Below are 51885 nucleotides of genomic sequence, written 5' to 3'. Positions count from 1 at the left end.
CCTTTCATATAGGGAATATGCAAACTCTCCTCCATTCAGTTCCACTGAGTTGATAGGTTTCTTCTTTTGGGGCATAGTATTTATTAAAAGTCTCCCATATTTTGGGTTTGTTGGGGACCCTCAGAATCCAGACACTAGAACACTCTCCAGCCCACCTTGCTTGTTTTCCCTATACTTCAGTGGGGAGGGGATGAGAATCTATAGCCCAAAAGAGTGACCATTAACTATTCCTGGTAAATGGGTCATCCTTCCTATTTTGCCCCCTAACTGTGGGAATACACCAAGAGACTATATGGGGTCCTGTTCTCTCTTCTCTCTACTCTTTTCTTGAGGAATTCATCAGTTAACATTGGTTTAAATATCATATGTATTACCCATATATCCATGTCTATGTTTATGTCTCTATTTAAATATCTCTTTCTCATATATATCTCCAGCTGTGGTCTTTCCCATCCTCCAGTCCTACATCATCACTTGCTTGATTTCCAATTGAATGTCCCTGAAGTATCACAAACTAACACATCTAACCTTCCTACCCCCTCTACTCCTCCCAGTCCAACCTTCTTTCTTCGAAATATTCCTTTTTCTACTAAGGGCACCAGCATCCTTCCAGCTACACAGTTTGTAATCAGAATCAATCCCTATTCTTCACTCACTAATCTCACACATCTAATAAATTGCTGATTGTCATTTCTACTTCCACAACATCTCTCATATCTGTCCCTTCCCTCTACTCACTTAGCATCTCTGTTAACTTTTCACCTGAACTATTTCAATAGCCTCCTAATTGGTCTCTGGTTTCAATTCTCTCCCCCACTTCACCTTCAAGCCATACTAAAACATCTGCCGAAATGATTTCTGAATCTAGATTTTCCTCAAAGTGAACTAAATCACTCCACTATTCAATTAAAGCCAGAGCTGCCTAGTAACCCCAAGTCGACCCCAAGCTTAGTTCCCTTCTAAGGGAACTTCACAACTCCAAACCTAGAGGACTTTAGGACCTTTGTGTAAAAGCAGAACTTACTAACAGAGAATTGTGTTAAATGATTATGAGTTGTTTATGTGTTTTCTTCACTGTTTACATGGTCCTTGGTATCTTTGCACCAAGGTACCTGAGGGGGGAAATGGAGGCTGTCTTGAAAGCAATGTGTGTTTTTTACTTTGAGTGCTTGAGTGAGACTGGGGTACCTGTTGTGCACGTTTATGGAAAGCTGGACGAGAACAGTATGTAAACTATATTCAGAGATTTCCCAGAGTAAGCAGTGGTTGCAAATATTTAAAAAGTCAGAAAAATAAATGGTGATCACTTGAGTCGTCCCTGAGATTAGACCTAGTGAGTGTGTAAGATTGGACCCATCAGACCATGGTGTGAGGGTCAAAATATCACATTCCAGAAGTGCCCCACCCCAAAGTATGATGATACAAAAGAGTGGGATATTTCCTGACTGCCCTTCCTCTACTTGGGAGAGAATCTTGAATTACACGAGCCAGAGATTTGCCTTCAAGAAGAAACTGGGAGAGCAGACAAGGGACTGAGGAGTAATCAGAAACCTTACACGGTGGAGGATGTATTCCTGATGTTCTACCGAATAAAAGTAAACCCAGAAATCACAAATGCTTTCTTCTAGGTTTTTTTTGCCAGCTTGAAAAGAACTCTATTTTTCGTTGAGTTACGGGATTTAGGGATGCGGACAAATGACTATGCTGCTCACGTTTTCAAGATGGGAATATTCAGTGATTCATACAACACATTTCCCCAATCCAACAGAGCCCGCAGCTCCCGCCCCTAGGTTACTAAGTACCCTCCTTCGGCACCTAAGGCATATTGACCTGTCCTGTTCTGGCCATAGCCAATTATAGATGATGATTCCCTATATGATTCTAGAGATCTAGATGATTCTGTATAATCTAGAGATCCTAGATGATTCTCTATAATCTTAGCTACCGTTCTCTCGAATTCTATTCCTCTTCCCCTGCTAGGCGGAGGCGGGAGGAGAAAAGGTTGAAGTATTTATATGCACCGAACTCTGTCTACTGAAAGAAACTAACCTCTTAAATCCCTCTCTCCTCGGAGATGAAACTATAAAACTTGAAGCCTGGAGGGAGGTTGAAAATTGATGTAGTGTCCTTGCATCATTTCATATGATTTCATTTAATTGTAAATTTCCCTTAGGCTCTGCAGACAAAGACAGTCCCCTTTTCATCAACTTTTTATTCTTGCTTTAAAGGTCCGTTTCGATGTCATCTCCCTTGGAAAACGTTTAGGGATCCTGCTCGTGGCTAGCGCTGATCTTCTCAAATCCTATTGGATTGACCTCCACTCTCCCCACGACACCCTTCCTAGTAGAAAGTATGCTCCTAGAGCTCTTGGTTTCTCCTTACACCTAGCACTTAATCGGTGCTTAATAAAACACTATGGTTGGATTGCCTCACTTCTTATCCTGGTACCAGCTCATTCTGGCCTTTAAACACTTTCCTGGACCCTGTCTGGTGCCACCTGCCTCAGTTCAGTTTACAAGGCGTTGGGGCTGATGAAGATTCTCAACCCTGGTCAGTCATCCTGGAAGCTTTACCTGTGTTCTTTCGAAGCCCGCGCCCTGTTTAAACCGGTCCCACCAAACTGGCAGGCAGGAGGAGACTACTACGCCTCCACCTTGGCAGGGCTGGTTTCCTTCAGCGTTTCTCCCCAGGCTCTTCCGAGAGTTGCGGATCTCAAACTTCCCCAGGGTGTCCTAGCACAAAACTTCAGGGCTAAGTGTTCACCATGCTCCTGGAGATCCCAGTATTTTACGTGTGTAAAGGAGACAAAAGTCGCTCCCAAGCTTCAAGCAGGGTCCGTTTCCAGACTGAGTACTTGCACAGTGCTGTGTTTTTGTCCCTCTGCGTCCGGCCCCAAGTGCTCTCCTGGGACTTTGCAATGCTTAAGTTCCTTCCAAGAACCCCTGAAGCGCCAAGTACTCCTGGGGATGGGGAAGGGGTTGTGTGAGGTAAGAGATCTTGCTTTGTTAAGGCTTTGTGTGATCTGAAGTGGCTGTAGGAATGTGCCCCTTGGCCAGATGCGCCAAGAGTGGTTTACTGTGGTTTACTGTGCCTGAGGTTCTCGAAGGACCTGTGGGTTGCGGGGTAAAATACAAGTTCCTTGAGGGCAGAGGTTTGTTGTTTTTTTTTTAATTTTTAATTTTCTGGTTTAAATGGCAAGAGGCTAATGTATAGGGCTCATACTTAATCAATGCGTGTTGATTGATTGGATAGATAGAGGAATAGACAGAAGGAAGGAGATACTTGCTTGAAAAGACTTGAAATAAGAGAAGTAATTTACTTCTTCAAGAACAACAGAAGAAAAGGCGGAAAAAAAACCCCCGATGCATACAATACTTGTGAGAAGAACTCTTACCGTTCCCTGGTGGTCTAGTGGCTAGGATTCGGCGCTTTCACCGCCGCGGCCCGGGTTCGATTCCCGGTCAGGGAAGTTTCTTTTTCTACCTAACTTCATCAGTCACAGACCTACTGGGAATTAACTAAGTCCATCTAACCAAGACTCCAAAAAAGGACAAAATTTACTCCCTCAGCCCAATTATGGATTTGGAACACTGTACAAGCTGTCAAGCTCGTTTGATGTGTAAGGGACAGAGGAAGGATATGTTGGAAAATGAATGTAATGTAGCAAAGGTGGGAAGCGGGGAGGGAGGGAGGAAGTAAAAATAAGATTTTTTTTCTCTTCCTCCTCCTCTTTCTGGTTTCGAAAGATAAAGGAATTGTCCCTTCCTCTGGCTGTGGTTCCCTCATTCCTATTAGCATTTGCCATGAGCCTTCTGTTCACACTGTCCAAGAGAAGAAACTGCGACGGAGGGGTGGGAAGACAACAGAGGAAAGAACCAAGATGCCAGAAACAATGAATAAGGAAGGCTTGATACACTGGTCCTTCTACTCATTCATTCATTCCTTCATTTATTAATGTATCTACTATTCATTCATTCTTTTGTTTATTTAGAAAAAGCCTATCCTCCACAAAACAAGTTGGTGGCAACAACCCCAAAACAACAACAAAAACCAGCCTTAATATTTACTGTCATACAAGGGAAGTTTCAAAAATAAAGGAAAATAGACTAGACTAGAGTCTCTATTGAAGACAAGCATTTCAGGGAGGACTCAGACATTTCAGTCTACAAACAATGTGTAAACGAGTTCTGAAGGGAGCGCTTTGAGGGGTTCGAGATCTATGTCACCAGGAGATATTGGCTTAGGGTTTAGACACAAAGCAAGGTTAGTTCCCGAGGAAACCTGAGCAGACTGGGAGGCCAGTGGTGAAATCTTCAAAATCTTGACAGCTTGGCCCCTAAAGGCAGAAGACAAAGACAGAAAAAAAATTATGCCTCTGACCAGGAATCCCAAATGGTATCTTTCCACTGAAATTTCCTTATTACCATCCTAGAATGCTGTTGTTAGGGTTGCTGAATGTTTCCAGGATTAGTTTGTGTGACAGAAAATTTGATTTGCCTGGAAGTGGGAGAACAAATCAGCAATCTTTCGAGATAATTTAAAGTCAAGGATTCTTAAACCTTCTTCCTGTTAATAGACCCTTTAGACCAGGGGGTTTAGGGAAGCCCATAGACCTATCTTCTTCTCAAATTGGTATTTTTAAATGCTTAAAATAACATGAATAGGTACAGAAAGGAAAACAATTACATCAAAACACAGATGTTAAGCTGTTAAATTTCAGTCCCCAGGCTGACTCTTTAATTTAAATACTTACTAAATGCCAGACACTGTGTGAAATTCTGAGAACTCAAAGATGAAAGGAGCTTACATTCTAAAGGAGGCAACATAGCTCTATATGAGACTTATACAAGTCAAAGTAACTTTAGAGGAGAAGGCACAGGTAGCTATGGTGTGGACATTGGTGGAGAGATGAGGAAAAGCCTCATATACAAGGTGGCACTTGAAATGAATCTTGAAGAAAAGCAGTGATTTCAGGAGGTGAGAATATGGTGGGAGAACATTCCAGACATTGGGGAAAAAAAACAAGTACAAAAGCACAGGGAAAGAACCTCTGGAGAGGTAAGAAGCTAGTTTGTGAATAGTTTTGAGTGCCCAGATGAGCCTATATTTTATCACAAGTATAATAGGGAACCATTATAATTTATTGATTAGGGAGATAAGAGAGAGTGATGATATGGTCAGACCTAGGATTTAGAGAAATCACTTTGGGAACTGTAGAAGATGGTTTGAAGTGGGGAGAGACTTGAAGGAAAAAGACCCCTTTGAATGCTAATGCAGCAGACCAGAAAAAAGGAGCTAAGTCCTTGATGGGTGATGGCTATGTGCTTGAAGATAAAGAAGTTAACCTGAGAGATGCTGTGGAGATAGAAAGAGTAAGGTTTTACAACTGGATTGGCTACGTGGATTGAGTTTGAGTGAAGATTGGAAGATGACACTTGTAAACTTTGGTGACTGGAAGGATCATGGTGCCCTTAGTGATGAAAGGAAGTTTGCAAGAGGATTGATTTGGGTGGGAAAGATACTGAGTTCTGTGTTGGATACGCTGAGTTTGAGACTGTCTAAGGTATATCCAGTTGGTAATTTCTGTTAGTAGTTGGTTCAGGTTGTGGGAGACAACCACCTCTAAAAAGCACCAGGGATAGATTGATTTACAAGTCATGAGAACATGGATGGTAATTGGATCCATGCAAACTGATGAGTTTTTCAATTACAGAGTGATGAGAGAGAAGAATGGGGTTCAGAAAAGAACCTAGGGGGTACATTTACACTTAAGTCCTGGGAAGAACATGGATAACAAATCAGGGAGGATACTGAAAGGGAGTGCTTAGATAGGTAAGAGAAGAACTAAGAGAGTGCGCTGTCATGAAAAAGCTCACAGGGACAGAGCGGGTTCACACTCAGAGTTCAGGAAAGCCAAGAGAGAGGAGAAATCCATCATATATACTGGGTAATTAGAGGGATCATCAGTGATTTTGGAGAGTGTAGCTTCAGGTGAGTGTTGTGGTTAGAAGCCAGATAACTGAATTAGAAGAGAACAAGAAGAGAGGTGAAGGCATGGAATGTGGGTGGAATTTTTATTCATTCGTTTATATTTGCTCAGGAGGGAAGGAGCGGCAGAGGATGAGAGGCGCAGGGGGACAGACTCTAGCAAGGGTTTTGGAAGGGTGTGTAGCCCAAATACTCGACTTCGATGTTCTTACAAATGTCATGAACTGTCACACACACGCAGAGCCCACGCTGAAATACTCCTCCCTGGGTCTTGAAAGAGACCACAGGAGTGAGAGTCGAAAGGGACCATCTAGTCCAAACTCCTGTTTTGTTTTGTTTGTTTTCTAATCTTCGTGATCCTTGGCCACTCGGCTATCAAGTAAACAGCAGAACTGGAGTATCAACTCACGCCCCCTTCTCCAGGCCTAAGGTGATTTCCGCTCCACTTCCTCATCGCATCCCGATTCTTCCCAAGTACCCGCCCCCCGGACCCTCCTGGGCTCCCACCCCCGTTCGTCCCCTCCTCCTTCGCCCCAGAAGCCGAGTCCGCTCTTCTGGGCTACACGCTGAAGGCTGGCCTTGGAGCGAGCGAGGACGTCCGAACTTTTCCAGTTCCAAAGCAAGCCATCCGTTAAATTAAGAGGTTGCAGCCCCGGGAAATCTCGGGGGACGTGTGGCGCCAAAAGGAGAACGCTGGGCGCGGGCGGCCCAGAGTGTTCCTTGGCATTTCTGGCCGTGGAAACTCCGCATCTGGCTACTCACGGGCCCCTTTAGGTTTTCTTATAAAAAGGACAGCCTCTTGTCCCTAAGCCGGGAAATGTGCTTGTTTGTCAGCAACCCAGAACAAGTTCCAGACTGAGACTGATTGCTCAGGAGCGAGCTTCTCAGAAGTTTTGCTCTAAAGAGGAAGAGACAAAAAGAGACAAAAAAGAGAAAGCCACCTTGGCAATTTTCTTGTGAGATGTTCGATAGAAGGAAGCTTTGTGGGCCCGGATAGCTCAGTCGGTAGAGCATCAGACTTTTAATCTGAGGGTCCAGGGTTCAAGTCCCTGTTCGGGCGAGCCACCACCGCATACTCTTTTTTTTTCCCCCTCCCCACCTCCCAAACCACAGGACAGGAAAGACTCCCATTTTCCCGGACAGCCCCTGCAGTCCTGCAAGCTGCCTTCCTTTTGCGCTGCAAAAGGAACTACATGTAAATCTGAGTGTGAAAGACTGGGGATACCTGGACTGGAAATTTCTCTGCTGTTACTCATCTCCTCTCACCCCCACCCTCACCCCCACCCCCACCTCCACCTCCCGGACGGTTAGAAAGGAAGAAAGGGGACGATCCCACAAAGTGCCCAGACTGGATCCCGAGAAGAGAAACGGCCCTAGGCACACAGAGATCAAAGCAGTTTCTTAGGACGTTCCTGCAGCAACCAGACTGAATGCTGCCGACTGGGTTTAAGAACTCCAGGTCAGGAAGAGAATACCCAGGAACACAATAACATCAACTTGCAAAGGAACTCGGCCTAACTTCATTAAGTTTACGCGAGGGATTAACCTTCAGCCAAGGGCCAGTGGCGCAACGGATAACGCGTCTGACTACGGATCAGAAGATTCTAGGTTCGAATCCTGGCTGGCTCGGCTTCACTTTTCCTGAACATCACTCTGTAAGTTTAGAAAAACTACTTAGGTTAAAAATTCGGATGCACCTAAGAAACAATAGACATTTCCTAACTCGGGTGAAAGAATGAGAAATGAAACTAAGTACGTTTTTAAGTACCTTCTTTGGAGAAGAAAGATGCTAAACAGTCAATAGTAAGACCTGAGAATTAAGTTTCAGAGTCGAAATATAGGCGTTAGCGTTTTATGGACCAAATCCCACTTTTCTGAATCTTTGTATCCCCATTTATAAGATGGGGAATTTTAAAATCCTGAATTTCTTTCTCTTAAGGTTTACAAAGTTTTTTATGTTAATACTCAAATTAACCCGTTTCCTTTAATAGATGATCTTCCAGAGTTGTTTTGAATGCAAGTCAAATATACAATGGACAACGCGAATAATACATTAATATTGGTAATATATCTCAAGATCACCAGTCAAACTATCTATCACATAGCAGATAAGCATATAAAGTGATCGTGGGATTGAATTGGATTTTAAAAGAGGAAGGCTGCACGTTGGGCAAGTCTTCGGTGAAAGCTTTTTGATAAAAGATGGACCAGAGTCTCTTTGGAGGAGTAGGCTGGGGCGTTGCTGGGGCAATTCCTGGGAAAGAATTACTAGCATGAAAGAATTCCCCAAACATTTCCAATATTCAAACTCTTCCAAGTGCATGTTCACTGGGTGGATTCTTAAATTTCAAGAAACATTCATCGTTTCCCCAGTATAATAAAACTCTGTTTGTTTAACATTTTAAAAGCCGTTCTGGGGTGAAAAGTGAAGTGGGCAACTGTAATACTTAAAGCTTGCATCAGCAATTTCAGTGGTCAGCGTTTCTGAACCTGCTTAGCATGCGGTGTTTAAGATCTTTATATGTCAGGAATGATGGGGTTTGAAAAAATTATATGACCGGGATGATGCTCTCAAGGAGTTTATAACCTTCCTAATTTCACACTATCCAATCTGTAGCCGAAACTATCCCCTGTCAAGGAAAGAGCGAATCTATCCCGGTCAAAGCTGTAAGGGCAGCGCGTCTGATTCTTCCTCCGCCGTCTGTCTCCAGCCGAAGGGTACTTCAGCAGAACAAATACGGAATTGCAGTTTCATGTACAATCTTCTTTTTATTGTTCTACTATGCATACGGTAATGCCCATTTTATTTGGTGTTTGTTAAGTTCAGAGTAAAAACAAATGACCAAAATATTTTTCATGTCCCCTCAAAAATCAATTCTTGTTTCATTTTTCGAAGCATCGCCAGACTGGAACAACCTGACTAGCTTACTTAGCCCAAATTTTTGGCTAGTGGATAAATTGCTGGGCCTGGACTCAGGATAAGTCCTGAGTTCAAATGTGTTCTCTTAGTAGCTGTGATCCTGGGTGAGTCATTTCCCCTAGTCCGTAAAAATGAGCCGGACAAGAAAATGGTAAAGCACTCCATCATCTCTGCGAAGAAAGGTCCAAATGCGGTCACGAAGAATTGGACGCGACTGAAACAACTGAGAGCAAGGCAAGTGCGGCTTTCACCCCCTGGGAGCGTTTTAGGAAAAATGAAGCCGAGCCAGCCAGGATTCGAACCTAGAATCTTCTGATCCGTAGTCAGACGCGTTATCCGTTGCGCCACTGGCCCTTGGCTGAAGGTTAATCCCTCGCGTAAACTTAATGAAGTTAGGCCGAGTTCCTTTGCAAGTTGATGTTATTGTGTTCCTGGGTATTCTCTTCCTGACCTGGAGTTCTTAAACCCAGTCGGCAGCATTCAGTCTGGTTGCTGCAGGAACGTCCTAAGAAACTGCTTTGATCTCTGTGTGCCTAGGGCCGTTTCTCTTCTCGGGATCCAGTCTGGGCACTTTGTGGGATCGTCCCCTTTCTTCCTTTCTAACCGTCCGGGAGGTGGAGGTGGGGGTGGGGGTGAGGGTGGGGGTGAGAGGAGATGAGTAACAGCAGAGAAATTTCCAGTCCAGGTATCCCCAGTCTTTCACACTCAGATTTACATGTAGTTCCTTTTGCAGCGCAAAAGGAAGGCAGCTTGCAGGACTGCAGGGGCTGTCCGGGAAAATGGGAGTCTTTCCTGTCCTGTGGTTTGGGAGGTGGGGAGGGGGGAAAAAAAAAGAGTATGCGGTGGTGGCTCGCCCGAACAGGGACTTGAACCCTGGACCCTCAGATTAAAAGTCTGATGCTCTACCGACTGAGCTATCCGGGCCCACAAAGCTTCCTTCTATCGAACATCTCACAAGAAAATTGCCAAGGTGGCTTTCTCTTTTTTGTCTCTTTTTGTCTCTTCCTCTTTAGAGCAAAACTCCTGAGAAGCTCGCTCCTGAGCAATCAGTCTCAGTCTGGAACTTGTTCTGGGTTGCTGACAAACAAGCACATTTCCCGGCTTAGGGACAAGAGGCTGTCCTTTTTATAAGAAAACCTAAAGGGGCCCGTGAGTAGCCAGATGCGGAGTTTCCACGGCCAGAAATGCCAAGGAACACTCTGGGCCGCCCGCGCCCAGCGTTCTCCTTTTGGCGCCACACGTCCCCCGAGATTTCCCGGGGCTGCAACCTCTTAATTTAACGGATGGCTTGCTTTGGAACTGGAAAAGTTCGGACGTCCTCGCTCGCTCCAAGGCCAGCCTTCAGCGTGTAGCCCAGAAGAGCGGACTCGGCTTCTGGGGCGAAGGAGGAGGGGACGAACGGGGGTGGGAGCCCAGGAGGGTCCGGGGGGCGGGTACTTGGGAAGAATCGGGATGCGATGAGGAAGTGGAGCGGAAATCACCTTAGGCCTGGAGAAGGGGGCGTGAGTTGATACTCCAGTTCTGCTGTTTACTTGATAGCCGAGTGGCCAAGGATCACGAAGATTAGAAAACAAACAAAACAAAACAGGAGTTTGGACTAGATGGTCCCTTTCGACTCTCACTCCTGTGGTCTCTTTCAAGACCCAGGGAGGAGTATTTCAGCGTGGGCTCTGCGTGTGTGTGACAGTTCATGACATTTGTAAGAACATCGAAGTCGAGTATTTGGGCTACACACCCTTCCAAAACCCTTGCTAGAGTCTGTCCCCCTGCGCCTCTCATCCTCTGCCGCTCTTTCCTTCCTGAGCAAAATAGAAAAGAAAACAAACAACCGCCTAAATCTGATACCTTGATTTCTCCCCTGGTCTTCTCCTAAACTGTAATCTAGTTTCTGACTTAATAGCTTCGTGATCGACGACTGAATTGTACACCCACCCCCATGAAAATCGAGTTCTCTGTCAGGGAAGCTAATCCTGGAAACATTCAACAACCCTAGTGACAACATTCTAGGATAGTAATCACGAACTTCTAATGGCAAAATGGCATTTGGGATTCCCGGTCAGAGGCATCTCCCCCAACCCTACCCCCCACACTCTTTGAAAAGTAGTCTATTGGAAAGCTTCAAATCCGCCCTCCCATCTTCCTCAGGTTTCACTGTAGTGGTGATCTTCTTTGTGCCTGAACCACCATTTCCTGGTGATGTAGACAGGGATCCAGCAAAGTCTCCACGTCAAAAATAGTTTACATATTTGTCTGTGGACTGAAATGTCTGGATCCTCCCTGAAATGCTTTTCTTCAATAAAAACTCCATTTTGTTCTATTTTCCTTTATCTCAAAGACACTTCCCTTGGATGACAGTAAGTGGCATCTCTGGTTTTTTTTTTTTTTTTTTGCCACGAACTGTTTTGTGGAGGATCTACCTTTTAATTTTTTTTACTTTTTGGTAAATAAACGGAAACACTAGCTTCTCATATCTTCCTTTACGGGAGGAGGAAATTCCTACTTACTTCAAAAAAAGAAACGAAAATTATAGAAATATGTTAATGTTGCCCTTTCCTCCCTCCCTCCTACACCACATAGGGAATTATCTATTGTGAGAAATTAGTTATTTTTTAAAAGGGGGGATGAGAAGAAGTTGAGCAAAATAAACTAGTAAACCAAGCGTTCGCGTCAATATGTGAAATATTTTAAATCCATCATTGGTGTAAAGGAGTAAATTTTATCTTAGGTGGGATATTGGTTAGATTGTTGTTCGTCCTTCGTTCTGTAAAAGGAGCAAATAGGTCCGGAGAGTGATGTCTTGACTTGCAAGTGAATTGGATTTCAGGGAAGCAGGGCTGTACAAGTCACCAACTTTTCTCTTCTAGTGTCATCAGAATCCAGGGGAAAGATATAGGTCAGGGGGACTGGAGATAAGGTCGAATGCAATGGGAGACCCTGACTCCTTTGTAAGCTAAGGTCTTTCCTAGTTCTCATTAAGAAATAGGATTTATTTCTCAGTAGGTTTCGGCTGATAAACAAGAAAGAACACAATACACAACTTCCCTGACCGGGAATCGAACCCGGGCCGCGGCGGTGAAAGCGCCGAATCCTAGCCACTAGACCACCAGGGAGACATACAACAGATTCTCACAACGTGTCTATTGTATGCATTGGGGTTTTTTCCCTGAAGTTTCTTCCTTCTTTTCCACTTCTCTTGAAGAAAGAAGTAAATTATCTCTTCAAGTTTTTTTTAAGTATCTCCTTTTCATCCATTCATCTACCATCAGATCAATCAACATGCATTGACTAAGTGTCGTCGCTATACATTACCCTTTCGGCATTTAAACCAGAAAATCAAAAAGAAGAAATGTTTAAGATATACCTATCTATATGCACATATCAATATATTTATCTACCTACTTACATATCTATTTATCTTTCTGAACAGGTTCATAGGTAGTTAGATTCAGAACCCTTGAGTTAGAACTCCCGTGACTCCTAAACAAGATGAAATCTCAGCTTAATAGGGAGAGAAATGTGTCCACTCTTAACAGTCTCTAGAGGTGCAAGAGCTTTGAATTAAGCGGCCGGTTTGGGAAATAACTTTCACCCACATCTTTGTTGTTGGTGGGGTGTCTACCATATGTCATTCAAAATTCATGGCTTACTTCAGTTTCCCTTATCTCTCTCTTCTGCTTCTCTCTTAAAAGTCAGTCAGAGAATTAGGAATCTTACCTCCCTTCCAGTGAGCAAAGTCACTGCACTGGTTGGTTGTTGTCCTTCGTCTTCGAAGAGGACCAAAACGACATCACCATTGTAAAGTGAAATTTTAGTGTGTCCGACTGTGGCTGATCAGACCAATACAAGCTCGGAATGCTCTACCACAGGTTGGGCACATAGTCCGTATGAATATTTGGGGTAGATATCCCAAATTTGTGCATCCTGCGTTTACTTTGTGCTGTCTCAATTCTGCTTTGCTCAAAGAGCACAGCACCTTGAGCGGTCCTGTGCCACTGTCTCCCATGTTGCACAGTCAAGTCCAAAGTTCTTGAGAGAGACCTTCAGAGTGTCCTTGTATCGTTTCTTCGGGCCACCAAGTGATCGCCTGCCCCATGCAAGTTCTTCATAAAATAGTCTTTTTGGCAAGCATACATTTTGCGTTTGAACAACATGACCAGCCCATTGGAGTTGCCCTCTCTGAAGCATAGTTTGAATAGTTGGCAGTTCAGCTCCAGCAAAGACTTCAGTGTCTGGTACCTTATACTGCCAGGTGATTCTCAGAATCTTCCTAAGACAATTCCAATGGAAGTGATTCAGTTTCCTGGCATGGCGCTGCTAGACTGTCCATGTTTCATAAGCACATAACAATGAGGTCAGCACAATGGCTCTATAGACCTTCAATTTGGTAGTCAGCCTAATAACTCTTCTCTCCCAAACTTTTCTTGGGAGCCTCCCAAACACTGAACTAGCTCTGGCAATGCATGCATCAACCTCATTGTCAATGTGTAAATCCCTGGGAAGTACACTACCAAGGTAAGTGAACTTATCCACAGCATTTAGAATTTCTCCATTTGTTGTAACCGATGGTTTCACGTATGGATGGTATGGTGGTGGCTGATGGAGCACCTGTGCTTTTTAGTGTTAATTATTAGGCCAAAATTAGAACAGGCAGCAGAGAATTGATTCATACTTTGTTGCATCTCAGCTTCAGAGGCTGCATTGAGTGCACAATCATCTGCAAACAGAAAATCATGCACCAACACTCCCTCCACTTTGGTCTTGGCTTGTAATCTTTTCAAATTGAAGAACTTACCATCAGTACAGTAGTTGATCTTGATGCCATGTCCATGCTTATTGAAAGCATTTGTCAACATGGCTGAAAACATCATGCCAAAAAGCATGGGAGCAATCACACAGCCCTGTTTCACTCCATTGGTGACTGGGAAGGCACAAGAGTTTTGTCCATTATCCAGAACCTGGGCAAACATGCCATCATGAAAATGAGGTACAATAGTGCTCAGGGGACTAAATTTCGGTTTAATAGATTGATTTGCTATAGGAGAAGTGATCAGTCCAAGTTAGCAGTGGAACGGAAGGTGAGGAATCATACAGTGTCTTGAGGTAGTTCCCAGTATATCTAATTTCCTTCATGGCCAATGAAGAGCTGGTTACCTTAGGAGAGAGGAAAAGAAAGGGGAGAAGTAGAGGAAGAGAGACAGACAGAGACAGAGAAAGACAGAGAGAGACAGGGAGCGGGGAACAGAGCTTTTCTATAGTTATATGAGGGAAGAATAAGGAAGATTTTTATGTCAAAGGATTACTGGGGGAGGGGGGAATGGGAGTGTTCTACAGATTTAACATCTGAGCATTCCCATCTGACTGAATTCACTGATCTAAGGTGAAGTAGTGGATGAATATGTTCGGTTGGAAAAATAAAAAAACCAAACAACAGCTCTGGAGCGTCCCTATTTGGGAAATAGGGAGGGAGTCATCGCGGGCCTGGGTGGGGGTGGGGGGGACATGAGGCATAATAGGCCCCAAATTCTGCATACAACAAGGGGACTACATAAGACCAGGGAAGGTGGAGTTCGGGTTTTGGATCAAGAGTTAATCTGAGAAAGAAATGAGGTGAAGGTGAGGATGAGGTTGAAGGGAATATGTCCTTGCATCCCGCACTCAAGCATGATTGAGAGGACAATTAGCCCCAGTGATCTTAGAATGTCTTCCTTTCCATTTCAGGCTAGTTTATATTGTCTCGGTGAATCTCTATTTTTCCCTCTCCTCCCCCCTGACCTTTCAGTTTCTGTAAGTACCATATTTCCTAAAGATTCAGGTTTTCCATCTTCCTCAAAGGAACTAGCAAGGTAGATCTCTCCCGTATAAACGCTAGGAGATCTCAGGATAGAACATGAAGTAGCTTTCCGAAAGCACTTCGCCCCCTCCCTGGGTCTTTATTTCTTGTCTTTCCATACTGCATATGTCTAAAAGCTAGCAAACAGAAGGAGCAAGACTTGTACCTTCTTGCGTAGTGAAAGTGACGCCAACAAACGGTATGAAGAGTGAAGTATGTGCAAATGCCTGGGCATTGAGTTACAAAGGTGCTAGCGACGCGAATTCTAAAATGTGCTGAAACCCGGGATCGAACCAGGGACCTTTAGATCTTCAGTCTAACGCTCTCCCAACTGAGCTATTTCAGCTTCGTAAGTGTCGAAATTTTGTTTTGTTTTATTTTTTAAAGTTTCATGTTTTATTTTCCTATAACGATTTCTCTTTGTTTCTGGTTCCTAAAAGATTCGAATTTACTCGTTCCAAATATAAGGAAGAGTTTTAGGAATAGGAAGAAAAACGACATACAAAACCCTGAATGCTTAACGCTATCATACTAAGGACTGTGGGCCCCTCACTGGCCTTTCTTTCTCTAAAGGGGGGTGAAGTAGAAATGTTTTAGTCTACCGCTGAGGCCTAGGAGACAATTTTAGGAAAATATTTGATTTCTTTTAAAATTTGTCTATCTAATTACTATCAGTAAGAAGCAAGGAATCTGTAAATTCATCAGTTTGTCGTGATCACAGACAAAAGGCGACGTGGAACCTTACTGTAGCGAATCTCAGACTCAATTACGCTAGGGAACCCTTAAGAGTTGCTTCAGACAGAATCAAGGAACGATTATAGAACTAGAACAAACCCAGGTGATGCATGTTGATTTTCCCACATCTGGTACACAACACAATCCGCTCCCCGGATTAAGTATATGCTCTGTGACAGCTATGGGTGTATTAATAATAGTTAGATCTGAAGAACCTCTGTTCCCTAAGAAATTACGCCTCACTTCTATGTACTCTATCAGCAATCTGAGACCGTGCAATCAAGGTCCAAGGGCAGTGATTCTACTGTCCCTAATGCAGAAAACAGTTTGCCGTAATGATTTTTACAAATATTTTCCATTAAATTTTACTTTCTTCAATTAACAAAGATTTATTTTTCCCTCCTCTCCCTAGACTCACCCCAAAAGGAAAATGACTATTGTAACAAATATTCATATTCAAGGAAACAAATGTTCACATTGTCTGTCTAAAAATGTATCAGAGTCTGCATATGTAGTCCCTCTCCTTTCTATTAGGAGGTGTTTCACCCTTAGTACACTAGTATCACGGTAGACTGGTTACTGTCTTTCAAAAGTTGTTACAGTGTAAACTGTTCTCCTAGCTCTGATCCTTTTACTCAAACAGATCTTCCCAGGTTTCAGAGAAACCATCGTTTTAGTCATTTCTTACACTGCAGTAGCATTCCATTTTATAGCTATACCATAATTTCTTCAGTCATCTTAAGATTGATAGACACCACCTTGTCTTCCTGATCTTTGCAACCGCAGATAGAGTTGCTAAACATATTTTTGGACGTATGAATCTTTTTCCTTTAATTCCTTTCAGGTATAAGCTCAGTAGAAGTGTCACTGGGTCAAAATTGAGTAACTGTCTGAGTCGTATTTCCAAATGACTTTCCAAATATAGTTGCTTGTTCCACTGCATAGCTTTTATTAACAGTGCACTAGAATGCCTGCCTTCTCACAGCTCTGCCAACATTTGATATTTTTCCCCCATTTTTCATTTGCTTCTGGTCCTCCTTCCATTTTATCCTTAAAAGCCTTTAAAAAGGGTGCTTGTTGAAAACATCACTTTGTACATTCTACCCTTATCTCAAATTTAGCTCACCTTTATAAGGGAGAATATTATTTGCTTGTTTAAGCTGTTATGCTCAGGGGGACAAAAACTAACGTTTTGTTAGAGCCTGGGTAGCTCAGTCGGTAGAGCATCAGACTTTTAATCTGAGGGTCCAGGGTTCAAGTCCCTGTCCAGGCGCTTGTGTTTTGACTAGAATTTACGGGCACCATTTCTTATCCTACTATTCTTCTTGCCATTTTTTCTTATAACCTAGGTGTCCTTTTTACGACTGTAGGGTCTCTTCTTCTTTTTGTAGGCTGTGAAGTCTTCTGAGTTGGGTTGCAGATTTTAATTATGATAATTATGACAAAGAAATATCAGTACAGTAAAAGTTGCCTAGAGACTTACTTCTCTCTTCCTGAAGAAATCAATGGTTTAAGGGAGGCAGTCTTCTGTTTCCTCAGGCCTGTATCTACATACATAAACCTCAGGTCCATGTTTTCCATTCTTTATGGACAATCCTCCTCTCAACTCTCTCTCCCCCCATTTTTGGGAAACAAACTTTACAAATAACTTTCTTAGCATTTCAATTGAAGTTAAGCAGTAAAAGGATCTGTATATACAAAAATAGTAATAGCAACTATTTGTTTTGAGATGACAAAGAATTAGAAATCAAGGAGGTGTCCATCAAATGGGGAATGACTGAACAAGTTATAGATCTGGATGTGATGTGATGGAATATTCTTATGCTGTAAGAAATGAGGAAGGGGGTAGTTTCAGAGAAACCAGGAAAGACTTTTATGAACTGATGTAGAGTGAGGTAAGCAAAACCAGGAGGACAGTTTACATACTAACAGCAATATAGCCAAGACAAGCAATTCTGTAGGACTTAGAAACTCTAAACAATGTGATGACCAACCACAATTCCAGAGGACACAAGATGAAGCATGCTACCCATCTCCCAATGGGTAATGAACTCAGAGTAGAGACTGAAGCATATTTTTGGGGGATGGGGATATATGGCCAGTTAAGGAATTTATTCTGCTTGTCTATACATGTTGTAATATAAATTTTGTTTTTCTTGTTTTTCCCAGTTGAGGGAGAGAGCAGTGGAAGGGAGTGAATGAAGATGTGAAAATAAAATCTCATTTAAAAGAATCATAGTTTATTATATTTTTGAAACACACAAATGCATCTTAAACATACAAAATAAAATGCTTATTGAGAAATTCATTTATAAATTTCACCTTTATCACACGAAATAATGACCATATTGATAATATACTAATAGTATTTATATGATGTGTAAATATTCTCTCCCCTTCAAAATCCCTCAAAAGGTGTCATTGATATTGTGGTTCCTAATTCTTTCAAAAGCACAAGTTAAGAGAGATGTTTCATCTTAATAAGTTACAACAGAAAATTTGTTTTATACAAAGATGTTACCAATAGTAGCAACATTTCTATTGCTTTGTTTAATAAACTCTTTATTTACATGTTGTCATAATATTTCTTCAAAAAACCCACCAGATTAAATATATCGTGAAAAGCTAATCTTAACCCTCCTAGTTCCAATCAAATAAGATCTATGTTATGCCACAATTCTATGGCAAATGGATTACTTATTCATATTTAGAAATATTCAGGTCTTTGAAATAAAGTTAAAATTGCTTCTTTAGACTAGCCTATAGTACTGGGAAAAATGATTCCTTTGGATCCCTACTCTATTACAAGTTGTGTTAATCAGTTTGATATGATTCCCCAGGGGTAATGATTATAAGTTCTGTATATTAGGCCCCAGAACTATGAACTGCAAATTGCAAATTCACTTGCTTAATCGTAGGAAGCTAACTAAAGGTCTTCCACCCTTGTTTTGCCTTAATATGATGACCAAGCCTGGCCTTGTGGAGGTGACTCAATTACATGGAAAATCCTCTAACTTCTTTCTGTACCTCCAGATCACTTCTCTTGTCCAACATAAGCAGATAACCATTTTATGACCACTGAGTCAGTGGAGATGACCTATGCTTCACCCAGCCTGAGACATACATACCATTTCTAACTGCTGCATCAATTTTTGGCCCTGGAAGCAAAACCTATCAATCAAAGGGATTCTGTATTTTGTGCAGCCCCTCTAGAATATTCAAGGACCAAATCTGGTATCAAGTCTTATAAAAATAAGGTCCTGGAAGATGGAGGGATGTCAGATCATGAGGAAGATCTGTCCACTTCAGAAGAGGGGATCAGGGACCTTTTAATAAAGTGCCATTGGCTTAGAGCTCTGACTCAGTGGTTTTTCTGGCAGAGTGGGCAATTATAATTTACACTTTATTGAGCAAGTCTTTACTTCTATTTCATTTACAGGTTTTTTTAAAACTGGCAAACACATAAAATGGTTTTGTTTATTTTCCATAACTTTCATAATTCTGATAACTTTGTCTTTCTGGATCACAGTATGAATCTGAAAATCCTGAGTTGATTTATTTATACTATTCAGTTTTATGAAAATATCTACCTATACATGAATTTTAGATGGAATTCTTTTGTTACAAAATGAAATTTGCTTCACCTTTGCTCTCCTTAAGAAAACTGGCAATTTCTTCCTTTACTTTAAATACCTTTTATAGTACTTTGGTGGCTGGGTGTGACAGCATAGGCTGGGTGTGACAGCATAGGCCTATAATCTTGGCTGCTGAGGGAGGCTAAGGCTGTTGAATCCTTTGTTTTCTGGAATTCTGAATTGAAGTAGGGATAAAATCAAAATCTGGTGTCTGAACTAAGTCTGTCACCACTATAGTGAGACCCTGGTAGTGGAGGGGCATTAGGCTGTCTAGGGACAGGTAGACCTGTCTGGATTGAAGAAACTGAGCAGGTTAAATCTTCCATGCTGATCGGTATTGAGATTTGGCCCAGTGAAGTACCTGCAGCACTTCCAGGCCTAGAGAGATAGAAAAAATCCAATCTCAAAAATAAATAAATAAAAACTTTGGCAGAAGAAAATCAGTGTGTTTTACAATAATAGAAATGCTTTCTTGTGATAACACAATTTTGCAAAGATCCTTCCTTTAAATGAACTTTTAAAAATATAGTTGATTACTTCTGTAACAACTTGAAAATCTGTATATAGATTTCTTGATTGTAAGATATTCAGTGTCCAAGTTGAGTACTCTTTTTAAATGTGTCTTTACAGACTTGAATTTCCTTCTGATATCAGAACAGCTCCATCAGTAGAGATTTCAATATAGTTTCCCATGTTCTATTATTTTTATTAAATTTCTTTGAACATGTTAAAATCTATTGATATGATATTGCCATCAACGAATGAAATAATAAATCTTCCCAAGCAATAATTTCAACAACATATTGTACCTGTATAACCAGATGAGCATCTTTAATTACATCTGTTGATTTATCTGCTTGCAAAGCAGAATAAAATTTTGGTTTGTCAAATAATTAATGGTAAAAGTCTTCAGAAATATTTGTCATTCTTTGATATGGAGGCATTTGAAGTACAAATGTGACCATACTAATAGCTACAGACAGCACCTATCAAATGAGAATGTCTAAGTATAAAGGGAGGCTAATGTCACAGTACTGGGCCTGACGTAAGACGATTCATTTTCCTGAGTTCAAATCTGACCTCAGATTTGAGGTCTTACTAGCTATGTGACCCAGGGCAAATCACCTAATCCTGTTTGCCTCAGCTTCCTCATGAACTGGAGAAAAAAATGGGAAACAACTCCACTATCTTTGCCAAGAAACCCCCAAGTGGGATCATGAAGAATCTGACACAACTGAAAAACTACTGAACAACAATAAAGGGGGGAGGGTGGCCAATAAACACCCAGCCTTTGTGAGCAAATTCAGTGTTCTGGTCTTTATTCAGTTGATTATGTGGACTTCTGAGTATGCACAGGTTAAGTGCATAGCAACTGTTTTCTTCACTTAGTATGTAGTAAACATTTCTATCAGCTTTTGATCTAGAACTGCTAATGAATACAGAAGATGGGGAAGGAGTATGGACAACTAGGTCTCCCTTTCGAGTCACTGATCAGGACAAGGAATGCTGAAAGCTTTTTGGTAAGAAAAGTGGTAGTAGCAGCAGATTTAGTTAGGATACCCCAGCTGCCCATCTCCCCACTCTAGTTAATAATATGAAACCATAAATACGTGCCCCTGCTGTTTCTTTTGTCCCTTTTGAGTCAATGCTTTCCTACTCTTAGGTGCAAGGGTATTGGAGACAGAATGACCTTATAAGACATGCAAGTTTAAAGCACAAGAGGTCCAGTTATGAAAATATATTCCAGCATTTGTGGACAGCCTGGTTTGGTGAGAATCTAACCCTTGGAGCCCTGCATGACCCAATGTAGCAGTGGATTTAAGGCAGCCAAGGAGTGAATTATCCATTGGCTATAATACATTCTTAAGTCATCTTTGTGGATGTGATTTGTTTGAAGGCACAAAGTCAATCAACAGCTGAGTTTATGTCATGTTGTCAAACAAAATGCCTGTTGTGGCAGCTGTCATGAGGAAGGTGGCGCAATGAAGTCACAGAACATGGACTAGCAACCAGAGGGGAGTATCTGAAAATGAACCAGACAGGACTATTTAGGATGAGGTGAGTAGAATTCTAACTGCACCACATCAGTAAGCTTGTTGGAGTGTTTCAGCAGCTAGTTCTAACTAAAATTGGGTGCCAGTTAAACTTGAAGCACACCAGCGTTGTGTAATAGGAACCAGTCCTACTTTGCATGTATGCAAAGCAAATGCAGTGTTTTTTTCTTTCCATCAAACACACTTGTAAATCCTAATGATAAATAGGGTGGATCATATATATATTTTAAATTTTGGCCTTTTACTTTGTGTTTTTATATTCTTGTACTTAAACTACCTTAGTTATCTTTGCTTATACTAATTTCAGCTGATCCAATGTATTTTCTATTGAGAAGATTATATATATGTCTATAATGAAGGGAGATTATTTTACTTGAGCAACTGGAGGCAATAAAACATTTAGAGCACTCCAAAGCACAGTAAAAACATAGCTATGGGTATTTCTAGTCAAGATGGAAGCATGTGAAGTCCAAAGAGTCTCCTTACAAGTGTCTTAAATAACAACTTAAAGAAATATCCAAGAGTTGAAAAATTACTTAACATCTCGCACAGAAATCAGCCAAAATATACAAAGTAAAGTGATGACATGATTAATATTTTCCATGAGTGATTAATGCATTTTGTTTTTACTTTGCCACCACTTCCCAATAATTTCCCTAGAGTACATTCTTTTATAATACATACATTAAATTATATCATTCATGCAGCAGTTATGGCTGTATGAATGGTATAGTATGTATGTAACAGTTCATAACCCTAGATGACATGTCATTTCCATTAATAAAATTATGTTTCTGATGTGGAGCTATTTGATAATTCCAAAGATTTCGGTGGCAAAAATTTCATTTTCTGTGTCTTTGGCAGCTGCATCTTTAGCTCCTACAGAAGAGGTTCCCGGACTGCATCTCCATTTTCCCAATATAATGGTTCGGAGTTCGCTGCACGAGAAGCATTGCTATTTTCAAGCCTCTTGACTGAGTTGAGAGATTGAGTAGTCTCCACTAGGGTATATGGGGATATGGAGATCAAGGTCGTAGTGGTGGAGGTTTGACTTGCCTGATTCATACGGCCTCTTGTCTTTTAATTAGGGTGCCTTGCTGTTTTAGCTAGGGCTTGGGGAATATACTAATAACTTAAAAAACTGCTGCTGAATGTCTCATTATTTTTGTATTTAAACCAAGTTTGATTGTTAATTTAAAAAACTGAGTTAAAATTATTTTTTAGTTTTTTTAGTTTGATGAAAAAAGTCTTTTATGATTTATTTAGGTTTCAGTAAATATTCTTCCAAATAGAAAATTACATCTCCTCAGTATATTCTTTACAGATATAGAACTTATACAAAATTATTTAAAAGTACAAATAGTTTCTTCCTTCCTTAATTTGAAGTAATAATTGTCACCTACGTGCCTTCTTAGCGCAGTAGGCAGCGCGTCAGTCTCATAATCTGAAGGTCCTGAGTTCGAGCCTCAGAGAGGGCAGGAAATTTTCCTGCCCTAGAAATCAACCTTCGTATCTACATCCCTGTATCTTGAAAGGTAAAATCAGAAATTTTACACACCAATGGAAGAAATCTCTAATGCTGATCTGTATCTTTTTCTTCGAAGTGCATAATGAGGGTGGAGGCTGGGGTGGGGGTGGGGAGGGAAATCAGTCACCGTCAAAAAGAAATGTTGGCAAGATTTTCGACTCCCAGAAGAACTTTAGTAAAGGAGTGTGCACACTTGAAAATATCAATACTGTTAACAACCATTTATTGAGAGTTTAAGATGTGTCAGGCGCTGTTGAACTCTGGGGAAAGGCAAAAGCCAGTCCCTGTTCTCAAGGGGCTCACAGTTTAACGGGGATGGAACAGGCACTTAATAATGTACAAGTTTATTATAAAAATGTTTTCCAATGAAATATATAAGCCCAGATCGCTGGAAAGCTATGCAAGATACTATGTTTTGAAAACAAACTCTTAGAATCTGACATTTAGTCTTTTGGACCTTGACTGAGCCCCAGAGAGATTTGCTGTAGGAAGAGAAGTGAGATTTCCATTTTGAAAAGATTGAAAATAAAGTGAGGAATACCAATACTTTTGTCATATCTTGGCATATTTCCAAACACATAGTCGGCGATTCATAAATGCTTATTGACTTAATTTGAGTGACTGATTTAATTTCCCAAGATAAAGAGGAGACCCATTTCCTCCTTTCTCCTTCCTAGGATTTGGATAAATTAGTTGTGCGGGGCCCTTGACTCAGTCTTTCAAAGGTAAAAAATAGAGGACAGAATTTGTTTTATTGGGGGGTGGCATTTAAACTGGCTGTAGGATGCTGGAGAAGTAACTTAACATCTTTAGTACCTTAGGAAACTCTTAAGAGTTTAAATTTAGTCTTCTGGGAGTTCAATATATCAATGAAACCACAAGTCCAGGGTCAAATTCTTTTGAGGTGCTACTCTCCTGCGACAAAAGTCCGTTGGTTCTTTCCTTAATTTAACCAAATAAGCTATAAATTTCTTATGCAAGGGAGAGGGGAAGGAAAGGGGGAGCAGGAGAGGGAGAGAGATTTATAATGCTTCATAGTTGTATCACCTGGTGAACTTCTCACCTTTCCCTACCACCGTCTTTTCCTCTATGTGTAAAAAGTGCTATTTATGATTCTGATTACTGACAGTAGGGGCAAAATAAATGTCATTGAAATAAGTTAGGAAGTTTCTTCTTTCAAGCATTCTATGCCTTTACCAGATAGGATGTCCATAGATGTACAATGAAGATATTGCAAGTGATGGTCATTAATGTCCTTTCTTGTTCTGATATTCCCTTTCCATCTATATCTGTTAAAGATATTAGGAAAGGACAGGGGGCAAAGAATCTGGAGCACAGAGTATATTATTAATTTTTTAAAAAATTCCAATTTGTTGTTGAATTGGGGAAATGACCACATTTATCAAAATTTATCATTACTACTACAGAGTTTTATCTCTCTTCCCCTTACTCCCTCCTTTTCTATTACTATAGAAGGCAATATTATCCTTCCAGTCACAGTCTCTCAATCTAGTGGTCATCCTGGATTCCTCCACATCTAAGCTGTGCCAAGCCCTGTCAATTTCACCTTTTCAGCATCTTGCCAGTACACTCCCTTCTCTCCTCTGAGATTGCCATCATTAGTTGCAAACCCTCATCACTTTAGGTCTTGATTACAAGGTTGGTGAGTCTGCCTGCCTCATCTTTCCCTGCTTCAATCCATTTTCCATTTAGTCACTAAAGTGATTTTCCTAAAACAGAGGTCCAATCAGGTCACACATCTATTCAATAAACTCCAGTGGCTTCCCATTACCTGCAGAAGCAAATACAAAGTGCTCTATTTGGCATTCAAAGCCCTTTATAACATAGCCCCCTCCTATTTTTCCAGTCTAAACCTTATTCCCCAAACACATATTCCTTCACTAGCTATTAGATACTATAGTATCCTCCTACTAACCTCCTAGCTATTCCACAAACAAGACCCTTCATCTTTCAGCTGGAACTGAGAGATGCCTGGAACTCATGCCTTACCCTATTCTGACTACTGACCACCTTGGCTTCCTTTAAGTCCTAACTAAAATCCCACGGACTGTTATTGTTCAGTTGTTTCCACTCATGTGTGACTCTTTGTGACCCCTTTTGGGGTTTTCTTGGCAATGATACTGGAGTTGTTTGCCATTTCCCTCTCCATCTCATTTTACAGATGAGGTAACTGAGTCAAACAGGGTTAAGGACTTGCCCAGGGTCACACAGCTAGTAAGGGTCTGAGGCCAGATTTCAATTCAGGAAGATGAGTCTTCTGACTAAGCCTGGCACCCTATCCACTTGGTCCTAACTCCTCTTAATACCAGTACCTTTCATCTTTTACTTATTTTCTATTTATGCTGTATACAGCTTGTTTTGTATATATTTGTTTATGTGTTGTCTCCCCCATTACCTTGCCAGCTCCTTGACGGCAGGAACTGTCTTTTGTCTCTTCTTGTACCCCTAGAGCTTAACAGAGTGCCTGGCACACAGCAGTCACTTAAATGTGAATTGATTGATTGATCTAAAAATGCCTTCCTCTCTCATCCATTATCATCATCTCATCCACACTAAGAAGAATTCTTATTTGTTCTTTAATTCTCCTTTTGTGCACAGAGAGATAAGAACTACTCTGATTGCCTTTCTTATGAGAAGGCATGTATTATTTTTTTCTTCCCTTGTATCATCAATTTTTCACCAGGCTGAACTCTGGACTTCATGTCACAGAAATCTCTTCATTCTGGAAGATCACTTCAGTCCTGGAATTTATACCTCAAAAGTAATTGCCAATATATGGATTAATTAAAAAGACATTTTAAAAGTGTTTAGCACACAGTAGGTGTTTAATAGATGCTTGTTCCCTTCCTTTCCCCATGCCTCTAGCTCCCACTCTCTGATTGTATGACTACTACCAGAACATCCATTGAAGGAGGACACTCAGGCCAGCCATTTCATCATTTTTCGGCACATCATACTCCTGGGGAGGGTATCCCTCACTCCTTTCAATTTTCCTTTTCTATGTTATCTCCCTCTCCTAGAATGTAATCTCAGTGAGAGTACAGACTGCCTTTCTTGTTGCTCCTAGTTGTATTCCCAAATCTTAAAACAATGCTTTTGCACATAGTAAATGGTTAATAAATGATTGTTAACAATTGATTGGCTTCCTTTGGAGCCATGTGGTGCTTGTATCTTGTGCCATTTGTTACATTCTTCCTAAACTCTAGCTATTGGAGTATTTGTCTTATGTTCCAGGTCTCTTAAGTGCAAGAATGATGGCCTCTTCTTTGTATTCTGCCATAATGCCTAGCATGGTTCCTTCTTCATAGCAGGTGCTCAATAAATACTGTATTTGTTGATCCAAACAAAGACCACTGTTTTTGACCAAATTTGGCTATGTCCAACCTATAACAGATGCTGAATTTCAGTGTGTCTATTTATTTTCAAAGACTGTCAAGAGACAGTCTGATATGGTGGAGAACACAGAATTTGTGGTCAGAGGACCTATGTTTCTCTCAATCCTGTTCAGCTATTTACTATCTTTGGGCCCTTAAGCATTCATCTCTTTGGTAAAATAAGGGTATTGGAGCCAATTATCTCAAAGGTCCCTGCTAGCCATGAATCTATGATCTCATTTTAGTGGTATCTTTTTGTCTATTGATGGATTAACAGGGGCTTAGATGTATTCATGTCTTCATCTCTGTTGAGGGCAAAGCTAGTAATTCATCTCTTGGCCCAAAAGGAACTAAATTTGTCTTTGACTTAGTTATTTTAGGGGTGGGGGAAGGGAGACCTGTTTTCTAGGTGATTTAAATTAGTTCCCATTAATTACGGAAAGGATGTGGTCAAAAACAATTCTGGGTCACTTGGATTTACTGTAGTTTTGTTGATTTTCTTACTGACTTCTCAATGTGTTGTAGTTAAAAGTTCAGATTCCTGCTTTGATGAAGAAAATAAGATAGGTTGCCTGCCATATTGGTGTGGCCTTAGAAAGCACTGTGCTCTTTTCAATACCCTTTCATTTCTATTTCACAGACTTAAAGAATTTTAGAGTTGAAAGTTACTTCAGGCACTATCTATTACAAGGCATATCTGAACAAGAATACCTTCTAAAAACATAGTCAATTTTGGAATTAAAAAAAAATTTGGTCTATTTGGTAATTATTCTTTTTTTTTTTTTTTTACATTTAACATGAGTTAGTTTTTGATACTTACCATGAATTAAACTTTCTGATCCTGAATTTCCTTAGCTGTGAAATGGAGAGAATACTTCCTGTTCTACCTCTCTAAAAGATTTTTTTTTAAGAAAAAAAAAGAATGTGTTTTATGAAATTCAAAGTCCTATGTAAATGTGTTATTATTACAATTGTTCTTCCTAGAAATGAAATGGGATTAACTTTTTTGCTTCTCAATGGTGTTTATTGGAGATGAACCGGGGAGATAACTAAGGAGATGAGGGTGCTCAATTTATATTTCTTTGAGCTAAGATTGCTGTAAATATGAAGCAAGATACATGTTATATGGAATATGTTTTTCATCACACATTGGCCTTTAGGACTAAGATTCTAGTCCAGAATTCTCCAGAAATAAAGTTTGCTTCTATTTGGCATATCCATCTATTTGGCAATTATGTATATATATTACACTATAAAACAGCATAGAATGTTATGCTGGTTTCCTTATTCAAAAAAATCTACATCATGTTTTCAAATTTAATCATATCCAGGAAAACGAAGAGCCCAACTTCATGGATTTTTTTAGGCCTTTTACTCTGGACAGAGATTTACAACATTCTAGCTCTGGTGCTGGTGCAAGTCAGTGGATCCATGGCTGGCATGAGAATTCCTCACAATAAGAAATAAACAGAAAAGACATGGGTTTGATGACCAGTTATTGGGGATTTCCCCTTAACTGGAGGTCTTGAAACAAGGACTGGATACCCCATGGTTGGAGTTGTTGTAGAGAGAATTCTTGTTCAGGTATATGTTGGACTAAGATTGAAATCCTTTTCAACACTGAGACTTTGAATTTGTGAAAATGGGAACAACCTGAAGCAGGAATTTTTTTTTTTTTGGTAATGGACATAAAGATTAAACAACTTGCTGCTTCTCTTTCCCCTACTCGGTCAGGCCCGTTTCCTTCCCTCTATCTGACTTGAATGGAAGGCGGCTAGCGTGAGGGGATGTAGCTCAGTGGTAGAGCGCATGCTTCGCATGTATGAGGCCCCGGGTTCGATCCCCGGCATCTCCAGGTGGAGTGGTGTTTTTCTTTTCACTTCCTGGATGATTGGAAAGGTAGAAGTGAGCCACAAGGGCTTAGAAAGTCAGAGGACTTTATATATCTATAAACAGAGGATCCTGTTAATTATCACAAAATCTTGAACATAATAGAAAGCTGATAGAGTTTATTGAAAAGGAGGTTGACATAGTTAAACCTGAATTGTACAAAGATCATTTCAACAGCTGGTTGGAGGATGTACTGGAGCCGGGGGAGACTTGAGTCAGGGAGACCAACAAGAAAGCAACTGTAATAGACTAGGCATGAGGTGATGAAGGCCTTTATCAGGGTGACAGTAGCACCAGAGAGAAGCTATAATCTTTGAAATATATTACATAAGTAAAATCAACCTAGCAACAGATTTGGATGGGTGTGGGTGAAAGTGAGTGAGGAGTCAAGGAGGACACCTCAGTTATGAGCCTGGGTAACCAGGAGGATTGTGGTCTGCACAGTAATAGAAAAAATGAGAGAAGACAGGGGGAAGATGAGTTCAATTTTGGACACATTAAGTTTAGGATTTCTGATTGCACTTAACTCTTCCTACCAACGTATTTGCAACCTCTTGGTACTAAAATTTTGTGAGTCCTGAGAAATGTGAAAGGAGGTGGGAGAAGTAGAGGGAGGTGGAATTGGAGATGGGGGTTTAGGGAAATGCATGGAATGAGGGAGAGTTAGAAAGGAGAGGGAAGCCTATTCCAAGTAGACAAAACAGCAAGAGCAAAGTGTTTTAGGAATTCTGGCTGTCTTCCATTAGGGCAGCAACAATGTCTTAATATTTAATTTTTGTATCTGCCTCCCTAACTCCTTACTGTGCTCAGTCTATAGCGAGCACTTTGTAAATGGCTGTTTTTGAGAATTAGGCAATACTGTTGCAGTCTGAGAGTTTGAGATTTTGTAGTTTAGAAAATGAGGCGTCATTGGGAGTTCTCATTGTGGGGGCTGACATACTGCATTAAATTAGGAAATAGGAGTCCATAATTTTCGAAGTAAAGACCACAACTTCCTTTGATAAATGGATGAGATGAGGTTACTAGTGTATGAAGTTCTGTTGTCTTGTAACAACCCCAAGGTGATCTAAGTGGTCAGTGAATAGTGTGGGCCCGAAGTCAGGAAAACTTCACGTAGGCAAGTCACTTAACCCTGTTTGCCTCAGTTTCCCTCTCTGTCAAATGAGCTGGAGAAGGAAATGGCAAAGGGCTCCAGTATCTTTGCCAGGAAAACCCCCAAAGGGTCGTTAAGAGTCGGACACGTCTGAAACGACCGAACAACCACACAAACTCAACAGCCCTCTACGACTATCACCTTTAAAGTATTTAATCTCTCCAGCAAAAACTTGCAACGTTTACAAAACTTCGACGAGGATGGGATTCGAACCCACGCGTGCAGAGCACAATGGATTAGCAGTCCATCGCCTTAACCACTCGGCCACCTCGTCCACGAAAAACGAAACCTGAACAGTTTTTCTTTCAGTAGTTATTGAGGTGATTACTTTTTTTCTTTCAGGTTTGTATGAAACCTAAGGATATTTATGTATCTGTATCAATATGCATACACATATACACACACATATATATGTATATATATATTTGACTTAGGATAACGTTCTTGTTTATTTGAAAGAATTGGCAAAGGATTTTGGAAACACATTTGTGGAGTTGTTTTACAATTGTACATATATTTGCAAAGCCTTCTTTGAGGCTCTGTCTGTCACACATCTGGTGCTTTTCCCCTCACTCTGGATTAAAATGATTGTTTTTTCTGCCTTCTCCGCAAGGGGAAAAAAGTTCAAGTCACCAACAAACATATTGAGCACTGACAATATGTCACACATTTTCCTTAGATACTGAGGACAGAAAGGGAAAAACTGTACCTATTATCAAGGTGCTTATAATCTAATGGGAGAGATCTGCAAATAACTATGTACAAAACAAACTACGTGCAGGATAAAGTGGAGATAATCTCAGAGGGAACGCACGAGCAGTCTTTCATTAAAAAAAAGAAAATCTGTATCAGTACAAGCCTCCAAGGTTTCTGAGTGGATGGAGATCATAAAAAGAAGATAAATTATTGGATCTGGAAAGGCAGAACAGGAACACAGAAGAGACTGGTAGCTGTAGTATAGAAGTGGGGATAGTGGATAATGTGTTAGATATAATGGGATAAGACGTTACTTTCCAAACTTTTTGTTTTCCTTCAGGGATTTGTGTAATGGGAAGAATTGTCTCCCAAGACTCGGGCTAGTGATCAGAGTATTTGATACGGTCATGGAACGTCTGAAGTGGCTATGTAGGCTGCCTGCCCTGGGCTGTGCTTACAAATGAGACTATAAAAGAGTACAACGTGTGTTGGATCTGGTACAACTGATGCAGGGGAAAAGTGGATTATGGAGGACAGAGTTGCTCAGATCATCCCAAATCAATTGTTTGCCTCCCCTCACGCCAAACTGATGAAATTAGAGAAGGTAGAAGGTCAAGTAACTGAGACAAAGAGCTGAAAAGACCTTAAATACAATTCAAAGAAAATCTATTTTTTGTTATCGTTTTATGAGGTGTGAAGTTCTTCAGTAAAGTTTGACTGAATTAAAGAGAGGCTACCAATTGACTGGCAGAAGGATTGACAACCTCTGGTGGCCTTTTAGAAGCAAAATATAGACTCTAGGTTAGCTGAGCTGCCTAAAACAGCAATCATGAATTCTGAAAAAAAATGTTTATAAGATTGATCACATGTAAACTGGTGAATTAGTGCTTCCAAACCTATTAGATCTGATAATGAAGTGAAACTTTAATGATAAGTTTCTTCAGAAGCAGGGTTTTGTTTTGTTTTTTTCTCCTTATAGTGGAGGAAAATGCACACTCAATTGTATTGTTACTAAAGACTTATTGTTTGACCGTTGTATAAATGCTAGCACTTGTTTTAATGCACTGGTGGCTGGCATAAGCCAGGAACTCTAAATGCCTGAAAGAACCTAACCAGAGAAACCTAAATGGGTCATTGCATCATGTACTCTCATTATCCATTTGATATCTGGCTGATTATTCACATTCCCCCTCCCCCCAACAAATGTTTCTAAAATGTTAGTTTTATGTGTTTGGTTTTGTTTTCATTTTTTAGTAATAGTACATCCTTTTGGTACACTTATCTATCCATTCAGCATTTGCTGCTAACTGTTGGGGAATTTATTCTTTTAACCTAGAATGGCACAAGGCACATACACAGGGACAGAGTCGGGGGTAGATGCTGAACTATCAGAGGAAAATAAGAAAGACTGGTCAAACAAGTAGAAGGAGAATTACAAGGGAATAGTGTATGGAAATCAAATAAATAGAATGTATAAAACAAGAGATGATTAGTTTCAAATGAAACAAGCCTATCAAGAGAACTAAGAAAAGGCCACTAAATTAAGCACATTAGAGATCATTGAGAGCAATTTCAGTTGATTGATGTGAACAGAACTAGATGATAAAAGGTTGGGAAGTGAATGGCAAGTGAGGAAATGGAGACATGATTGAAGTATAGACTGTTTCTAGGAGGTTGCCTATGAAAAGGAGCTAAGCTATTGTATGACAGCTAGAGCAAAAGGAAGGGATAGTTGAAGCTGAATAGTATTTAGAGAGCCAGAAAATAGTGGGAGAGAGATTAAGAGAGCAAGCTGCCAGAAGAGAGAGAGCAGGAGTTGGATCAAGGGCAAAATTAGTAGGTTGGACTTGGCAAGGAATTTTTTTTTTTAAGACAAGAGTAAAAGAAGTGAGTGGTAGATGAAGAGAAATTTTAAAATGTGGAGTTTGATAATATTTAATATCATTTTTGGGCTTTAATAAGGGCCAGCACTTAAATTAAGAAGAGCCTGGACCTAACAGTCTCTTTGTTCTCTGAAGTAAACTCAGAGAATACCTCTTCCTACGTCAACAAGGCCAGATGGGGCTAACTTAGCATTCCTTATGAGATCCTGAACCTGGGACACTACCTTGAATAGTGGGACTTTTTTTTTATTAACTTGTGGACACGTACTGTGTTATGACATATTAGTGCTAAAGAAAACACAGATGTTCTGAGTTGTAATTTCAATCAACACTTTGTCTACTCTCTTATTGTATTTACCACCTACCCAATTAAGAAATTCCTTTCTCTTGGTATAATTAATCACTCATGGAGACCATAAATCTGAAGGACACAGACAACCTTCGATTGTCCTAAAGAGATTTAAGCCTGGTCATTCATGTATTAGGCAGTCAGAAGTTTTTCTGGCTCCATGATCATGTAACCACTAGCTTTAAGGGAATAAACAATATGCATTTAGCCTGTTTGTCTTTCTTAACCAAACTTTCACGTTGACAAGTCAAAGAAGACTGAACTAAATGTAGACGGATCCACATTTTTTCAGTAGAAAGACTAAAAAAAAAAAGGCCCTGCACTCAGAAAGCTTATGTTGTATTATAGGGGTATACTTTGTACAAAGATAAGCAAATGTAGAGTAATTCTGGAATCCACTGAACACTAACAACTGGAAGGAATGAGGAAGGAATTTTTGAAACAAATTACATCAGAGCTGAAACTTGAAGATGAGGCAGAAATGAGCATAGATATTGTTCTAGGTATGGGGTGGAATGAAGGGCAAAAAAAAGAGAAGGGGGAAACGTAGCATCGTAAGTTAGGAAACATCTAGCAGGCCCATTTGTCAGTTAACATATACTATATGATGGGAAGTAATAAAGTATCTGCAAAGGTAGATGGAGGTCAGAATGAGGAGGGTTTTAAATGACAAGCTGAGGAACTTGTGTTTATATCCAACAGGCAGTACCTCTACTCCATTCTTGCCCTCAGTTTATGTTTCCTAGGCTCAGTATCTCTAGTTCCTTCAACTAATCCTCTTGCAGTATGGTTTTCAGAATAATCATCAAAAGTCTTCCATCTTTTTCATTGGTTCAATCTTTTCAACATCTTTTTTAAAAATAGTATCTTATTTTTCCTCCAATTATATGTAAGGACAATTTTTAGCATTCAGTTTTACAAGATGTTGAGTTCCAAATTTTTCTTCCTTCTTCCCCTCCCCTCTTCCTAAAATGGTAAGTAATTTGATACAGGTTATATATGTACAATCATATAAAACATATTTTCATATTGGTCACAGTTGTAAAAGAAGAAACAGAACAAAAGAAAAAAATATGAAAAAAGTATGCTTCAATCTGCATTCAGAGTCCATCAGTACATCTGGATATAAATAACATTTTCCACCAGGAGTCCTTTGTAATTATCTTGGATCATTGTATTGCTGAGAAAAGGTATGTCATCATTCATAGTTATCATCACACAATATTGTTGTTACTGGGTAAAATGTTTTCCTGGTTGTGCTCATTTCACTTTGCATCCATTCCTACAAGTCTTTCCAGGTTTTCCTGAAATCTGCCTGCTCAACATTTCTTATCGCACAATAGTATTGCATTATAGTCATATACCACAATTTGTTTAGCCATTTCTCAACTGATGGGCATCCTCTCAGTTTTCAATATTTTACCATAATGAAAAGAGATGCTATAAATATTTTTGCACATGTGGGTCCTTTTCCCTTTTTTATGATCTCTTTGGGATACAGACTTAGTGGTATTACTGGATGAAGAGTTGTGCATAATTTGGTTGTCCTTTGGGCATAGTTCCAAATTGTTCTCCAGAACTGGTTTGATCAGTTCACAACTCCACCAACAGTGCATTAGTGTCCCAATTTTCCCACATGCACTCCAACATCATTTTCTCTTTTTGTCCAATTAGTCAATCTGATAAGTGTGAGGTGGTATCTCAGAGTTGTTTGAATTTGCATTTCTTTAATCAAGTGAATTAAAGCACTACTTCACATGACTATAGATAGCTTTGATTTCTTCACCTCAAAATCCCCTGTTTATATCCTTTGACCATTTATCAACTGGGAAATGGCTTGTATTCTTATAAATTTGACTTTACATATTTGAGAAATGAGGCTTTTATTAGAGACATGTGTGAAGATTGTTTCCCAGCTTTCTACTTTCCTTTTAATCTTGGTTGCATTGGTTTTGTTTGTGCAAAAGTTTCTTAATTTAATATAATCAAAATTATTTTATATTTTGAAGTACTATCTCTTGTTTGGTCATGAATTCTTCCCTTCTTCATAGATCTGACAGGTAGACTATTTCTTGCTCTACTCATTTACTTATAGTATCATCCTTTATGTCTAAATCATGTGTCCATTTTTGTCAACATCCTTTTAAAAATATGAAACCCCAAACTGAAGTCAGTGCTCTGGATCAGAATCAGAGGAAAAGCTCAGGTTAGGCAGTACAAAAGAGTCAACTAGGGCAAGAACTAGAGACCTTGTGCATAGACCCTGGGACACAGCAGGAGATAGCTTCCCATTTTAACTAATTCTTTTCACAAAATGCTTAGTGCTCAATTGTTTCAGAATTGCAGAAGTTGGCTAGGACTGTCTTTTGTCTTCTAAACTTCAGTTCCTAGGAGCAAAGTGGAACAAGCTTGCTTTTGTTTACACTTTCCCTCCAGTGGAATGAAAACTCCTTAAGGGCAGACACTTTTCTTTGTATACCTAGAGTCCTAACAGAGCCAGACACCAGGCAGGGACTAGACAATGTTTTTTGCAGGTGGTGTTTTCTTGGTTTTGTTTTTTGCTCATGGCAGACTTAGTACTTCCTCTGTTCTAGATTTCAGATACTTCTACATGGTACCTCAGATCGCTTTTGCTTTTCCCAAGATCCCAAATAGCGCTGGACCTGGAGTGAGAAAGACTTCTCTCTTCCTGAGTTCAAATCTGGCCTCAGACACTAGTCATGTGATCTTGGGCAAGTCTTAAACCTGTTTGACTTAAGTTTCCTCACCTGTCAAATGAACTGGAGAAGGAAATGGCAAACCACTCCAGTGTCTTTGCCAGCAAAACCCCAAATGGGGTCACCGAAGAGTTGGACATGACTGAAAACAACTGAACAACAAAAGTGATTGACTGAATGAGGTTAAGGAAAGATTCTCTCCAGAATCAATTGCAACTTGTGGACAGTCAGAATGTTTTTGTTTTGTTTCTTAAAGGAAAAAAGAAATACACAGCTTTCTGGAACAAAATAGCTTCAAATCGAGATTGTTTTTAGACCAGAACATCGAATATTAACTAGGAGGGGATCATGATTCGCCATCCTTTTCTGTTATTTGTGGTATATTCTTAACGTTAGCTTACAAATAATCACACCTGGCCATGCAAGACACTTATACACTCAAGCACTTTGTCCAGGGACTGAATTCCATCTCTTCAGGATACAGAAAATAATGAACACACCATTTTCTCTTTCTCCTGTCACTGACAAACACAGTTGAGTAATCTTCTCCAAATAGGGGAAAGCTACATGTCCTTTTTTGAAGCTCACACACAATATAGTTGACCTCTTTTTCTCTCCCTGCCTCCAACAACAGTGCCTCTGATTCTGTCTTTCCTTGTATCTGCTGGTGGGTGATGTCCACCAGTGTTGGACCTCTAACAGAGGAGGGAAAGATAGGAAGAAAAGTTGACTGGTACCTGAAACATTCTGAGATGGAATCTCAGATACTTGCATCCTAAGGGGTTCCCACATGTGCCAGTCCTTTGTGGACCCTTCTCTCGTGCTCCATTGCTTCCTCGCTCTGGATTCTATCTCCTCTGTTGTGGAATGGTAAATCGAATTGGGGATGAGTTTACTGGCATATGAAATTTTTGGGGATCCCAGATCTCACATATTGACATGCTACCTAAGGTACCAGTCTGTTTCCCCCATCCCATTTCTCCTCCCTTCCTCCTGCACTGGAATCTTTTAAAGCTCATGTGTGGGTTTGTGAATGTGCTTGAAAGAAGTCCCTCTCTTGACTCCTACTGACTTGCCTCAGTCTCTTGCTAATTTAACCAGTCTACACATAAGCCCATTTCAGTTGTGAGCAGCCATAGCAAGAGGGTAGACAAGATAGAGTCACCTGGGGTTTTCAATATGTAATGCCTTTATAAATGCACATATTAATGCTGAAAAACGTATATGAAGGCATGTAGGTAATTGTGCTATGACTAGATAAATGAAGTTTACAAAAGTAACAGGTCAATTTTTCTAGGGTGCATAAGGGTAAGATGGGCAAGGTGTTTGGGAAATAGAAGTAGGGGAAGGAAGAGAGATTTTTTCTTCTACAAGTCATGTTGTGTTTGTCCTTCATTCTCAAAGAGGACTGTGACATCAAGATGATGATATGACTTGCAGCTGACTTTGATTTGAGTGAGGGAAGGCTGCACAAAGTCCTCAAACTCACTTTCTCTCCTGAGCCATCTGGGTCCGGTGGCCTGATATTCATCAGGATGACTGGAGATGGCCCAGGATGCAATGTGAGACACTAGCCCTTTCAGGCTAAGGTCTTTTCAAACTCTTATTTTGAGTGAGATACACCCATTCAATGAATAGGTTTCTTTAAATTACTCAAGGGATGGCCCCTTTAGTAAAAAAAAAAAAAAATTCAAACTGGGAAGGGAAGACCCTCAGTGTTCCTGGTTAAAAGAGAAACAATTACTATTTAGTTATTACATCCACTCTGCACTAGGTGACTGGGGACTTGTTGTCCAGTCTATGAGCTCCAGAGTGAATTGGGTTTAAGGTTTGATCATTGAGCAAGAAATGTAGCTAGTAAACCCAAAGGAGAAAAAGCAGCTTTTGGCCATGGAGTTTACCTTCTCCTGGGCAGAACACCAGAGAAAAGGTGAGGAGAGGGGACAGGAGGGGAGGGAAGGAACTGCTACTCACTCACAGGTTGTGTTTGTCCTTCATTCTGGAAGATACAAAAGCCATAAGGGACAGTGGAAGGCTAGTACAGAATGTCTAATCCTCAGCAAGGATCATACCCCTAGACCTAGAACAATATCTGAGGAGGTTATTTCCAGAAAAATTTGTCCCAGTTATTCTGATCTTTTCAGGAAGAACAGTCTGTTGGCGAAATTATAATAGTGTTTATGACACTAACTATAGGCTCTCAGTAATGTCATTATATTATGTATGATTTTATCCAGATTCAGAGGGCTCTTATTTGGGGGTGACCTAGCCATTCCACAGTCAAGTAACAGTTAGCAAGTAATTTGGGCACTTTGTCAATATTCAGAGCAAAGGAGAAATGCCTTTCCTTAGCTTAGTGGTTCCTAACTACAGTCTCAACCATTAACACCATTTTCCCCAAGACTGGAGCTTGGAATAACAGAAATTTATATTCTTAAAGCATGTTGCCTTTAGAAGTCATCTCTCTACACTTGAAAAAGAAATCAAGCATGTAGTATGTGAGACCATTTCTAGGCTCCTTTGTCCTAGTTATACCAATTGCTTTGTGTTAAACTTTTTAAAGAAATAGTGATGGTTGCATAGATGTCTATTCCATCTACTTTCCATTTTCCATCCCAAATGGTCCTTTTAGATCAGTTCTAAGTTGTAACTACACTCCACACAATATTTTGGATGACTCAACCATTCTCATGCTGAGGTCACCTTGGTTCTGACTGGCAATTGCCTCCTATGTGTCTATCATATTTCACTTTACTTCTCCATCTTGACAGCTATACCTTCTCCTCTTCACCCTTCCAGCTCTGGAACCATAATCAAATTAACATTTTTACTGCTTTAGGAAGTAGTGTGGCAATCTACTGCCTTGGCTTCACTCAGGGATACCATCCCTATGACTTCAGAAACCAAAACAATCATCCCTTGCCACTACACGGTCTTTTCCTATTTGAATGTAAATTATAAAGTCAGAGAATATTTTCATTTTTGTTTTTGTATCAGCTTGAGGCATTGTGCTTGGCTCATAATACTTTTTAAAAATTCATTCTCATATTTGATTCTTCTTTTAATTTAAAGGTTGCTTGTAGCTAAAATGAAAATGTCTACTTTTTTTGTATGCATAATTGACAACTTTTCATTCTTGTCATCTGAAGATCCTGAAATCATATCTGAGAAAAAAATTCTTTCACCTTTTTGATGTTTAATATGATGGAAAAAACACTAGCTCTTAATGCAGAAAACATGAGTTCATATCCCATCCTGCATAACAGTGATCAAATCATTAAACCTAGCAGGGACTTTTTAAAAATGAAGGGAGGGGTACATACAAATTATAAGGAACTCAATTAGTATAGACTGTTACCTTTCATGTATGTAAAATATAAAACAAATGTCTAAGATTGCTATTAGTAATTAGGTAGCTTATAAGAAAGATTGGAGGTAGACATGAGTATGATATGACTTCAAAAAGTAAAACCATTCAAGAACAGCTAAAAGAGTAATTATCTTACACAAATGAGGTGCAAGAGGAAGAATCAATACAGAGGAATTAGATGGGGGCAGGAAGGCTGTTATTTCTGGAAACCTACTTTCATTGGAAATGTGTTCAAGAGGGAAAAATACATATAAGTCTAGAAGAGTATAAAAGTTTTCTAAATTTAGAGAGAAATAAAACTCTAAGGGGCTAGGGAGAAGAGAGAGGGTAAAGGAAGGATCTTTAGAAGGGAGGGTGATTTGGGAATAGGATAAAAGGGGGATATAGAAGGGTGTTTTGATTTATGGGAAGGGGAGGATAAGGGAGGGATTGTTGTAGGCAGGGTAGACTAAGTAATAGGAAGATAAGGATTGGAGTAGAAGTAAAATGGAGGAATTAGGAGAGATAGGAAAAAAGATATGCACAAACACAAAAACAAAGATTAGGAATAGAATCTCTTAGGGAAATTATATGTTTACATATGTATGTATGTATACAAATGTGTGTGTGTGTGTGTATATATATCTATATAAATACATTCATGCTTAATAGAGGGAAGGGAAAAAAGAACAAAATAAAAAGTGTACAGCAGAGAACAAAAGAAAACCTATAAGGAAGTAAAGATGGACAGCTTTCAACATAATGCATAATATTTAATATATAGACTTTCTTGAAATGGAAAGTTATTGTTATATATTCTGAATCCTCTCCTATATTCTGCTGTACACATGACATGTTACTTTTCTTATTATGTATTTAAATTTTAGTATATGTCTAAAAAAGATTTTAAAAAAAGAAAAAACAACGGAAGGTTGGATTAGATAGCATTTGATGTCTTTTTTATGATCAGTACTCTAAATTGGAGCTCTTAAATTTTTTGTGGATCATTCACTCCTTTGACAGACTGGTGAAGCTTACAGAGTATTTCTTATAATAATTTAAAATACAAAAATATACAGAATTACAATAGAAAGCAATTGTGTTGGAATATAGTTAACAAAAATATTTTTTTTAAATTTCATGGCCTCTCAGATCAAGAATCCCTGCTTAAAAAAAAAAAAAAAAGGATGGGTGTCCAGGAGACATCTTAAACTCAACATGCCCAAAACAGAATTCATCATCTTTGCTCCCAAACTCTTCCCTTTCCAAACTTCCTATTACTGTTGAGGGCACCACCATCCTTCGGTCTCCCAGGCTCACTACCTAGGTGTTGTCCTCAATTCCTTACTACTACCTCTCATTGCCTCATCTAATCTGTGTTAAAAGCCTGTCAATTTCACCTCTGCAACATCCATCATCTATGTCCCTTTCTCTTCTCTGCTATTGCTACCATCCTGGTACCAGGGTTTCATCACCTCACAAGTAACATATTGTAATAGTCTGAAGGTGGGTCTGCCAGTCACAAGTCTCTTCCTGCTCCAATCTATTCTCCATTCAGCCCCCAAAGCGCTTTTTTCTAAAGCACAGGTGCCCCTTCTCTATAAACTTTTGTGTCTCCCTCTATCACCTTCAGGATCAAATACAAAATTCTCTGTTGTTCAAATGATTAATCATCTAGTCCCTTCCCTGTCAGAGTTTTTAAATACCTAATTCCTTGCCACATACTTTTCAGTCTAGCAACACTGGCTTCCCTGTGATTCCAAGGACAAGATACAACTTTACATTTTATTCGGATGTGAACCAGACTTGGAATGCTTTCCTTCCTCATCTCTGGCTATTACCTTCCCTGGCTTCCCTCAAGTCTCAACTAAAATTCTACCTTTCATAGAAAGCCCTTTTCATTCCTTTTTAATTCTAGTGCCTTCCCTCTATTAATTATTTCCTATTTATTCTGTATAAAGCTTGTTTGTACATATTTGTTTGCATGTTGTCTCCTACATTAAATTATAACCTCTTTGAGAACAGGGACTGTCTTTTGCCTTTTAAAAAAAAGTCTCCCCAACACCTAACACAGTGCCTGGCACATAGTAGGCATTTAATACGTATTGATGAACTGACCATACTGAAACATCTGATTCGAGATGACTACCATATGTATGATCAATCATTTCCTGCCTAGAAAAACATTGTAAAATTCATGTGGAGGTGGTGAGAGGAATAAGAACAGGAAAGAAGCAGGGTGGGGGGGAGAAGAGTGAGAGAAAGTTAGGGGAGGGAGAGAGAGAGGGAGAGAGAAAGAGAGAGAGAGAGAGAGAGAGAGAGAGAGAGGGAGAGAGAGAGAGTCTTTCATGCTATATAGGTGTGTGAAGCTTCTTCTTTGTAATTCCCAGCAGTACCCTTTATTTTGAAGAATATTTATAGTACTGTTTCATGGTTCTAGTTGTGCCTGGTCAACTAGGATACTAGATATTCCCCCCAACTTACCATTTTATCTTACATCTTTGGCTCTTTGCGTAGACTCCCCCCATAGCTAGAATGTACTTCTCTCCTCACTGATGCCTCTTTCAATCTCTGGTTTCTTCAAGATTCAGTTGATACCAGTTCACATATCCCTTGTGTTGTTAGTGTTCTCTTTTTTCCCTTAAATTGTTTTTTTTTCCCCCACTGTATCATAAGATCATAGATTTAAAGCTGAAAGGGCTCTCAAAAGCCATGAAGTCCTATCTTTTCATTTTACAAATGAGAAAATTAATGTCTAGGACAGGGGTGGGGGAACCTGTGGCATTGAGGTCACATGTGTCCTTCTAGGTCCTTGAGTGCAGCCTTTGAGTCCAAGTTTTACAGAACAAATCCTTTTATTAAGTGATCTGTTCTGTGAAGTTTGGATTCAGTCAAAGGGCCACATTTGAGGACCTACAGGGCCACACATATGGTCTCGAGGCCACAGGTTCCCCATCCCTGGTCTAGGATGTTTAAGGTAGTAAGAAAGTATCAGTAGTATTTACTTATTTTTGTACACATTATTATCTCCCTAGTAGAACATAAGGTCCATCACCAGGTACTACCAGAACTTAGCACAATGCCTTGCACCTAACAAGTACTTCATATATGCTTACAGAATTGAGCAAAAGGAGGTATATGTAGGGAATGGGAGTGGAGGAGCTACATCTGCTAAGTGGATGGTCTGTCCATAGCAAAGTAGGAAAGCATTTGTGTAGGGATCTGGTTATAGGGTATTGTGATGGTGGTACTGGTTGTTGTTATTTTGACTGGGCAAGGTATCATCTTTTCTCATTTTGGAAAGGCTTAACACCAGGTTGGTTCCAGAGTAACTAGACTACTAAATGAGAGAGGGATTGTAGTTTGCTTCTGTAAATGGAGTACTCATGCAGACAAAGCCTTAATGCCTTAAACAAATGAAGTAAATCTTCTTTGAGCTAGGTAGTCATAAGGGAACATTTCAGTTGATGAACTATTAAACCCCTGGGGGTTCCTGATACTCCTGAATCCTATCCATTATGCTTCCATTTTATTAGTGGAAACAAAGGATTGAATTTGAGACATCAATGATTTAAGTGGCATTTCAAACAGCAGCAGCTATACTTCAAGAAACTACTTCCTGCTATTTCTCTACCTTTCTTTGACTATGTCCAGTTAGAGATTGTTTCTTTTCTCTGGTTCAATATACTAGACTCTCAGAATGGTTTCCTATTAGTTGCAGTGGTTTCTATTAGCAGATGGAAGCCAAGCAATAGGAAAGAGAGGGGAGAGGCTCTCATGAGGTTAGACATTCTCTTTTTGCTTTTATTTCTTATTACTTACCATATTGCTTTGGCTTAGAAATCTGGTGAAAACTGTATAATGGGGTTTGAGAGTTCCCAAGGAGAATTCATTTCTTCAGCTTCTTCTCCAGTCTGTACCAGTATGTGTGGCAGATCCAGAATGTACTTAGGACTTTTATTCCAGATTCATTTAATTCCTCTTCAATCCTTTAAGATGAGAGTGCTACAATCTTTTGTCTGGTAGTGATTACTGAATATTAAGGATGAATAACCAGAACATGATGGGAGGAAAAAACAGTAGGCTCTGGTCAGTTCAGTTTAGAGGAAATACCACAGGTCATATTAAGTGCTTTTGACTGAAAGAGCAGAGGACAACTATTCCTTGCTTGAACACTAGAGAGGAACAGTTAGACATTGATATTCTATTTGGAGGACTCAAAGGGAAAATGTCTTTGAGGGGATTAGTCTCACTTAACCAAGTTCTTTCTGCATTCCAGTGGCCATACCTCTTGGATGGGCAGCAGCAATCAAATGCTCTCATAATGTCTCTGAAGGACAGTACTAGGAGAGCGACACAACAAGGTATCAACATCTTCCCTTGTTCCCTCCATTGACAGGAGGAAGTGCCCTAGTACTTAAACTCCACTTCCAAATCCCTTGTCATCCTTCTTTCATCCAAAAGTCTGAGTGCTGGGCATCAAAAGCCAGTCATCATACAAAAAATAATGCAGGATATGTTGGGCACCTACAACTATACAGCATAAACAGAAACATCAACACTTTAAAATAATGACATTGATTGTTCTGACATACCAGGGAACCATACTTTGGTATTCATAAAAACAAATGCGTATTAACAGGAAGTACGACAGAGAGGGCACTATACAAAGTATCATTTAATGGAAGATATTTAAGTGATATCACATCTAGTTATACAGGACATAGGAAAGGCAAATCTCAAGAGTGCATGTATAGCCATAGTTCATAACTAGCAAAGAAAACTAGCTATAACAATATTAATAAGCTTATAAAAACAGAATAACCAGTCATTAGTGTATAAGCAAATAAGCAATGAGGAAAGCAATAACAGACATTGTTAGAATATAAACATAAGTGCATATGTAAACATAACAGCAAAATGAAATAAAAATTACTCAAACATGCAAGGTACATTTCACACAAGCAATCTCTAGTACTATGGCCTGGATACATAACAATTTCTTCATATTCATCTGTAATATAAGTTAGTCAAGTGACTGATTAGGTGGATCTAGTTCTCCTGTTGAGCTCTCTGGTCCTATTTCTGAGCTAGTAGATGGTGTCTTTTTACATGGCAGCCAAGCACTGCTATTCTTAAGGGTCCTGATGTCCTTCAACTCATTGATACTATTTCTAGCCTGGCCCCTATAACCTTTATTGAGAGGAAAAGTCACTGGAGAAGGGGCCCACTTTTCTTGCCACCACCACCACCAATTCTTGACCAACTACCATTAACAGATAGGCAAGTCCAAAAGGTCTAGGGTAGGTACGCTCTTACCCTGACCTCCACTGTTGGTCCTGCTACTAGCCCTGCCCCTGTAGTGATTATCATGGGAAGAAAACACCATGGAGATAGATCCTGGGAACTGCTTCTATGAGTGATGCTACCATAGCTTCTGAATATTCAGAAAAGAAAGATGTGTACCATCTCCTATGTTGCTATGTTGCTACTATAAGGAGCATGGTTCCCATCTGACTTGCAGATGGAAATACAATATCACTCCATGTTTGCTGCAGTCTATGATCTACTCTGCCTATGACATCAACAGGTTTTTATCCCCTTTATGCTGAACAATATCAATAGCAATAATTCAATCAATATGATATAATCGAATAAAGTTTAAACATGCCTTTTATAATGTTTTACAACCATAATACTTAATCTCTACTTCTTCCAAACAAGCCTGCCAGGTGAATTACAGACTGTCTGGTCAGAATCTGAGACTGGTCCCTCTGAGACTGTCAATCTCATTACCATTACTGACTTGGTTGCATTCTGCTATCTTCATGTTTCTGGTGGCTGGCCTAAGCCAAGTCTCACATTGTTGTTCTGAAAACATGGTTCCTGTTTACAGAAATAGTAAATTTTGGCCTATATTATCTAACAGAAAAGTACAGCCTCAGCCTTACACATATATCAGGTTTCATTTCTGAAATTAACTGCAACATTTAGCTTCTTTGCAGACAAATCTTCTTTGTTCAGTATTGGTCTCAGATTTTTTAGAAGTTCTTCTTCCTCAGAGTCTGGATGCTAACACAGCTCCAAGTATTACTTAATACTGCCAGTTGCTCCAGAAAGAATCTGTGTTTAGATGACACAGGTAATACCAAGAAAACTTCCAGAGTGTTCTCATTTGCTTTTATGTTTGTAGCCTTAAACGTACAATATTCTAACCTCTTCATGTCCTATGCAAGTATCCTTAAATTCTGAATCTATGTCTAATATTAGGCAACTCACTGGTATGATTTGCTACACCAAACATATAACAGTACAATTCAATTGTTTTAAGCCCCATCTTTCAAAAGACTGCTCCATGTGTGACAAATTCAATACTCATATACATTCAAGCAACAAAATTAAGCACTATTACAGCAAGCAAAGCCCTATACAATTTAATAATTCTATACAATATCAAGAGGTATGAATTCAAATTCATGAAAGGTTATCAATTTTTTCAAGTATTAACATGCATCATATAATCATACATACAACAGACATTCAGAACTTGCTTATAAACACATAGCACATCAACAACATTTAGCAAGAGACATACTGAACAAAAATATCTTCATTCAGCAGTAGGTAAAGTATAGGGGATCAAGTTAACCTCAAATGACTTATAGAAACATCTAGTTAAATAAAAACAATAAAACTTAAATGACAGAAGTTTTCCTGGAATATTTCCTTGGAAAACAATTTTAATATACAACTAAGAGATGAAACAAAGTGACTTGTGCCCAAAAAAAGAAAAATCAGAAAAAAGATTGCTCATTATCATCACAGAAAAGCAAACAAAAGTGATCTGGAGATGGGGGTAAATCTTCTGACACAAAATAACCAAAGCACAACGTACAAAACCAAAAAATAAGCAACAAACCAATGATTAACAAATCATTCTCTTGGGAGAAAACAGTTAAAATTATTCTAATGTATCATCACCAGAACGATCCTATCTCTCAGAAAAAAAAAAAGGAGAGCTCAATGCAGTGGCCAGTTCAAATTCGAAGTCACCACTAAGATTCCAAGGCTAAAAAAATAAAATTAGAAAAAGAGAAAAGTGGAAAAATTAATTGCCACGGTCCAGCCGCCTTGTGTAAAGATTACAAAGCCTCCCTCCCCCATGCCTTTAGCACTGTTTAGGGAACTTGGGGGATTCCCCACATGTAATACTTGTTACCCATGCGTAATATGAAGTGGGAGGGGAAAAGAAACTTGCCATCTCTGGCCATGGGAGTTACCACGTTAGCAGTAGGGCACTGACCACAGGAGAAAAACACAGCTTTTCCCTGCTGGCACAGCTAGGGCAAGTCATGTCATCAAGCATTTATTAATATTTGCCAGACACTGTGTCAATCGAAGGGGATATAAAGCAATTTAAAAAACAAACAGTCCCTACACTAAAGGAAATCAAAATCTAATGGGTGAGACATGTACCAAAACTATAAAATTAAAAAAATACAGATTTGTGATGATCTTAAAGGATTAAGAAGTGGGAAAGGCTAGCAGGCGAGACTTCAGCTGAGACTTAAAGGAAGCCAGGGAAGAAGAGAAAAGAGATGAGGGCGAATTCCAAGGAATGAGGGACAGTCATTGAAAACGCCCAGAGTGGGAAGAAAAGAGTATCTTCTTGTCAGGAAGCCAATGTTACTGTATCACAACACGCGGGTGGCGCGCATGTGGAGGAGGGATGGGAAGTTATAATTAGTTTAGAAAGATAAGAGGGGGCTAAGGCTGATAAATACCTAACACCCGCTTCTAAGAAGGAAAAACCAACGCCCCCATGACGAGCTTCTAGGTTTAAGCAGCATTAACATTTTCTCCATCACTTTCTTAAATCCAGCGACAATCAGGAACAGGATAAACCAAGCCCTGATTGGCGCGTCTGACGATTTCTGAGGCGTGGACGCTTACAATGATACAGTAACAATCTGTTGCAGCTGGCCCCAGCACATCAGGCGCTGTCCAGGCCGGGGGGGGGAGGAGGGGGAAGAAGGAGGGAGTCTGGGATGGGAGGGGGGAGAGGGGAGTCTGAAGCGGGAGGGGGGAGGGAGTCTGGTATGGGAGGGGGGAGGGGGGAGTCTGGGGCGGGAGGGGGGAGGGGGGAGGATCTTGCGCCGTCTCTGATCTGCGCATTCTCACCGAACGAGGTTCTTTCAGCAGCACCTCAGCAAGGACAGCGCTAGGTGGAAGGTCCGGGCGGCCAACAGGTCATCCGATTCTTTCCTCTCTGAGGCCAAGGCACCAGCAGCGAACTCGAACTTGGCGCCCCTTTGCTCCCGGCACGCCCTGTTTCTCCCAGAAGTCTCCGCGAATCCATCCCAGGTTACTTCTTGCGCCGCCGGCTTTCCGGGGGAAGAGGAGGCCTCGGTTTGAAAACATCCGCTGCGGTGCATTCTGGGATCGATGGGCTTCACCAACCCCGCCCCCGGCCTTTTGGGTAGCGGGGAGGCGAGGTGGTTGTTGGGAATTTCTGCTAGGCCCGATGGTGGGGCCTGGAGTCTTTCTCAGTCAGCTCTGTGACTTTTTAGGGAAAGTCCCTAAAACGTTTTTATGTCTCTGTCCACTCATGAGGAGGCGGCGAGGGACGGAAGGAGCCTGGCTCTGAGGTCGGACCGTGCGTCCTGCCCCTGCCAGGTGTATTACCTGTGTGACCCCTTGGGCCAAGGTTGCCTCCTCCGGAAAATAAGAGGGACCCGTCCACCCCCCAAGTCAAGGAACTTAAGACATTTTGGCCCAGCTAGGTTAGTGCAGTGGGTTGCTGGACACAGGTAGACCCGAGTTCAAATTCAGCCTCACACACTAGCTTTGTGGCTCTGGGCCAGTCTCTTAAGCTGTTTGCCCCATGTGGAAGTGAGGATAATAGCATCCACTTCCCAGGGTTGTGTGGGTAAAATGATATATTCGTTAAGGGCTTTGAAATCTTAAAGCACTCTATAAATGGTATTTCTGATTATTCTAGGGGCATTCCATGAGGAAGCTTGGATCTCATGATAGATTTCCTAGAGTTCTTAACGGAGAATGTATTGAAGGAGAAAGATATTTGTGGCAGGAAGACCCACCAGCAGGCTGCTGGAATAGCACAGGAGTAAGGCGATGGTGGCAGTCTCAGGAGAGAAGGGTTGTATTTGAGAGATGCTGCAAATGGATGGACCTTGGCAGCAGCTGGGATAGGGGAAGTAAGAGAGAGTGGAGGAGTCAAGCATGACACCTAGGTTGCTTGCTTGAGAGACTGAGAGGGTGATGTACCATCCTCTAGTTACACACAATAATAGCAAAGAGCAGGCTTCAGGGAGAAAAAAAGTGAGTTCCATTTTACACGTATTGATTTTAAGATATCTATTGGACATCCAGTTGGAGACATTGAGATACCTGATAAGTTGTTAGAGATGTGAGATTGGAGGTCAGCAGAGATGTTAGGACAGTATAGGTTGTAATGGGAGTTAAAAATCTTCCCTGCCCATTAATACGCCTCTGGTGGGGTTATTAAGGGAGGTTTGATTAGGGGAAGCTGTTTTGTATGAAGCCCCACACCTTTTGTTAGTTGCTAAGGAAGCACTGGGTCAGGAGAGTTGCCCTCTGGCTCTGGAAAGCGTATTTATACTCAGAGGTGACATTTTGCTTTAGGGTTCAAATCTCTGGAAGAGTGTTTGTGTGATTAGGCCGGCTGAAACTCTGGGTAGCCATTAAGGAGCCTCCCCTCCCCCCACTTTGAAAACCCAGATGTTGGTGCTTCTCTCTTTAGGAATGATGTATATAATTGTCTATGGTCACACAATTGAAAGCCCTGTCTGTTGATTTTTCTGTTTGTAATTTCTGCTTGTAATTTCTGTTTGTATTCTCTCTGAAGTTCAGGGTGTTGACTTTTTCCCCTGAACTAAGTGAGTGATATATGTGCTTGATTAAAGTAAGATTGTTCACCCCTTTTAAGGTTGCTTTCCTCAGAAAAGCAGGTCTAAGAACCTGTGCAGTAGGCCCTCCTCCTGTATGGGCCCTGGTGGTGCTTGTTGTTACAGAGGTAGATCTGAGAATCAGCCACATAGAAATAATAATTAAATCCATGGGAGCTGATGAAGTTGTATAGAGGGAGAAGAGAAAAGAACTCAGGATAGAAACCTGTGGGACACAAATTAGAAGGAGCAATCTGGATGAGGATTCAGCAAAAGAGACTGATAGGGATCATTCTGACAGAGGAAGAAAACCAGGAGAGAGTAGTATCCCAAAAACCTAGAAAGAAATATTAAAGAGGAGAGGGTGATCAGTAGTGTCAAAAACTGCAGAATGATTGAGAATGAGGACTGAGAAAAAGCTGTTAGACTGTGCAATTAGATCATTGCAATTAAGAGAACTTTGGAGAGAGTAATTTCAGTGGAATGCTAAGGTTGGAAGCTGGATTTGTAAGAGGTTAAGAAGAGAGTGAGAGGAGAGAAAATGAAGGCACCTATTAAAGATGACCTGTTCAGGACTCAACAAGTGAGGACAGCATATAACTGAATTGGTTCATCAAAGGGTCAAGACAGGGAAAGAGTGCTTAGTATAGGGGCAATGGCCTATAAGAGAACTCAGGTATCAAGAGACTGGAGGTCCCAGTGTAGATGAAAAATGGGGTTTGGTAAGAGAAAGCAGAAGGTAAAATATGGAAATTTCTGAATTATTGAATATGGAGGTGGCACATTCATGAGTGACAGCAAGATCAAGGGTATGACCGTCCTTGTATGTAGCTGAGATGGGTTAGAGGAGTAGGTCATGGTAAGTGAATAAGTTGAGGAACTGAGTGATATTTGGGGGAGAGTCAGTATGTATGTTGAAGTCCCTTAGTATTTGATCAGGAATTGGGGAGGAAAGGAAAATTGTGAGCCAGGTACTGATAATGTTTAATATAAAATTTTGGAATAATCTCTTTGTTCTCTCTGAAGCAAACTCAGAGAATGCCTCTTCCTATGTCAGCAAAAGCCAGCCAAAGCTGACTCTGCACTTCTTGGGAGACCTTTAACCTATGACATATCTTGAATAATGGGACTTTCCTTTGTATCTTATTATCTATAGACACATACTATGTTATGGCATATTAATGGTAAAGAAAAAATAGGCATCCTGGGTTTCTATTGAACATTGTTTGCCCTTTCTTGTGCCAGTTATCTGTTTGGGGCAGGAAGCCTGCCACTTACTAGTGGTGGGATTTCCTTACCACCTGGGACATACGTTTACCCAGCTTGGAATCTCAAGATTTGACTGACATTGCTTTGTTAATTGTCTTGTCTTACTGAATTTATGATTTGCTTAATTAGGAGAGTTTCCTTCTCATGGCAAAATGTACTTAAGACAGATGTTTTCTGTACTAGGTAGTCAGAGTCACCTCTGACTCCATAGCGCTATGTAACTGTTTTCTTTATGGGGAATTGATCAATTAATTAATTAAATCATAAAATGTATGCATTTAGCCTGTTGCCTTTTCTTAACAAAGTTTTCAGGTCAACAGTACTAAATTCATTGAGGAAGGAAAGGGAGTAGCCTGCAATCTGTCTGTAGACAACAGCTACCAGGATTTTGTTTGGGTTGTAGTGATGAGAGGCAAATCTCAAAGGAGGAAAGGTTATTGAATGATAGAAGCTTGGAGAGAAACTGCAAGTAGAAATGGAGAGCAAGGAGTATACCAATTCTCCCTCCTGAATCAGTGAGCCAAGGGGTTGGAGTGCAGCCAGTACTGGAAAGGATAGCCAAGGATGCTGTGTCATCAGGGGGAGAGCCAAGTTTCAATAACAGATAGAAGATAGAAGGGGTGGAAGAAGAAATTACTTAGGGTCAAGGGATGTTTGTTGCCTATGGGACAGGATTTCCAGAGGGCACTGTGGAAGGACAGAATTGTGTTTGACTGAAATTTGGGGGTAGGAGTAGTGAGGGGATGGGAATAAGGAATTGGGTGGTAGAGGATGGGAATTTATTAGCATGGACAAAAATCACAGTCGATAGCCATATATTTTTAATAGTAATAATATATAACTTAAAGACATTAAGTATTAAACAAAACAAAGCAGTCTGTGATAGGACTTGCACCCAGGAGGGGTGGGATGAGAGGAGCAGTAGGAAGTGAGAGGAGCTGGCACTTTGCACAGGTGAAAGGGACTGTCTACTGGACTCAATGGTCCTCTCCTTTTCTGCAGCTATTGGCTTGGTCTGAGCTCTCTACTCTTCTGCTCTTGTCACTTTCTCACCTTTTCTGCAGAGGTTCTTGGTGAGCACTTCTCTATGTGAAAGAAACAAGGAGAGAGACTCTGGACCCAGTGATGATTTAGATTTGGGTGGAGGTTGCTACGGTTAGCATGACAAGAAATAGCGAAGATCACAGCTCACTAGCTAACTACCCGTCATCTTTGTGGGAAGCTTTTTGCCAGAATCTTAGTGGCTTGACCTCAAACTTTTCCACTTCAGTTCATTACTCATCAAATCACAGGTATTTATGGAAATTCCCCTCATTGCATGTGTAAGACACTGTTATTTAGGAATGGGTGAGATACAAACAAGTAAAACAACCAGCAGTCACAGGGCCTTTTCACTGAACACTTACAATAGACTCATGGGAACATAAGATATGTGCACACTGACCTGTAAAAGTTAATGAGAGGTATTGCTTTTCCATTTGTCTTGAGTTGTGAAACCACATAAGGGGCAACAGGATTGGGGTGCAGTTAAGGATAGGTATGGAAACATTCCAGATAAAAGAAAGAGCTCTCTATCCTGATTCTGTGACCCACAGCTGTCTGATTCAATTGGAAAGAAGACTATTCTCTGTGGTACTGAGACATATCACTTTATCTTCTTCATTTCCTGCCAGGCCCAGGTGTCTGTAACCAGTCTCTTGTGGGTTCCCCTAGGTTGGGAGTGTCTTTCAATGAGGGACTCCTGTGTTGGTGGTAACTGGCTTCTGAAATGATTGGGACTCGAGTCTGGAATGCTGCCATGATGGCCTTTCCCAGAACATCTAGGATGATGAACCAGTTGTGTGGGTTTGTGGAAGTGCCTAAGAGGCATCTTTCTCAACCTCCTGCTGAATCACCACAACAGTTTCCTAATAAAGGAATCATTCCTAATAAATCTGTCTTCCTCTGATGAACCCAGCCCATTCCTCAGTGGTCAAACCCATCTAGTGGAAGTATTAGGGATGAGCAGAGAAAGCACCTATATTCTTTTAACAAAGAAACTTATTTATCCAAATCTATGGCAACACAGAAATCAGAGAAAGTGTACTTAAGATAATATATATTAGACAATACAGAGTGAAAGAGCTTTCCTAGTGGGAGCAAGGTAACAGTTCAGCCAAGAAAGAGTCCCAGATCTTATCCAAAGGGAAATTGCCCAAAGTCTCTAGTGTAGCAAATTAGGGATAGAAACATGATGGCAATTACCAATGCCTCTCATGTCAGCTTCATCTTAGAGTTTTTTCTTCCTTCTGGAACCTGGCATGAGATTGGCACCATCTGTCTTCTGCCTCAAAGATAGACACCTGAACAACCCAAGGTAGACTGAAGAGATTAGATCCCTCTCCTCTTCCCTCTCTCTTATTCTCCCCTGCCTCTTACAAGGTCATAGGCGCTGATCTCCACCAGTGAGAAGTGAATTCCATAATAGTGTACTTTGGGGCTCAAGTTATATTCCTCCTGTGTAGGAAGAATGCAGGTCATTGCAAAGATCACCAGGGACAAATCCAAAACACAAACAACAGTTCT

General features: G+C 40.3%; 11 non-coding genes across 11 annotated transcripts; 6 read left to right on the top strand and 5 right to left on the bottom strand.

Moving 5' to 3' along the window:
• Window positions 1-3397: 3397 nt before the first annotated feature.
• Window positions 3398-3469, top strand: TRNAE-UUC (transfer RNA glutamic acid (anticodon UUC)). The gene has a single exon. It is a non-coding gene; the product is annotated as a tRNA-Glu (tRNA).
• A 3506-nt stretch (window positions 3470-6975) lies between these two features.
• TRNAK-UUU (transfer RNA lysine (anticodon UUU)) lies at window positions 6976-7048 on the top strand. The gene has a single exon. It is a non-coding gene; the product is annotated as a tRNA-Lys (tRNA).
• Window positions 7049-7544: 496 nt separating this feature from the next.
• TRNAR-ACG (transfer RNA arginine (anticodon ACG)) lies at window positions 7545-7617 on the top strand. The gene has a single exon. It is a non-coding gene; the product is annotated as a tRNA-Arg (tRNA).
• A 1572-nt stretch (window positions 7618-9189) lies between these two features.
• Window positions 9190-9262, bottom strand: TRNAR-ACG (transfer RNA arginine (anticodon ACG)). The gene has a single exon. It is a non-coding gene; the product is annotated as a tRNA-Arg (tRNA).
• A 497-nt stretch (window positions 9263-9759) lies between these two features.
• On the bottom strand, window positions 9760-9832 carry TRNAK-UUU (transfer RNA lysine (anticodon UUU)). The gene has a single exon. It is a non-coding gene; the product is annotated as a tRNA-Lys (tRNA).
• Window positions 9833-11946: 2114 nt separating this feature from the next.
• On the bottom strand, window positions 11947-12018 carry TRNAE-UUC (transfer RNA glutamic acid (anticodon UUC)). The gene has a single exon. It is a non-coding gene; the product is annotated as a tRNA-Glu (tRNA).
• A 2993-nt stretch (window positions 12019-15011) lies between these two features.
• On the bottom strand, window positions 15012-15084 carry TRNAF-GAA (transfer RNA phenylalanine (anticodon GAA)). Its single transcript has one exon. It is a non-coding gene; the product is annotated as a tRNA-Phe (tRNA).
• A 1589-nt stretch (window positions 15085-16673) lies between these two features.
• Window positions 16674-16746, top strand: TRNAK-UUU (transfer RNA lysine (anticodon UUU)). The gene has a single exon. It is a non-coding gene; the product is annotated as a tRNA-Lys (tRNA).
• Window positions 16747-22567: 5821 nt separating this feature from the next.
• TRNAM-CAU (transfer RNA methionine (anticodon CAU)) lies at window positions 22568-22640 on the top strand. The gene has a single exon. It is a non-coding gene; the product is annotated as a tRNA-Met (tRNA).
• Window positions 22641-27868: 5228 nt separating this feature from the next.
• On the top strand, window positions 27869-27940 carry TRNAA-CGC (transfer RNA alanine (anticodon CGC)). The gene has a single exon. It is a non-coding gene; the product is annotated as a tRNA-Ala (tRNA).
• Window positions 27941-29320: 1380 nt separating this feature from the next.
• On the bottom strand, window positions 29321-29402 carry TRNAS-GCU (transfer RNA serine (anticodon GCU)). The gene has a single exon. It is a non-coding gene; the product is annotated as a tRNA-Ser (tRNA).
• Window positions 29403-51885: the final 22483 nt, after the last annotated feature.

This window comes from Notamacropus eugenii, chromosome 4 (assembly GCF_028372415.1).
Source record: "Notamacropus eugenii isolate mMacEug1 chromosome 4, mMacEug1.pri_v2, whole genome shotgun sequence".
Lineage (NCBI taxonomy): Eukaryota > Metazoa > Chordata > Mammalia > Diprotodontia > Macropodidae > Notamacropus > Notamacropus eugenii.
The sequence above is the reverse complement of the archived record's forward strand: the minus strand, read 5'-3'. Positions and strand labels throughout refer to the sequence as shown.